Genomic DNA, 72089 nt, shown 5'->3' on the forward strand with positions numbered 1-72089 from the left:
GATCTTATGAACTACTTCACAGTGAGTATCATAGAACACGACATAGAAACCTCTATCAGTGATTTGACTAATACTCAACAAATTGTGCTTCAGTCCATCTACCAGAGCTACGTTTGAGATGATGATATTTCCAATAATAATATTGTCATATCCCAGTGTTTTTCCTACATTGCCATCTCCATAGGAAACCATTGGGCCGGCATTCTCCTACAGGGATTTATTTCCAGTCATATGTGCTGAACAACCACTGTCCAAGACAAGCACATTCTTCTTGTTTCCCTGTAATCAGAAATATAGAAACCAGTTAGAATTTTTGAGAACCCACACTTGTTGGGTTATTTTTGACATCTTATGCATTTTTACATTAGCAAGCTTTTTTTCAGGATTTGGTCCATCAAGATTTACTCCTAGGTTTGGGAGCCTTAGATGTTACCTCATATATTTTCTTGTCTAACTGACTCTTAGAGAGAAGTCCTACGTTTTTACCTTTCTTACCTTGCATTTTAGGATCTTCTTTCTTCTTAGTAGGGACTCTAGGTTCAGCCTTTTCTTCAACATTGTTCATAGAGGTAGAACCAAATTCATAGGCTGACTCAACTCCTTTTTCATCGGTTCCAACAAACTTAACTGGAGTAGTGTTATTAATGGATTTATTGATATTCCTATCATCAAATTTGTTATAACCTAGACATTCTTTCCAGTTCTTATCACCGATAAATTCATGAACTTTCTTTCCTGAGGTCATCCAAGTTTTAAACACCTCTCTTTCCTGTTCTAAAACTTTCTCTAGTCTAGCATACATGTGTTAGTCTTTATGCCCTAGAGACAACACTATGATGTTTTATTTTAAGACATTTGGATTATTAATGTTTATGTCCTATCGATTATTCCCTTTATAATTTATTAATTCTTAATTTACTGTGATATAAATGTTAGATTAATAAATATCCTTGGAATATGATATGCAATTCAATATCTCTAAGTACGTGACTTAGAAATGAGATTATGAGAATAGTATCAATATTCCTAAAGGTCCCTAGTCGAGTATTATTATTAAGGCACAATAATAATGCATTAAGACTGGTGTGTTTGTTGACTGAGGATCACATCTCATTGATCATAGGTATAGTGATACTAAAGTCAAAGACAAAGGCATATGTATATGTACATGGTGCTGGACAAACCCGATATGAGATTCTACATGTCTGTCATGTCATAAGTAATTCTCACAGTGATAATGATGTAATGGTCCTTAGACCTGAAGTCATTATATTTCTATACAAGAATTAATATACATTGATTCCATTAAAAGTTATTCTTGACCGATTAATGATAAAAGTGGACATTGGGTATATTATGAATCGTATGAGGAATAGGAATGATCTAGATGAGATTTAACCCTCCTATTTTTGGAGTGATATTATTGGCCTCTTGTGTGAGCTAGACTGTGAAATATGTGGCCACGCTCAAATGTTGATTTGATATAATAGTTTACTCATTGATTAAGGAAACTTGGATTAAACTATGATGAGGATGACATATTATATGCCTCTAGTTTAATCTATATTATGTGGTTAAAGGGATTATATTACATTGTACATTATTCACGAAAGGTTTAATCGATCACCGACTTAATTATTATTACTTGGGTAGCAATGATGTATTACTAGATACCGCTCATTGTTTACGATTTTATATTAGATTTAAAATTCGTTGCCAACGTAATAATAACTTATAGGGTCACACACAAAGAATGCTTGAAGAATTTTTTAATTTAAATTGGATTTAAATTAAATTAAAGTAGTTCGAATTATTTATAATATTAATTAAGTATGACTTAATTAATTAGATATATAATGATATTCGAATTTACTAATATCAATTATGAAGTTCAGTTGTTAAATAATTAAATATGAGTTAATTATTATACAAATAGGAATTTCGAATTAATAATAACTCATAATCTTGTGTGGCTGATTTTGTGTGCAAGACTTTTACTAAAACCCTAGCCACCAAGAGAAAAGAAACGGGGTTGAGCTAGTACACATCCAATCCTTGAGTTCAAGCATTCGTGTGGATACCGATAGAGCGTAGATCGCGAGAGCAGGATGCATGGTGATTGAAAATCTTTGCATCTCCATTATTCAACCAATTTGTAAAGCTTCTTAAGGTAAACAATTTGATCTTTGAATTAAATATATGTTTTTCGCATGGATCCTGTGGCAAGTATAAAAAATTTTGGTTTTTCACATTTTTAATTACTGTTTCCGTTGCATTTATGTGCTCGAAACCCTTCAACCTGATGTTTATCTGAGTTTCATTATGTTGTGCTTTCTTACATGCTTTTTTATGTTCATTCATGCAAACTAACTCAGCTTCTAAGAAATTATTTCTTTCTTTAAGCCTCTTATTATCAGCAATCAAACTATCATATTCAATAGTCTTACTTTTAAAAGTAACATGCAAAGAGTATAAGAAAGTTTTTCAGTTCAGACAAATTATCAATATCAACAAGAAATACAACTGAAGGTACCTTATCAGTTCCTGAGGCGTTCTCTCCATGAGCTTCCATAAGTGCATAGCATTCATTATCATTACCAGTTCCTGATGAATCCATCCAATCTATGTTGAAGTTTGTTGTGACCAAAGTTTTCCAGTTATCTTGGGGCACTCACTAGCCAGATGTCCCCTTTCATTACAGTTGTAACATGTCACCTTGGTCTTGTCAAACTTTCTTTCCTTGTTGTACTAACCATCACTCATTTTGAACCGGTCTTTGCCTTGATCAGAGAACCTTCTGTTGAAACCACATTTTCTATGTGGTCTTCCAAACCTCATCATTCTGAAACCTTTCACAAGCATTGCAGCCATTTCAACCACTTGAGGGTCATCCATATCGATCTCATAATCCTCATCAATATCTGTGACAGGATCTGATAGATCATCAGTTTCTGATTCTTTCATAATGTTCCTTCTCCAGAACCTCTCACTGATCTTTTCCTTGCCTTTGTGAGTCTCAGCATTAAGAGCCACAACCTTCATCTTCTGACCTTTTCTATTCTTCCTTTGATGGATCTCTAAGTCATGAGTCTTCAGCATCCCATACACTTCATCCAGGGTCAGAGAATCAAGATCATATCGATGCATGATTATTGAGGCATGTGTATCCCAATCTTCTGGAAGGGCTCTCAGAAACATGGTGTTTGAGTCTTCACTTTCATATTTTTTTCCATATTTTTGCACAAGAATACTCTTGCTCATATTTTTGCACAAGAACAGCTCTTCTATTCTTCTTTATTGACATCGTACCTTAACACTGTGTCTCCAAGACATCCCATATCTCCATTACAGTCTTGCGGGCAATAACTCTGTTTGACATCACATTGTCCAAACTGTTGTGAAGAATATTCCTGACTTTAGCATCTTTAAGCATCACAACTTTTTCAGCATCTGACCAGTTTGATTTTTCCTTTATGGCATAGTGTTCAGGAAATATGCAGACATAGCCACAGTTTCCATAGGATATGGAGGTCTTGTTTTGATAATATCATCATATGCATCATCAATGGCTTCAAGGAACATCAACATCTTTACTCTCCATGTAGAGTAATCAGCTTTCTTTAGGATGAGAATTTTCATGCTTTCATACTTACTTCATGTTAGTCCCTTAACAATTTAACAAGAATTACAGAAGGGGGGTTGAATGGAATTCTTGAAACTTTTTCTTGAATAAAAATGTTCTAACTCAAATATATATATAAGTGTGAATTGATTAGCAGAATGCGGAATAGATACTTGAAATGAATCAAAACACAAGTAATTAAAAACAAGAGTCTTTAAAAACTTTTTGGTGGATTTGAATGATTCCACCAGAGATATATAATATATATCGAGAGAACTCTGTGTGCAAAATGCTCACAGCTGCTTACAAGATGATAACAACTAAGAATGAGAGAAATGCTAAGAATACAACTTACAAATATTTCTCTCTTTCTATCTGAGTTTCTTAGCTACTATTCTATTGCTGCTTCTTGGTTTATATATTACCAGGATTAAAAAGTAATAAGACAGGATAATAAAACAAAAACTATCAAGTCTAATATAATGCTACTTCATTACTCTATTCCAGCATCTTTGAATATCTTCATAATAGCATGGAAATGGCAATGCTTCTTTGTTCTCGAAAACCCATTTACATACACTCGACGCATGTGACTGTGTTGTCACTGTCAACAGATATTTGAATTCTTTATCCGTCGGGTTTATGATCATTCGTCCAGTTATTGATCATCCGTCGGGTTGTTGATCATCCTTTGAATTTATTTTTGTTTTATCTGTCGGGTAGCAATCAGGCACTTGACTTCATTTCATTTATGCAGAATTACAAGACATCATCTATGTACAATTAATCAACCTATTCTGCATATCTAGTTAAAGTCAACATGACTTAAGTACTACTACAGATTCTAAACAATATGTATGCAGAAATGTGCTACAGACTTATTTTTACATAAGCTACTCACTCGATGGATAATAAGTCATCATCCGTCGGGACTGAAATGAGTTATCCGTCGGGACTATAATTCTTATCCGTCGAGTGCTACATTTTCACTAAGTAAAATCTACCAAGGTGTTTTGTTCATGAAATCATCAAGTACACAACATATACACAACAATCTCCCCCAGTTTATGTCTGCTGGAATTGTAGCCATAAATTAAGAGATACTTGATGATAACAAAACACCATAAAATTTAACTTTGAAAGGCAGTAGATAATACTGAGAAGTGCTTCAATTAACAAAATGTACAAAGTTTTGCTCACAGTCATTTTCAAGGTGCTCCTCTAGCCTGAGCAGATTTATCTAGTTTCTTGAAGGTCTGGATCTCTTTCCAAGCTTTCTATTGTTTTCTTCAATCTGATTTTGGAGCTGCCTGTGGAATTCCAGTTCATCATATTCTGAGAGATTTAGCTTTTATTGCATTTCCAAAAGAGTCTCATTGCTAGAGATGCTCAATTGGTCTTCTAATCTGAAAAATCTTCTCACTCCTTTGTCATCCATGAACTCCATCAGCCAGTAGGGCCTTAGATGCACACTTCTCCCTGTGTAAGGGATGATTAGAGTCTTTGGGAGTGCATTTTTAGCTCTAACACTCCTTAGTTCTTCAATCTTCTTCAGTACCGATCTTCTTGCAGTAACATTGAACCCAAAGTTCTTCTTGAAAGATGAATAAACCTTAATCAGTACAGCTTGGCTTTCTTGAAGGATCCTGTGAAGAGGCCACTGAATCTCCTTTCCTCCCTTGTACTTGAACACTAACCTTTCAGGTAGGTTTCTGTATACATTAATTCCTCTCACTTCATCTAGTTCATCTAGATAGAGGTTTAGATTAGAAAACTCCTTGATGTCACACAAGTACATATAATCTCCTTTGTTGAATTTAGATTGACCTTTGACTAGAGATTTGGATTTGAGAGGTGACAATTTCACTTTCTTGACTGCTCTTGACTTTGTTCTTTTTGGCTTGCTGAGGATTGGTAAATTGAAGTCAGGAATTGGTAGGTTTTCCCATTCTATTGGCTCATCCTTAGGCAAAATAGGTTCACCATGAATGTTCCTGTAAGGATCCACCACCTTGATATCTTCAAATACCACAAAGGGTTTTGATACTTGAGTTGTAGTTGAAGTGGACTCCTTGGGAAACTGATTCTCCAATTCCTTATCAACAATATCCAGTTTTCTTTTGGTTCTTTTAGCCAATTCCTTGATTCTTGGAGACTTCTTCTGTTGATCAACTTGCTTCTTTGGATCTTGAGATTCAATGGTTTCAGATGGTTGAACAGGAATTTGTTGTGATGAATTTACAGCATGTAGCTTGGCTAAGATAACAATTTGCTCTTTCTTTTGTTTAGCCTTTTTAGCATCTAGAGTAGCTTGCTTCTTTTCCTGCTTCAATCTAGCCTTTTCTTCTCTCTTTGCTTGAGCAAATTGAGGATGTCCAGCCACCACACAAATTTCTTTCCCATTCCTGAAAATTTTAGCAATTCTCTTTTTGGAAGCTGAATCAGCTGGATCTTTGTAGAAGATAATTGACCTTGACAGAAGCTTCTTTTCATCAGGCTTAGGTGTCTCATACACAGTGTCCAAAGGGTTCTTCAATGATAATTTTAAATAGTTCACCCTTGGTTTCAGAATTATTTCAGCCTTTGGAGATTTGATGCAGGATGACTATCCCCTTTCCAGATAGTCCATGCTCATCTCATTCACAGAAATTTGCTTGACTTGAGAGATATGGATGGCTGACTTTACTGGCTCCTTGACTAGTCCAAACTTCTTTTGCATATCATCATCAATCTTTTCCCATTTGATTGGCTTCAACTGCTTCATTTCAGCTGCTCTAATGTTGGCTGCTGCTTCATTTATCAGATCTATACTGTTTGTAACTGGTGGCTTGGAGATGGTAATTGAAGGCACAATTACTTTACTAATTTGAATTTGAAGCTTCTCCCCCTCACTTGGTCCTTTCTCCCCCTTTTTGTTATCATCAAGTTGAGCAGAGGAGGGGGTTTGAGCAGCCACCAGTTTTTGAAGTAAATCTGTCTGTTGAGCTTGATGAAGATGAATGGTTGTTAAAGATGCTTTCATGGCTGACATTCTTGTATCCAAGGCATCTATCTTGGTTGAAAGATCAGAATTTTTCCTTAATTGCCTCTTGATGTCAAGCATTGTAGCTTCTAGAAGCTTAGAGTCCATTTTGTCTGAAATGGCCTTCTTCATCTCCTCAATATCACCCTTGATGGTGTTTACATCCCTAGCATGTTGGAAGCCTTGAATTTGTTGAAGTTGCAGGGAGGCTAGATGTGCCTGAAGGAGCTTCTTGGTGCTGGCATTTGAAGTGGTTTGAAGAGCATTATTTATCTGATTGATTAGTTGGATCAGGGTTGTCTTGAAGTAGTGCTCATCATAATGCTTTGAAAATGCCCACGATGGCATACCTGATCTTGAACTGGAACCTACTTCTCCCCATATGTCCATTGCTTCATCTTCACTATCCCCACTTTCATCACCAAAGAAATCAGCTGAGCCACCAGTCTCATAATCCACATCACCAGCTGTAGAGGGCAAAATTGTGATGGCATCCTTAGCTCTTATCATAGACTGTGTGGTATGCACCAGATTGAGCATCCTTATGCATTGCCATTGCCCTATTCAGCTAGAAGTTGATAAGCTGGAACAGGGTGAGTAAATGCCACAGCATCAAGGGAGGTGGAATCTATAACAGCTTTAGGTTGCTCAGATAGTCCCTCCCTGTCTGCATCCTGGACATTCATTAACTCACTAGCAATGACATCCATCCTTATAGCTCCAGTACCTGCATTTCTCTCGTTTTCTCTCTTTTGTTGCATCAGGGTCTCACCCTGGCTCCCCACCCTCACACCCTCACCTTCACCTTCTAAGGTGGGACTCCTCTCACTTTCTTTTGCCAATCCTGAAGAAATGGATTGCATAATTTCACTCATTTCCTTTCCTTTTTCCTGGGAGCAACCCAGACTCTCACTCAAAACACTCTTCTCTCTCAATCCTAATAGCAACTGTACAACCACTAATTCTTCTACACTTGAAATAAATGAAGTTTGAAGTTGTGCAGAGATACTCGACGGATGAGTGATATCCATCGGGTGAGTGGTTTTACTATCAGACGGATAACTGCTGTTAAGCTTATCCGTCGGGATACAATCACTACTCGACGGATGAGCAATATCCATCGAGAGAGTAGAAATGAATGAACTAGGAATGGAAACTATTGTGGACTCTGTGCTAATTGAAGATATTTTGGGCACAGATGATTCAACAGTTCCTGAAAGAATGGGCAAGTGAGCCAACAAATCATCTAAAAGATGATGCTCACTTGCACTAGATTTTGGCTTCCCCAACAAAGTTAAAGAAGGGGAATCAGGAATTGATGTGTTTATCATATCCACATCCAGTGAGTTTGTGGGTGAGTTTGGTGTTTGAGGTGCTTCCATTACTAGATATTTTGGTTGTGACTCCACATTTGTTGTGACTCCACATTTATTGGAGTCACATCAAACTGAATTTGTGAAGGTGCAGTGACTGTGACTTTAGCACCGGTTTGCACAGTGTGTGTACCCTGTGCATCCCCAAGGGTTTTAGATTTCTTCTTTCTGGCATAAGTTTGGGGTGAGCTTGTGTCCCTAACCCTCTTGGCATGTGCTCTTGGTTGAGAGCTTTGTTCAATAACTACATCCTTTTGCGAGGATGCAGCTAGAAATGAGTTTTTATCCTTTTTAAGCACTGTAGTTTCCCAACAAACTGCAGTGTGACTAGGCTGGGAACCACTTAACTTTCCATCCTTATCCTTAGGGTTTCTTTTATGTTCACCCCTTCCCTCACCTGTCTTACCCACCTGCACACTCCCCTTTTGGTTTTGGTGGATTTTGCAACTAGCATCTTTTAAGAGATACCAGAGGGGGCTTTCTTTGATTTGGATTTTGAAATATTTGCAGGTTTGGTGGCTTGGGTAGGCAACTGTTGGGTCATTGACACAGTTGCCATAGTCACACTAGAACTCAAAGAAATTAGTGAGGTTGAAATAGTGGTAGGAATAGATGAACTTACCTCACTTACCTGAGGTGCTTCCATTACAGGAAATAGAACAGTGGCACCTCCTTGTGATGATTGGCCCTGTTCAAATCTGCAATGAGCCTTCTCTCTTGAATCCAACAATCTAATTTGTTATTAGGATTCTCAAGCACAATACTCTTAGAGAGATGGTTAGCTAACATCATAAAGAATCTAGCATAATACACATTCTTACCTCTCTTATTTAACTCTCCTAGTTTAAAACCTAACTCAAACAACACAAGGTCACTGAAATTATAGAATTTATCTGTAACTAGCATGTAGAGCATGTTAAGCATGGAGATATTAACTGAATCAAAATTACTGACTTTTCCTGAAAAGATCTTTGTCACTACATCACACATAAAACTCCATTCTTTTCTAAGGCTCAGTCTCCTAATGTCACTTAACTTAGAAGTAGAAAGAGCATAGTTCATGGAATTAAGTATATTGATTATATCAGTGTCATTGTGTGGTGAGGTCACAGTGTTATCAGGAATCTTGAAACATGCTTTTATAACATCACTATTGATACAGAATTCTTTACCTTTAATGGTGAGTGTGATTGTATTATCTGTTGAATTGTATGTAGCAGTGGTCCACATCTCTTCAACAACTTCACAAAAGATTGTGGGTGATTCCAGCATGGCATAGCTAAGCTTGCAATTCTTCACAAAGTCCATCATCTTGTGATAGTCACCAGATTGCTGAATACCCTTGTTTACTAATGCAGTGAAATTGTTCTTCTCATAAATGAACCCAATTTGAGACATAATCTTGACAACGGGCGCCATTGTTAGAGAATGGGAGCTTGAAGAGAAAGAGTAAGTGCTTTGAAAGAGAAGGAAATTTGAGCAGTTGATTTGAGAATGATAAAAGAAAAGCAATTGAAATGAAATAAGCTTTTATACTATCTCAAAAAAAATAAATGCTAATAATAATAAAGTAAAAAAAGTAACCAATAAAAATTGCCTAAAATAGTCGTTTAAAAAATAAACTGAAAAAATTCCCCCCATTATCCGTCGTGTTATGCTTACAAACTGTAAGTATACTCGATGGATAATGTTCAGGGAATTAACGGCTGAGATTAAGACAATTCGACGGATGAGGATAGACTGTTATCCGTCGAGTCATAAAATATTCCAGAAAAGTAATTGATTTTATTAGCAAATAGTATATCGACGGATGATCAAACTCGATGGATAAGGATCATCCGTCGAGATGTAAATTTTGACTTAGCCAAAATTTCATCCAAGACTGAAAAATCAATTAAATTTCTGGCTGCATTTCAACTAGCAAATTATCTAATAAAGATTTAGGAATAATTAAGCATACCTAACTCACTTACCAACCTAGAGAAGGTGGATTCATCCAGTGGCTTGGTAAAGATATCTGCAAGCTGCTTCTCACTTGGAACAAAATATAGTTCTAGAGTACCATTCATTACATGTTCCCTTATGAAGTGGTACTTGATATCTATGTGCTTTGTCCTTGAGTGTTGTACTGGTTTTTCAGTGATGGCAATTGCACTTGTGTTATCACAGAAAATAGGAATCCTCTCAACTTGCAAACCATAGTCTAGCAATTGATTTTTCATCCATAATATATGTGCACAGCAACTACCAGCAGCAATATATTCAGCTTCAGCTGTAGAAGTAGAAACTGAATTTTGCTTTTTACTGAACCAGGACACAAGCTTGTTTTTGCAGTGGCCATGGGAGTTTTTGTAGATGTGCAATCCATTAGATCAAACTTCTTTAAAAGATCATAAATATATTTAGTTTGACTAATGAATATTCCATCACTAACTTGCTTAACTTGCAAACCAAGAAAGTAAGTTAGTTCTCCCATCATACTCATTTCATAGTTACTTTGCATCAATTTGGCAAACTTTTTGCAAAGTTTCTCATCTGTAGAGCCAAAAATAATATCATCTACATAAATTTGAACAAGTATACTAGAGCCATTAACATTTGTAAAGAATAAAGTTTTATCTACAGTACCTCTTGTGAAATGATTTTCCAAAAGGAACTTTGATAAAGTGTCATACCAGGCTCTAGGTGCTTGCTTTAATCCATAAAGTGCTTTCAAAAGATAATAGACATGTTCTAGAAAATTTGGATCTTCAAAACCAGGAGGTTGACTGACATAGACTTCCTCCTCCAAATCTCCATTCAGAAAGGCACTTTTGACATCCATTTGATAGACCTTGAAATGGGCATGGGCTGCATAGGCTAAAAAGATTCTGATGGCTTTAAGTCTTGCAACAGGAGCAAATGTTTCATCAAAATCTATTCCTTCTTGTTGACAATAGCCCTTAGCAACCAATCTAGCTTTGTTCCTGACTACTATGCCATTTTCATCCATCTTGTTTCTGAATACCCATTTGGTGTCTATTGGATTCTTTCATTTAGGCTTGGGCACCAGCTTCCATACATTATTCCTTTCAAATTGGTTTAGCTCCTCCTGCATAGCTAAAATCCAATCAGGATCCAACAAAGCTTCTTCTACCTTCTTTGGTTCTTCCTTGGAAAGAAAGCTGTTGTATAGACATTCTTCTTGAGTTGATATCCTGGTTTGAACTCTAGAAGAAACATCACCAATTATGAGCTCAAAGGGGTGATCTTTTGTCCATTTTCTTTGTTGAGGTAGATTAGCTCTAGATGAAGAGGCCTCACTGTTGTCTTGATGTGTGATTGAGTTTTGATTGTTAGAAACTCCCCCTGAGTTTGTGGATCTTTGATTTGAGAAAGGGGAACTTTCTATAGGTGATCTATCCTGACTTCCTGCACCTTATGATAACCCGACGGATGGTGAATTTTGAGTACCGACGGATGAAGCTGGTTGTCTCCTGACGGATAACACAGATTGCCTCTCGACGGATGAAGCATTATGCAACTCGACAAATGTTGAGTTTTGTGCTTCATTAGTAGTAGATTTTTATGCATTATCCTTTGATACTGTTTCTTGATCACTTTCATCATCACTGTCATCACTAACCATCTCCACATTATCGAATTTGAAGCTCTCATGGTAATCTCCATCTTGAAGTCCTTCAATCTTTTTATCATCAAACACAACATGTATTGATTCCACAACAATGTTGGTTCTTAGATTGTAGACTCTATATGCTTTACCAACAACATATCCAACAAAAATTCCTTCATCTGCTTTAGCATCAAACTTCCCATTTTGATCAGTTTGATTTCTCAGAATATAACATTTACAACCAAAGACATGAAGAAAATTTAGAGTTGGCTTCTTGTTCTTGAACAATTGATAGGGAGTCATGCATCTTGCTTGATTGACCAGGGAAATATTCTGAGTGTAGCATGCAGTATTTACAGCTTCAGCCTATAAATATGTTGGCAGTTTAGATTCTTCAAGCATTGTCCTTGCAGCTTTAATAAGTGATATGTTCTTCCTTTCCACTACTCCATTCTGTTATGGAGTTCTTGCTGCTGAAAACTCATGCAGAATCCCATTTTCCTCACAGAATGCTCTCATGACTGAATTCTTGAACTCAATTCCATTGTCACTCCTGATTCTTCTAACCTTGAAATCATGATGATTATTGACTTGCCTTATGTGATTGATGATGATTTCACTAGCCTCATCTTTAGACTTAAGGAAATATGTCCAAGAGAACTTTGAGAAATCATCTACAATTACTAGGAAAAATCTTTTCCTTGAGATGGACAACACATTGACTGGTCCAAACAATCCATGTGTAGCAGTTGCAAAGGTTCTTCAATTATTGAATCAAGTTTCTTCCTGAATGATGCTTTAATATGCTTCCCTTTTTGGCAGGCATCACACAGTCCATCCTTAGAAAACTCCACTAGAGGAATGCCTCTAACCAGTTGTTTCTTTACTAGCTCATTCATGGTCTTGAAGTTTAAATGGGATAGCTTCTTGTGCCATAGCCAACTTTCATCCTGACTTGCTTTACTGAGAAGACAAGTAACAGATTCTGCATTAGATGAGTTGAAATCAGCTAGGTAGACATTTCCTTTTCTCACACCAGTGAGAACCACTTTGTTGCTTCTTTTGTTAGTCACAACACAGGCTTCTGAGTTGAAGGTTACTGAGTTACCTTTATCATAAAGCTGGATGATACTCAACAAGTTATGTTTGAGACCATCCACTAAGGCAACTTCCTCAATGATGACAGTGTCCTTTGAAATCAAGCCATATCCCACAGTATAACCCTTGTTGTCATCTCTAAAAGTAATACTTGGGCCAGCTCTCTCCTTGAACTCTGTGAGCAGGGTAGAATCACCAGTCATGTGTCTTGAACAACCACTATCCAAGTACCAAAGATTCTTTCTGTTTCCCTGCAAACATCAAAATCAAATCAAGTTGATTTTTGTACCCAAGTTGCCTTAGGTCCTGCCTTGTTAGCTTTCTTTTTCTGTTTATTAGGTTTTATCTCATTTGACTTGGGGATATCAGATTCATCCTTAGTCATTTGAGTTGGGCCTTTGAAATCATTCATTGTAACAGAATTATCATGCATATTATAATCAACAGGGGATGGCATGCTATTAGTGAACATGTTATTCCAATAAGGCATGCTAAATGGCATTTGTGGCATACTAAATGCAGCATAATAAGGATTAGGTGCAAATGGCATATGACCAACATTAATTGTTTAACAGTCATGTGACCAACATTAGCTTTTTTCCCTTTCTTAACTTGACTCAATTCTCCTGAAACAAAGTTTTTAGAAACAGATCCATACTTTTCATTCAGCTTAACAAGTTTGGCTTTACTGATAGGCTTGCTTACAGCCGACGGATGAGGATTTTCATCAGTCGATGGATAACCCTTTTTGTTATCCGACAGATGATCCTCATCATCCGTCGAGTCTACATCTGTTAGCACTCCATCCACCAAATTTGGTTCTAGTTTCTCCTTGTTCTTTTTCCAGGCTGCATCACAGAAGGACTCGATTCCTTGAACTTTGGTAATTTGAGCATGGACATCTCTAGATGTTTTCCATGACTTAATCACCTCTTGTTCGTGCTCGAGCTGCTTCTTTAAAATTTCTTCTTTCTTCAAGGACTCAGTTAATTCCTCCTTGGCAATCTTACACTCAATTCTTAATTTTTCAAAATCAATGAACTGAGACTCTAGTACATTATTTCTCTCACTCAAAACCAAATTGTTTTATTTGATTTTAACATTTTCTTTAGTAAGAGACTTAAGTGTAACACGCAAATGATATAACTCTGTAGACATGTCATTTTACTTCTCCCTCGGTCTATTAGTGAACCATCTCTCCAGGGATTGTGAAAGGTGTTCAGCATCATTACACTTAGTTTTAGATAAATGTGCAAGGTTTGTAGTAATTACCTGATTACTTGAAGAACTTTTTTCTGTTTTATCAGACTTGGCTATTAGGGCTAGATTGACATAGCTGACATCTTCATCTTCATTCAGACTATCTGCTGCCCAGTCATTTTCTTGTGTAATGAAAGCCCTTTCCTTTTGTTTGAGCAGCTCAAATTATTTTTGCTTATAATCCACAGGCTCAAACTTTTTCTTACTGGAATATGAATTCCTACACTCACTGGCAAAGTGCCCTGCCAAGCCACATTTGAAACATTTGAATTTTGATTTATCCACCATGTTTCTATTTGGCTTGGCTGCTCCAAAGTTCTTTTTGAACTTGAGCTTGGAAAATCTTCTGGAAAGAAATTCTAGATGTTCATTAATGTCTTCCATGTCATCTCGGCTCAAAGAATCTTCACTTTCTACTGCAAGCCCCTTGCCCTTGCTTTCACAGACCCTTGAAGTTGACTCAACAGTTTCCATCTTCATCTCCTTCTCTTTCTCTAACTCAGCAACTAGTGCAATGGACCCTCTTTTCTTCTTTCCTCTCTCCATCCTCTCATCTTGCTCTATTTCAAGCTCATAAGTTTTTAGGATGCCATACAGTCTCTCCAAAGTAAACTTCTTATAATCTTGTGAGTTTCTTAATGAGACTGTCATTGGTTTCCATTCCTTTGGAAGAGATCTAAGGAATTTCAGATTGGAGTCTTTTGTCTGATAGACCCTTCCATGCAACTTTAGAGCATTTAGCAGTTTTTGAAACCTACTAAAAATGTCAGTGAGAGACTCACTTTCTTCATTATGAAAATGCTCAAATTGCTGAATCAGTAGCTGCATCTTGTTTTCTCTAACTTGCTCAGTGCCATCACAGATGATCTGTATTGTATCCCAAACATCCTTGGCAGTTTTGCAGTTGATAATGTTGTCAAACATATCACCATCAACTCCATTAAACAGGATATTCATGGCCTTTTTATCCTTCCTGACTTGTTCAATATCAGAATCAGACCATTCATGCCTTGGCTTGGGGACAGATGGCTCATTTCCAGTTGCAGCTCTCATTGGAACATGAGGGCCTCTTTCTATGCAGTCCACATAGGCCTCATCTTGAGAAAGCAAATGAAGATGCATCTTTACCTTTCAATGATGGTAATTATCTTTATCCAGAAAAGGAATCTTGACTCCAACATCCTTCTTGTTCATCTTGCTGTATTGTTTTGATCTTTAAACTCTTTGTTCTTCAAGAGCTTGCTCTGATAACCAATTGTTAGTCCCTTAACAATGTAACAAGAATTACAGAAGGGGGTTGAATGGAATTCTTGAAACTTTTTCTTGAATAAAAATGTTCTAACTCAAATATATATATAAGTGTGAATTGATTAGCAGAATGTGGAATAGATACTTGAAATGAATCAAAACACAAGTAATTAAAAACAAGAGTCTTTAAAAACTTTCTGGTGGATTTGAATGATTCCACCAGAGATATATAATATATATCGAGAGAACTCTGTGTGCAAAATGCTCACAGCTACTTACAAAATGATAACAACTAAGAATGAGAGAAATGCTAAGAATACAGCTTACAAATGATTCTCTCTTTCTATCTGAGTTTCTTAGTTACTATTCTATTGCTGCTTCTTGGTTTATATATTACCAAAATTACAAAGTAATAAGACAGGATAATAAAACAAAAACTATCAAGTCTAATACAGTGCTACTTCATTACTCTATTCCAGCATCTTTGAATATCTTCATAATAGCATGGAAATGGCAATGCTTCTTTGTTCTCAAAAACCCAGTTGAATAGGCTACCACATTCCATTTGCATACACTCGACGCATGTGACTGTGTTGTCACTGTCAACAGATATTTGAATTCTTTATACGTCGGGTTTATGATCATCCATCGAGTTATTGATCATCCGCCGGGTTGTTGATCATCCGTCGAATTCATTGTTGTTTTATCCGTCGGGTAGCAATCAGGCACTTGACTCCATTTCATTTATGCAGAATTACAAGACATCATCTATGTACAATTAATCAACCTATTCTGCATATCTAGTTAAAGTCAACATGACTTAAGTACTACTACAGATTCTAAACAATGTGTATGCAGAAATGTGCTACAGACTTATTTTTACATAAGCTACTCACTCGATGGATAATAAGTCATCATCCGTCGGGACTGAAATGAGTTATCCATCGGGACTATAATTCTTATCCGTCGAGTGCTACATTTTCACTAAGTAAAATCTATCAAGGTGTTTTGTTCATGAAATCATCAAGTACATAATATATACACAACACTTCCAGATATCTTGACCTTTGCAAATTAACAGTTAATTTGACCGCTCTAATACCATGTTGGTGAGACTGCGTAGTTGTATGAACAGTTACGTGATAACTCAATACAATAACAATACTAGAACATGACAGGTTAATAATACTATGTCTACATAAGAAATAAGGAAGAATAAAGACAAGGCAAATACAAAGAATCAAAAGATTAGAGAAAAGCTTAAAGTCTGTTTACATGTCACTGAAAGAAGTTTATTGATATGATCATGCCTCAGTGAAGAACAAAGGTTAAAGACTTTCAGGGTTTCGAAAATGATGAAGATTCGGTGTATAAAAGCTACAAGAAGATTTCAGTGTATTGGCATTGATTGAAGATAGACAATGTTCGAAGCATAGGAATCTGAAGAATTGAAGACATGGTATAGACAGAGGTTAAAAAAGACATATGCAGTCTTGAAGTTATACTCAATGACAGGAGTTCATTTATATGTTCAAGCATCGGTGAAGAACAGTGAATGATGTATTCAAGATTTTAGTAGAAATGAAGACGTTGTCTAAAGTACCATAAAGGATTTCAGTGAAAGTACAGTTGTTTATTGACAGTCAGTGTTCGAAGCAATAAAGTTGAGGCAAGCTTAACAATATAATCAAGGCTATAATACGAAAACCTGAATCGGGGTTAGTCGTCTGTGAACCAGACCAGTTGCACTAGGTGTCAACAGCTCGTGAAAGGAATTTAGGTATTCTTTTTAGAAGAATTGTTAAGTTGAGAAACGTACTTGGATTGAACGTTTATCTGTTAAAGTACGAGAAGAGGTGCGCGGGGTATACAGCTAAACAGCTCAGGGGATTGGCGAAACTCAAAGTTTAATTGTTAAATTAAATAAATTTATTTAGTGGACTTTAATATAATTTATTTAATAAACTTAAAATGATTTATCTTATAAACTTTAAATAAATTACTTTTATAAATCTAAAAGAGTTTATTTATATAAGTTATGTTTAAGTTAATTTTATAAATTTATTTAGTTATAATTTAAACTAAAAGAAGAGAAAAGAAAAAAAAAGAAAAAAAAAAGAAAAAAGAAAAAAAAAAGAAAAAGAAAAGCAAAAGAAAGAAAAATAAAAAAAATAAAAATAAAATAAAAGAATTAAAACAAAGAAATGAACAAGCATGTTTGTTTTGGTTAAGTTTTAGTTAAGTACATTTACATGTACTTGTAGTAGTAGTAATAAAGGTAAGCCGCCACAGGAAAAAACAACGATTCCCCCTCCTGGTCGCCAATTGTGTTTTGGGAAAATAAACTAAGTACAAGGATTGTACTAATAAAGCATTATGGTCGCCAGTCATTTTGTTGAATAATTCTAAGTGCCAAAAGCTCCCTTGGTCGCCACAGAGCAAGCGCTCCTTAGTCGCCACAAAAGTACTTCTCTCCTCAGCCACTACTTTATTGAATCAATCAATAAATTTGTGTGGTCAATATTTATCCACACATCTTTATTGAATATAAAGATTACACTCAGCAGCAGATGTGATTCAAGCTATTGGATTACTTTTCTATTCATCTTCACTCCCAAGAGAGGTGAAAAATAGCTGCAAAGATTTTCAGAGAAACTCAAACTTTTTATATATCCGTTTAACTTCTTATCGGAGTAACGTTATAATGCCCGATTTAATTCTTGTATATTCATGGGGGTATTATAATCGTTACCCGGTAATTAAATCCTTAGATAAACAAAAGCTAGATCATTGTATAGGATTTAATTTGTAAATCTTTGTAGAAGCTAGAAACTTTGTTGTTCTTAGATTGTAGCCGGTTAATTTATTTACGGGAGTGTAGCAACACCCTCGAGGATTTATATATGCATATATACTTCTCCGAATATTTTGTGTTCCTCGTTTTATATTCTCAAACACTATTCACCTCAAGAACACGGAACCACTAACCGAGCACTAAATCTATATCCACTAAAGATTCAAAAGAATTTTTAATTTAGTGATTATCGTATTCAACCCCCCCCTTCTACGATAATTCGGGACCTAACATACCACTTGTTGCCCAGTAAAGTAATTGTTTAAGGGGGGTTGGATATAATTACTAAAAAAATCGATGTATTATGAAAGTAAAGTAAGAACAGATGAATTAAATAACAGTTTATATTGATCTTTAATTAACTGTTACAAAACTCTCTCAAGAACAATATTCTTAAGAGCTTCTAAGTTATATGAATACTCGAGTTGTGCACTTCACATTGTGATAACCTATTCCGTGTTTATATACTACATAGCTACAAATCAGTCCTCTATCAATTACAAGATATGTTATAATATAACTCTAATACTTTACATATTTAAATCAACTACGATCCTATAAATCAGCACCTTCTGATTTATATCACAGTCATGACTTATCATCCAAGTCATTCTTCAACGGATAGCTTTGATCAACGGATGAATGCTTTAGCTTCAACGGATAAACATATATATATATATATCAACAGATGATATTGAAGCTTTCAACGGATAATCATATTACAACAGTTGATCATATCCTGATTGTTACATATATCCTGATTTTCGACTAAGACAATTCTTAACAAAACCCGAAGAAGGAGATACAACCATTGAAGACATTTAATTGGATTTATTTTTCTCCATCTTTTGTTTAGAATTCTCTCCTTAACTCTTTTTATTATGAATATGTTTTATCAACTCTTGGGTGATTTTGTGATTTTGAATATAAACTAACTCTTATAAAGTTGGGATTTTTATAGAACCCTAGCATGGGACTATTGGTGTTTTGTTAAAGAGTACTGTATGCAATTTTACGGTTTACTCATTCAAGCGCTTTTCATGCTTATACTTGCTTTCTGATCAACTGTAATAGATTAATGAATTAATTATAATACCAAGAGGGTTATCGTTAATAGACATAAAACTTGAATGGTGCATGCTTATATCTTTAGATTATAACATTGTTACGGTATAGACATATATTGTGACCTTGCATAGCTTCGTGAATTGGTGCTTAAATAATTCTGAAGAGTAAATTAGCATAGGCATGTGCTAGATCATTTAATAGAAGTTATACCATAGTGATTTCGAGAAAAACTTATGACCATTGAATTCTAGCTAGTGAACTGTGGATTTGTTATAGTTCTTCACAACTCTTTTACCAATATTCATGTGTTAGGGGGAAGTAATTATTCTGACTTATCTTCTCATATTTGAATCTCGTACCAATTTTTCGTGCTAGTATAATTTTAGTTGTTTAAATTAGTCTTATTAATTACTTTATTTATAAAAATCTTCAACAATTTTTAGGCTCGAAGACTGAATTGTTAGATATTACTTGCAATTAATACAAATATACAGTCCTTGAGGTACGATAACTGGTATTACTACTATATTACTTACTTGCGATTGTGTGCAGTTGCACATCATTATTTTACGCAACAACATTAATTAGGGGCATTCAAAGGAAAATTTTATCTAACTAACAATTTCTTAATCTGCGTGTTTTTTCCAAAATGGACATGTAAAAGGGGAAGAAGGGAGTATTTAAAATTATTAATCACTTATCATGAACACTCTTATTATTTAAAAAAATGTATTTAATATTTTTATGCAATTCAAATATTTCGCAAGTCAAATAGATATTATTTTTATTTTTACATAAAATTAATTATATTTATATTTTAATAACCTAAGCTAACACTCTTAAAAGTATGTTACAAACTGCAACACTTTACAGCTAATGCAACATCATGTTTTGGGCTAAGGTAATACAAAACACACCATGTTATACTAGACTAGAAGTAACATAGTTAATATAATATATTGGGGTGATATTTTTTTGGAGGGGATTGCGATATGTCATATATGGTATATGGTGTAGTGAGATCTTTAACATAATTAGTTTGATTGATGAAAATTCCATCATTTATTTGGCTGACTTTTATGCCAAGGAAATAATTTAGTTCTCTCATCATGCTCATCTCATATTCACTATACATAAGTCTTGAGAATCTTTGACAAAACTTCTCATTAGTAGAACCAAAAATGATATCGTCCATATAAATTTGAACTAGGATAATATCATTACCATGTTGCTTGAAAATGAGAGTTTTATCAATTGTCCGTCTAGTGAATCCATTCTTGATCAAAAAATTTGACAAAATGTCATACCATGCTCTAGATTTATGTTTCAATCCATAAAGAGCCTTTAGAAGTCTATAGACAAAGTTTGAAAATTCTTGATCTTCAAAGCTAGGAGGTTATTGCACATAGACTTTCTCTTCCAATTCACCATTAAGATATGCACTTTTCACATCCATTTGATAGACCTTAAAGTTTGAGCATGCAAGAAATGCAATGAAAATTCTTATTACTTCAAGTATTGTAACTGGAGCAAAAATTTCATCATAGTCAATTCTTCCCTCTTGTGAGTAGCCTTTAGCAACATGTCTTGCCTTGTTTCTAGTAACAATATCATTTTCATTCATCTTGTTCTTGTACACCCACTTTGTTCCAATAATACTTCGATTTCTTGTTGCATGAACCAGCTCCCATACTTTGTTTCTCTCAACCTGGTTCAATTTCTCTTACATTGCAGTTGTCCAATTAGGATCAATGCTTCCTCGGGTTTTCTTAGGCTCAGTTTGAGATAGAAAATAACCATATAGACATTCATTTGCAGTGGCACTTCTAGTTCTCACACCAGCATTGGGATCACCAATAATAATGTCTCTAGTATGACTTCTATCAATTTCTTAGTGTGATGATTTTGATGACTAGAAGTGTCTTGATTTTCTTCATCCATGGCATGACTTGCAGAACTATCACCTCTTTCTCCCCCTGAGTTTGTGTTATCAAATTCATGTGACTTTCTGATTTAAAGTGGATCTTCATTTGCATAATTGATTGGTTCACTAGCTTCCTCTCTTTTATTATTTGCGTTCTTTCCATCATCATTTTTAAAATCACTGTCAAGGTTGAGATTTTTAAAATTCAAGGTTTCAGTTTCACTTTCATCAATGCGGTCCAATCCAGGGTACTTGTCATCATCAAAAGTTACATCTGTAATCTCCATAATATTTCTTTGCTCTAACACATAAACCATGTAAGCAGCCATTTCCAAGGAGTAACCAATAAAGATAGCTTAAAATACTTTAGAGTCAAATTTGCCAACATATTCTGAGTTGTCCTTAACATAAAACATTTGCTTACAAATACATGAAGATATTTATCTATAGGCTTCTTTCCAGATATGATTGAGTAGGGTGACTTGCCAATGCCTTTGTTTACCAAATATTTGTTCTGAATATAACATGTTGTGATAACAGCTTCTTCCCAAAAGCTTGTTGCAAACTTAGCATCCTGCAACATTGTCCTTGCAGCTTTAACTAAAGTTCTATTTTTCCTTTCAACTACCATTTTTTTGAAGTGTTCTTGGAGCTAAAAACTCTTGAGTGATGCCCTGTTTTTACAGAAATTATTCAGTATGAAATTTCTGAATTCAGTTCCATTCTCACTTCTCAATCTTTTCACAGAGTTGCAATCTTCAGCCAGATTCTCAATCTTCTCTATATGTTCACTGATAATGTGTGGAGTCTCATCTTTAGAATGCATAAATTTCACCCAAGTGTATCTTGAGTAGTCATCCACCATTACTAATGCATATCTTTTCTTGGAAATGGACATGACTTTCATAGGACCAAACAAATATATGTGGATAAGTTGTAGATGAGCATTGATAGAGTTCACAATCTTGCACAAAATCCAATACAGACATGTCTCTCACTAATTCTTTCTTTACTAAAGTGTTGATTACCTTGAAGTTTGGGTGAGATAGAGCTTTTTGTACCAAAGCCAACATTATTTATTTGATGCTTTGGTGTAGAAATAACACACATTGTCCTTGCCTGCAACAAACATGCTTTCTTTTCTTACTCCTTTGAGAGAAGTTTCATCATTCTTACTTCTTGAGATTGAGCAATCTTCTCTGTCCTTAAAAGATTATGCTCAAGTCCTCCAACCAGTGTTACATCTTGAATGATAAAATTTCCACAAATCAAATTACCATATACCATTGTAAATCCCTTGCTGTTGTCTCCAAATATCACCAATGGACCATCCATCTCCTCAAGCTGTGATAGCAGGGCTCCCACATAACCTTATTCTTCTTTCCCTACACACAATAAGTTTCAAGTGTTTTTCAAGTGTTTCAAGTTAATTTCCTTTAGATGTTTTCTTAGTTTATAGTAGCTAGTCATGGCCTTCAAGTTGCAGGGAATGCAATCAAACTTGTCACGAAAAGAATAGAGATTATTAGTTTGTGTTTCATTGTATTTGTATGCCATATGATTGGGCCATTCACAGTCTTTTTATAAAGATGAGTTAGATGATTTGATGAGCCACATTTTTACATTGTTTTCTAGGGGCATCTACAACATAAGCATAATTGTTACTTTTGTTTACTCCAATCTTTCCATTCCTATTTTTCTTTTTCTTCCTCGTGCTTTCACTTTTCACTTCACTTTTAGGAGTCTTCGGAAATAGGACTAGTCACAGAATTCTTTTCACTTTTAGTGTTGGTAGTTGAATTAACACTTTCCTTTCCTTTCATCCTCATCTACAATTTCTTGCTTAATAATGAGCTCCTCTTCATTTAAGTCTACCTCATAGGGTTTGAATATGGATGCATCCACTTTTTGTAATACATAAGGAACTTCCTTGTTCAATTTCTCTTTGCCTTTATCATTGTGATTTTTCTTTACAGGTAGATTAGACTCATAGTTCAGTCCAATTGCCACATTGGCACGCGATTTTTTTCTTTTCATGATAGAGGCCAAATAATTCAGATGCATTCTTAAATGACTTAATTTTAAGTTCATTTTTCTCAACCTTTTCTCTTAGAGCATCCTCTATATTATCTGCACATTTTAGCTTGTATTTTAGATATTCATTTCTTTCCTAACAACATCTAGGCTCACAAGCTGCAGTTCTCGTTCTACATTCTCTTTTTTGAGTTCCTCATTCAACTTTGATAATTTATTCATTTCTTTAGTGGCAGCCACCATACTTGTATAAATGTGGAGCATTTTTATACTCATCTTTTCAACAGTTTCTTTATATTGAGAGGCATTCAATTCAATAGTGGTTAAAATGGGTACCTTAATTTTTGATGTAGAGGACTCTCCTTCCTCTTTAGCCATGAGGGCATAATTTTCATATTTTTCATCTTCATTTTCGTCATCTGTGTCATCCTAACTTTTCCCCTCTACAATATAAGCCCTTCCCTGTTGCTTTTTCAGAAGAGCCTCATACTTAACTTCAAACTCCAAGTATACCTTGTCTTTCTTCACCCTCTTTAGATTCCTGCATTCTGTAGAAAAGTGGTCAGGTTCATCACAATTATAGCATCTAATTTTAGACCTGTCCACAAACCTTGTTTTGTAACCACTTTTTCCAGTTGTGTTTGAGGTTTTTATCTGAGATTTTCCTTTCCAATCATTGTTGTAGGAGGATTGACCTTTGCCCTTAAAGTACATAGGCTTCTTGAACTATATGTTAGAAAATTTTCTTTCCAGGTAGGTCATGAATTAATTCATTTTATCCAACTCATCAAGAGTCTACAATTCTTTCTCTCCTACTTCCAAGATAACTTATTTTTGAGGTTCCTTACATTTTTCCTCAATAGGTTGTACAACTTGAATTTGAGATTCAATTTCATTTTCAATCATCTTTTGGTTTTTGATATCAAGGAATTTGACACATGAACGACATGTCTTTGGTTTAGCTTCAATGACTTTCAGTGCAACATCTCAAGTTCATAGGTTTTTAGAATCCCATATAAAATCTCCAATGTCATTCTGCCTAGGTCCCTTCCGTCCCTTATTGCAAAAATTCACCGTTCTAAGTGATCAGGAAGGGTGAGTAAAAATTTCAAGTTTATCTCATCAGTCTCATATAAATTTTTCATGTAACTGCAAGTCTTTTATCAACTTATTGAATCTCTCAAACGCTTCAGTAATCCATTCCTTTGGTTTAACCATAAAACTCTCATATTGTGAGACCATGATTTATATTTGGTTTGTCTCATCTCTTCAGTACCTTCACATAAAATCTTAATATTTTCCCATATTTTCTTGGTTGTCTCACAGTTAATAATGATGGTGTACATAACATTATCAAGAGACTTAATCAAGATGAGTTGCAAGCCACTGTCTAGTGAGACCTTCTATTTCTCTGGCTCAGTGTACATAGCTGGATCTTTTGCAACATACTGAGTTGAAATAACATCATCTTGAGTTGTTTCAGGTAGCCTCACCTTAGAAATAAAAGGTCCATGCCTTAGAATCTCAGGGCACATTGAATGAGCCATCTTGATGAACAACATCATCTTTTTCTTTCACGATATGTAGTTCCCCTTGTCAAAAATAGGTATCTTGATAATGCTAAACTTCTATGTATTCATACTTCCAAGATATAATCTGTTTACTTTCAGAATATACTCTGATACCACGTGTTAGGTATAGAATGCACAGGGGGGTGAATGTGTATTTTTTTTATCTTTCTTTATAACTTTTTCAAGTTATTTTCAATAACTCAAGTTAAGTATTTTGGGCTTGGTTGAACTTAACAGCTTAAGTATGTTTGTAGTGATAATTAATCAACTGTAAAAGACAGATAAAACAATTATCAAAACTCACTTGATTTTATTCAAAATCAATTGGGTTGTGTTACAAATCTAGTTATTGAATATTAAGAACTTAGCTTCTACTTGAAAGAATTATAGATAATTTTGTATTGTTTTGTTACTTTAAAATAAAGGACATGTGTCGTGCTTTATAGAATAGCATGCACAATTTATAGGATTAACACTAAAATAGACTAATATGATTTTAAAATTCTTTTATCTATTTCTATTCTAAGCTCTACAAATATGACAGACAATCTTTCAGAGCTGCTACACTCCTTTGTCCAGTTCATCTTGATCCTTGATCTTTGCACTCATCAAACTACATTTGTAGTTTTTCATTTTAATGATAAAATAATTTGTTGACTGGTAATTTGGTATCTTTATGATAGTTGCATTCTGTAAATAAAACTGTTATCAAGATCTTCCAAGTACAAAAGTCTTTTACCAAGATGTCGACATTGCGGTATAAAAAGACTTGTCAATATCTCCACATCACGGTAGCTTTGGTCTTCTTCGATAAGTCATTTCTCGGTACATAGATTGAGTTCTCGATATCAAGATTCTTGACTTCTCGACATGAGATCTCGATATTACTTTTGACTTTGTGAGATGAGTGACTTTTTGGTATGACTTCACGGTAGACTAGACTTCTCGATAGAATATTGCGGTATCTTACTTCTTGGTATGACTTCGCGATAGAGATCTCGGTCGCTTGTAGAGACTTCACGGTAGCTTCCATCTCGATATGACTCCTCTGTAGGCTTGAACAAGTCTTGATATGACTTCTCAATATTTCTTGATCTGTGACTTCTCGACATCCGACTTAGAATATTTTTCAATCTACAACATTATTTTTCTTCAAGCTATGTATCTTCACTTTGAGGCATGATCAGACTTTATCTTCTTTCAGAGTTTTATTCCATAGATTGATGGTTGTACATAGAAAAATGTCTCAGTCTAGTCTTTAATCATTTTTGTAGACTCAAAGAATACATTTACAAACTATACAACCTGTTACAAGTTAACTGATTCTTAGAATTTTTAATATGTTTTAGTCTTGTTATATAACGGCATGTCTTGCACAACATGATGATTATAACAAATGTTAATAATATTAAGTTAATTATTTTTTTTGAATTGGATGAAATGATATGTATGGGAATCTAATTATTTACTTATATTTGAATAAGTGAAAAGTAGTTAGCAATTCTTGTTTCGACGTTCATTTTTATTTTAAAAAACGTGAAGTGATAAGTTTTTAAAATATCAGTAATCTTGAATGAAATTATATCTAAATTTGCAAACTTCGTTAACAATTTTGAATCATCATATATCCAAATTTTCTACGCATCATGCATTAGATTCATATTAGAAGAAGATGTGGTTTACAACGCGTCATGCAATAGATTCATATTAGAAAAAGATGTGGTTTACAACGCGTCATGCATTAGATTCATATTAGAACAAGATGTGGTTTACAGATAATAATGTTGATAACATCTTACGTCAGAAGTTCTAACATGTATGAATAATTTATAAATACACCGAATATATAACAGTTTTGGAAATAAATAAAATTATAAAAACATGTTATGTATTATATTGTACTCACGTGTTCGTTAATATTCAAATAATTTTAAAATTTTGTTTATCCAATCATATAATAATTTTAATATATTTATATAAATATATAATAGTTATAGATTTATAATAAAAATAATAGAAGAATTAGGGAGAAGCTGTGGTCGTAGTTTAGTAGGATGAGTTTTGGTCGTAGTTTCGCGGGATAATAAAACTATATTTTGTAGTTTATCAATTTAGTAATTTAACATGTACATAACATTATTTACTTTTATATTTTTAATAATCAAAATATGGGGATAACCGTTAAACCAAAATATACTCCATTTCGGTTATTATATCATATTATATTATAGATTATAGTATAATATAAATTTGCGTTATAACGAGAATTTTTTAAATATGTTATCTGTGAGAATAAGTGATTATTATGACTAAAATCGGTACACTTTTGAAAAGATGGAATAATTTTAAATTTAGTAAATTAACGATTTGGTGCAAATCATAACAGTTATATTATATAAAAAAATTCAAAACTTCTAATTACACGTGATGCATTAGATTCATATTACGGATAATAATGTTGATAATATATTGTCAGAAGTTCTAACAAGTATGTATGATTTATAAATACACCGAATATATAACAGTTTTGGAAATATATAAAATTATAAATGCATGTTATGCATTATATTATATATAGGTTTGTGTTCTAACGAGAATTTTTTCATAATAATAGTCTCTTTTGAAATTTTATCACTACTAAGTGCCCGTTTGAGAAATCTTAAAATAAGTAATTTATAACTTAAAATGATTAAGTGCGAAATAAGTGATAAGTTGATAAATACTTATAAGTTCTATAAGTGTTTGGATAAATTTACTTATAAGTCAGAATTTTTTTTACTTAAATGAATTAAAACAAATAATTATTAAATATAATTATCTTAGTTCATGAATCTTAAATTAGAAAATATTTAAAAATTTATATTTTAAAATCAAAACTTTAGAAAAAAGTGAAAAAATGAAAATAAGTTGGAAAAAAGTACGTCACTGCCAACTTTCAACTTATCAGCTTATAAGTTGTAAATTCAGCTTATAAGTTGGGTCGACAAACACTCGTCGATAAGCTGTTAAGGGCTTATAAGCCATAAGTGGCTTATAAGTAGCGTGTCAAACAGGCCCTAAATAATGTGATGACAAGTACTCATGTCGTGACAATGGGCCTGTTTATGTCCTCTTATATAAACCCGTAACAGCTTATCGATGAGTGTTTGTGCACCTAGGCCATGTTTGTTTAATGGTATTAAACGGGGGATAGGATTATAATCCTTTAAATTTTTCAATCCCATATTTGTTTTGTAAAAAATTAGTGAAGAGTTATCCAAGGATTATAATCCTGTAAATTATCATATCCCATGTTTGTTTTGTTTGAGAAGAGGATAGGACTATAATCCCATCTAATGCTTGGTGGGAGGAGGTATTGTTTTATCCCCTCCTACAAGTCATTTTTTAAAAGATTATAATCTCCCTCATTGTTATCCCATATTAAACAAACGTAGGATTGGAAAATTTAAAAGACTATATTACAATCCCAAGTACTATCCCACAAACAAACATAGGATAAAATTTTAAAGAATTATATTCCAATCCTACATTTAATCCTTCCAAACAAACTTAGGATATGATTATTTAATCCATAGAACTAATTTTGATGAGATTAGTTATCCCCGGATTATTATCCCGGGATTAAAATCCCACGAAACAAACATGGCCCTAATGTATAAGTTGAATTAATAACTTATAAGCTTATAAATAGAATTTTGGAAACGACGCACTTTTTCTCAACTTATTTTGAATTTTTTCCCCATTTTTTAACTTTAATTTAAAATATGTGTTTTAAATGTTAATTCAATTTAAAATTTATGAATTGAGATAATTATATTTAAAAATTAATTATTTTAGTTCATTTAAGTTAAAAAAATTTCGACTTATAAGTAAAATTATCTAAATACTTATATAACTTATAATTGTTTATTTACTTATTATTTTTAAGTTATTTATTCATTTTAAATTATAAATTATTTATTTTAAGATTTCTCAAACGGACATCACAGTGGGCAGGACTCCTGAGTACCCAGTATATATCACGATTAAATTTAATCTGGAACACTTATATAGAATAATTAAACAATAATCTGGAAAAATTTAATCAACAAGATTTTATTAAAATTGTAACGGGGGAGGTTTGGAAAATGATACACGCACTTCGGTTCGGAAAAAGACACACCCCTTTGACACACTTTTGAGCTCACGTATAAAAAAATGAATATATAGGGTGATATACACACAATCACACAACACTTATACATATTGTGTGTATCACACACACTCTCTCTCTTTCTAGCCGAAACCTGAAGCTTGTTCAGAAATCCGTCCTTTCTCTCTCTACAAATCTTCAACCGTTGGCCTTTTTCTGCAACTTGTACTCTCTTTCTCTAGTGTTTTTTAGCCAAAATTTACTGTGATTTTACTGATATATCCAAAGCATATACAAACATGTGTGTATATGTGTGTATTTTGTGAGTATAAATGAGAAATTGTTAGTGGTGTGTACGGTCACTGTGTGTGTGTTTGTTTGTTTCTCTCTCTAGGTTTGTCTCTCAGCAATGACGGTGTGTTTCAATTTGAAGTGTAAACAAGTAATGATGGAGCCACCTCGTAAAGGCTGGCGTCGCCGCACTGGCGACTTTGCTGACTTGTGTCAGCGATGCGCGTATGTCCTCTCTCTCTCTCCCTGCCTCTCTCTCTACCTCTCCCTCCCTCCCTCTCTAGCTCTCCCTCCCTCCCTCTCTCTCCCTCTCGCCGTCTCCCCCCTCTCTCTCTCTCCCTCTCGCCCTCTCCCTACTCTCTCTATCTCTCGCCCCTCTCCCTCCCTCCCCTCCCTCTCTCCCTCTCTCTCAGTGTGTGTTAGACTGTTATACTTGATTTTGCTACTGTATTAGTTTTGGATATAGTTACTGTGTTGACTGCAGACTTGTTAAATTGTGAAACACTGTTTGACTTGGTAATTTTTATGAATTTATGTGTGAATTGTTATGTAATTTTGTGAGTGAAAATTAATTAGTTTACAGGATCATCTTTGGTTTTTCGTAGTTGAATTATATATTTATATGATTTGTTACAACTTGCTAGGAGACTTGTTTGAGTTTTGCTGTTTTGAGTTTTATGTAGTTATGATTTCTTTGCCTTGAGCAGAATTTCGTTCTTACAGGGAAGATTACGAGATACTTGTGCTTTGGCATTTAAATGCCAGTAACAGAAATACATGTGTGTATGTGTATATAAATATAATGTTTATGTGTGTAATTGTGTATTAAGTTGCAAGGGTTAGATGCGTGGAATTCCAAAATTCGAAGAAGCTTCTCATGATTTTTTTTGCAGGGGAGAATTTATGGTTTCTAGGCTGGTCTTGTGAATATAGGATATTACATATAAAATAAGAAAATGAAGTTCACTTTTAATAATGTTAAATTTGGAGTCCATTTAACTTTGTACTTTCTTACTTTGTCACTTTGCTAAATACAAAGACACTCTTATCAGGATATACGTAGGCAAATGATTCTCATTTTGCTATTGATATATAAACCATTAAATGCCTTCTTGAAATAACCTAAGGCTTTGGAAGAGATATCCAAAACCGGATGGACTTTTAATTTTATATTATGATTTTGAAATTGTGGGTTTGGTTCTTAACTCTTTAGTATATTTTTATATAAACAGCCCACATATTTTACTTCTACACTTATCAAACACTTGCTAATAATGCTAACATATAATACAAATTTCTAGTTTTATCCTTATATTGCTGATCATATATTTCTTTGTCCCCAAATTTTTCTTCTTGTTGTTAACTATTCATACTAATATTTATATTTCTTTCATGTTTTAATGTTTCAAAATATTGTTTGTTGTAGTAGGTGAGATGCAGTTTCTTATGGCTATAGTTTTTCCAGTTTATATTTATTTAATATTAAAAATATTGCAATACGAAAGAAAGTGTTATATGGGGACGTGTTTGGAGTGATTATATAAGAAAAGTGGAGATGCCATAAAAAATAAAATGTAAGCTCGCTTTAACATTTTTTTGTAGGATTTTTTACTGCAAATGTTTCCGCCATGTTCTGTCTTAATAAATCCTCTTCCAGTTTCACATGTTTATGCCCCCTTCGTGGAAGATACAAGGAAAAAGCATGAGATTAAGGGGGAGGAATATACTAGGATTTACACATTTGGAAACTTTTGCCAAATCTGCACTTGTTAAAATGGAGAGAGGGTTTATCCTGATGGGACATATGGGAACCACTTATGTTGTACTTAGTGCTGAAGTATTTAGTAGATTATGAGACTTGAGAAGTCCTTTTAGTTATTTGTATGAAGCTCTCTTTCTGTTTTGTATATATCTGCAGCTCTGCATATGAGGAGGGAAAGTTCTGCGAGTTTTTCCATTTAAATGCTTCAGGTTGGAGGTGTTGCGAGTCCTGTGGAAAGGTCAGCAATAGATTTCCTTACTCTTTTGTATAATATAAAACAATTTAATCTGGATCATTTGATTTACATTTCATATCTTTACTCTTGAAGGGACTTAAATTTCTAATATCGTTGTTTTTTGTGCAGCAAATACATTGTGGATGTATTGTGTCCTTTCATATGTTCGTACTACTGGATGCGGGAGGGATTGAATGTATGGGCTGTGCCAGGAAAAGTTTTGTTCTGGTAATACTTTATAGTTCAGTTCAGTAATATATTTTAGTTCACTGTCAATTATGCTATTATTTGTATCGTGCTACTTATATAATTTTCTTGTTGTGTTGATGTTCTGTTACAGAGGATTAATTTTTGCATGCTTTGTTAAAAGTGTACTTTTCATGTATATCTCGAACCTAGACCTGTATAAACTAAAATTTTGTATTTCTAATTTTGGGAGTGCTGAAAAATTGGGAAACAAACATTTGGTGCCAAAGGAAAGAAATATTTTGAGGTAGAGTAATTTAAATTTTGGTCATGCTCCTTGACAAATTAAATAAATGAATGAATCTGTTCATGCTCTGACCAGATTTCGCTTAGACGTTAAATGCTTATGTTGCAAGCTTCCTATTTGTAGAGACATAGTAGTGCAGCTTAATCTGTTGAATCAAGGTGCTCTGGGGTGTGAGTGTTTTCAGGGTTTTGTTGTTGAGTAACTGGTTCCAGTTTAAGATTTGAGAAAATGTTTTTGCTCTAATATGGAGAATACTTCCTCATTAACAACTGTGTCCGAATAGGGAATCTTTCTTTATTCATAATGCACAATGGTGTAAATACTTACCTTTGTTGGCTTGAGGACTATCATGCCACTGGCAGTATGTATCTAGCCGGTGTTACATTTATGTTTAGGAGTTGGTAAAAATATGTTGCTTCCTAGCTGTAGAATTTGTGGGAGCAACTAGATATATAAGACCGAAGGTGCTCAGACGGTTTTAAGATAGAGAAGACTTCAGGTCCTCCGATGTCTATCAACATCTGAGGTAAAGTTTATTCCCCCACTGTCTATATGAATAAACAAAAAACGGTAAATTAAATTATGTGGTTATAAAAGTTGTAGTTGTAGATAAGCAAAAATTTGTGAGTGGTGAGAACAATCTCTGTTGCAATGTAATATGTTTTAAAATTTATAAACCATACTAAAGACATATATCTTGATATATCTTCTGTTCTCTTTCAGACCCCCAATCCTGCATGGCCTCCGCCTTTTCTTCACAACCATGAATTCCCTGATAAAGTAAAGGATGTTTCAGTAAAAAACTGGAGTTCAATAGCCGGATCTGGACCTGTCCCTTGGCGGGAAGCACCTAGTTGGTTCAACAATAATTCAACACAGGTGGGACTGAATGCAAAGTTGCCCTCTCAAGTTGAGGTACCAGGCAGCATTGATAGATTAAATGCCCATGAAAGAGTGCCGGTCCATTTCCTGGATAAAAATAAAAAATGGGATTCCTCGGGACAATTAATATACGGAAGTCTGAAAAGTGGGGCATTTGAGATCATTGAGAATGAAGTACCTGGTATAAGCCTCTAACTAATTGATTGGTCTATCTGTGTGCTTCCAGGCTATTTAACCTCCTTATTGACTTCGCTTCACTGGTGCTTAACTTTTGAGACCATTTTGTGACAGGAATCAAGTATGAAGAGCAACCTACTGCATATACAAACGTTACCCATCGGCCAGACTTTTCAATTTTTGAGCCTTCAACTCAGACAACTAATTTTGTTCCTGCTCTTAATCCAGAAATTAAACGAGAAATAAAAGAGCAAAACAAGGTATCAGGAACGCATGAACGTGTGACTTCTCCGCCAGCAATAGGTATATATTTTCCTAGTTCTAGTGGAGTTGAATCAAGTTGTAAAGCTCAAACACGCAATGGAAATTCTAGAGGGGATGGTCGAGTTCGGAGCCAGTTACCTCTGAGAAACCGGCCTAAAATAACCAACCAGGAGCTTCAGGAGATATCCGGACAGTATCCTCTTTTAAAAGATGTTTGTCTTCGTTATATCAAATGTTAACAGTACTATAATTTTGATCTTCCTAATAGTCGTTAAATGTGTTCCTCCACCTAGCAGTTTGTTGATCTTTACCTTTTTAGTCCCAGCACTGCAATTACTCCTTTGTTTGAAAAGACATTAAGTGCTAGTGATGCCGGACGGATGGGCCGTTTAGTTCTTCCAAAAAAAGGTGCAGAGGTAATCTTCAGTTAATATATTTTTTGGCTTGAGCAGTAGACCTTAAATAATCTGCTTAAAAGTTTCTAAATGCGAATATTGGATGTATGTAATTCATGCATGTTATATTGTTATTTATTTAAAAAAAGGAAAGGGTGAAGAATGTGTGGAGAATTATGACCAAGTCAAGGTGATCTCTGCCTTTCCTAATTATTTTTTTAAAAGAGCTCCTGCTTTGAGCCTTCTTCAGACAGTTACACACACGTGTCTGCTTTACTGTGTTTCATGTGCTAACAACCATAATGTCAAGCGAAGATTTGAAAAAAATTGATATGTTACCACGATGAACCCTATTTTTCTAGCCTTACACTTGTGATAAGTTAGTCATATTTTATATTCTTAAGTGAGTTTTACTGGACAACAAAAAAAATTTAGGCTTTATGGGTACACGTGTCAGGCAGTGGTTGTCATGTTTAGAGAAATACTGTAAAGAACGAGTAGTTGGAGCTGTATTAGACCTGTTTAAGACTTTAGACTTGTTAACTTGATTGGTTCATCTAAGTTAGTGACTTTTGCTATACAGTTTTCTTTGTCATAAGAAGGGCATACATTAAAGCATGAAAAAAATGTTTGCTTAATGTATGCCTAGTGGTAAAAGGTATAATGCAAGACAAAAAAGAAATATCAAGCAAAAATCTTGGTTAATGTTTTGCCCATGTTAATTTACCCCGGATAATATTTTTATAGGCCTACCTTCCAGAAATTACTAATCCGGAAGGGATACCTCTTATGATGCAAGATATGAAAGGGAACGAATGGGTGTTTCAGTTCCGGTTTTGGCCCAACAACAATAGCAGAATGTATGTTTTAGAGGGAGTTACTCCTTGTATACAGTCTATGCAATTGGCAGCAGGTGACACAGGTAAAAGATCTAAATCACATTATAGCCTAATCACTTCCTCCTTTCCATTATCATTTTGTCTATAAGTTTAGAAGTTACTATTTCATGGCTGTGACATTGCATTTTAAAATTTTTACTCCCACTACCCAACTAAAGCTGTGAATTGTTTGGCATGCTAAAGTAATTTTAACCAACCTCGTTAAAACTTCTGAAAAACTTTAATTAATGCTCTCGTTTTCTTTGTATGTTCACCTCTTTGGTTGTTTGTATCCGAACATTTTTCATGTATAGAGAAGTTAAATGAAAAAAAATGAGGGTATGATAGGAGGAATTTGAAAATAATCTAAAGATAGACAGAGGGAATTGTTTGTTAAAATTCTAAAAGAACAGTTGGATGTTTATTTATTGAAGGATGGAGTTATTAGTTACACACTTACAATTACCTAAAAAATCATACTGCTAACATGATATCGAGTCCCTTTTTCTATAATCGCAATCAACCTTCTATAAATCTGTGAGAGTACTTCCATTCGACTTGATGTATTGTTTATCAAGCAAGTTCTCTGGATTGTGGAGTTCACGTAGGGAAAGTTTACTATGCCATTTCTGTTGCTGAGACATTTTTTTTTTTTTAGTAACATTTAGCAGGTTAGAACTAGAAGGAAAGTTGGTCATGGGAGGTCGGAAAGCTTCCACTCCTCCAGCAAACCAGGTCTGATGTTGTATTATTGTTTCCTTCATGCCGTAAAAAAAATTAGTGTGTTTGCTCTGGATGTGGTAATAATGTGAGAGATGATGTTTACTTTGTTACTTGCAAATTTGAAATATAATATAGTGCAATGTTCGTTCTTCTTTACGTTGCTAATGTGTTGACTATATGGCATATGGATACATTTATTTCAGTAAAAATTTTATCATCGAAATAACAAGTATTTAACCTGAAAGATTAAGTTCAGCCGTAACATGTGGCTTTATCAACTTATTACAATGTAGAATCTAATGTCGGATTTTTCCCCCTTAAATTAATGTCGGATCTCCAGATACTGGGATGTTGAACTTTCATGCATTAATTACCTTTCCACTTTATTTGAAATCTTGATTTTCTGAGTTTCAAGTGTCCTAGTAATTACCTTACGCATAGTCTCAACTCTTTAAGATATAATAAGTTATTAAGGTCTTATTGTCTTTATCCACAGAGCAAAAGATCTATTAATACTGGCAACGAAGTTTTAACACATAGAGAGGTTACTGCAAGAGCTAGTAAACCTGGTGAAGATCTTTCTGCACCTATTCATGTTAAAGATAATATGATATCATCAAGCCTTCTGGCAACTAGCCAAGCCAACTCAGCTGACCCAGCAAGTAGATGCTTCAAGTTTAATGAATCGAACAATGTAGCGAATGATGTACTTGATGGTGAAACATTCCTTAGTAAGAGGAAGAACAGTAACTTAGGTTCAAAGAGTAAACGCCTACGCATCGGAAACGATCAAATTGTAGAGCTTGAGATCACATTGAAAGAAGTTCAAGGGCTGTTTCGCCCATCATCTGACTCTGTTCCCCAGATAGTGGTGATTGATGGCTATGAAATTGCAGAATTTGAGGTAATGACTTTTTTGGTTCGTGTAGTATTCTATTACTTAAGGACTCCACCTGTATTACTCATCATCATCAATACCGGGGTTGTAATGTCTATGTTTTTAATATCCTCTAGTCATTTTTTAATCATCAAACTCGACTGCTGAGTAATTCTGTAATAGAACATTAGCATATATGTATATATAGATATATAGATATATTTTTTTATATAAAATTTTGAATATTAGTTTATTTTGGGTGTTGGGAAGAATGATAAAGAACGGGGAAAAAGCAGTCTCTGTACCTCCCTGAACTGTATTTTTGCTTTTTAAAGTTTTATAAAAGTTACTAGCTACATTCAACAAGCTGTGGGAAGGTCTCTACTACATAGTACTTGTTGGGGTAGAAGTAATTTTTGTCAAGTTCTAATTTTCTTCTTCCAGCGTACTTGGTATTTTCACAAATATTTAGATGCTATTAACCTGGTATTTGCTTTTGGGATCTAACATGAATTGTTTTAGCAGGAGCCACCAGTTATTGGAAGGCCTACTATTTTAGCAACAGACTCTGTGGAGTAAGTCAGCATTGTCTTTATTTTCTAATTAAAGTATAGAAGGTTTTTATCTGATCCATCTTGCTGCATTTTTTTAGGGGGTAGTAGCACGAAGCTTTCATGTTTTAAAAGTATATATGGTATTAATTTGTAGATAAACAATAAATTTGAATGTTTTTATCTTGTTAAGATTGAGTCATAGGATACAATGTGGACATGTACAGATAAGATTGTAGATAAATAATTCTGAATCTTCATAATAGATTGAAACTATGTCAAAATTGCTTTAATTAATGTCAATTTCACTAATGTGGAAGGTTTATCTTTGACTTAGTTTTAATGTACATTTTTTTGCCACATACAATCTAATGCAACACATTACTTTTTGTCAGTGGAAAATTTCAGTGGGCTCAGTGCGAGGATTGCTTTAAATGGCGCAAAGTTCCCTGTGATATCCTTCTTCCCTCAAGATGGACTTGCTATAAGAACTCTTGGGATCGAGAAAGGTACAGTTCACACCCACTTCACTGCAAATGCAGCCCCCTTCTTTTTGACAACTTGATTGGTTGTGTATATAAATTAGAAAGTATATGTAACAAGTTGGCATCTATTTAACGAGTTTGTCTATATTTGCATGCCTCTTATGTCGGTAATGCATTCTGAAGGGTTGTGGGCAACTTGATTTGTTTCTTTCTGCTTCCTGATTTCGACTTTTCACTAAGAATTTGTAGTTTTATTTGACTAAACTCGAGATCACCATAGACCAGCAAATTTTTGCATTTATTTAAAATCCTTGGTTGTATAATATAAAAATCCTGTACTTGCAAGAGCCTCTTGAATCTGTGTCTAGCACATTATCTTGTCTAACTTCTACAATTGGCAAGGACATGTAGAGTTGACCAAGTTTTCATCTTGTTATGTTGAGCTGGTTGTAAGCTTGTAATTCAAAATTGTTGCTGGATATTTTTTTTTGAATATAATAAAAAATATTAAAAGTGCATGTGTTCAATTTATCATATTCTATCTAGTTAACCAATTTTGATGTTGTCTGTGTCTACGACTTTCTTCATCTGACCCCTAAAGCTTTATATTTTGTATTATTAAGTTTGTTGGCCACTTGGTTGTAAATAGTTCTCTGTCCCATTCCATGTGAAGTCTTTCAAGTTCAATATTTGGGGGAGAATGGGGGGGGGGGGGAAGAAACCAATGTTTGCATTTTCATGCAAATCATCGGTGGTCTGATAAGAGGACTGAGAGAAGAGGACAGCAATGAGTTGCTTATAATTACTCTGTCATGCTTGTGTATTAACTGTTTTTACCCCCAAAGACATTTGTTTCCATGACCTCTGTTTCATGATATTTGAACAAGTGCATTAATTTCATGCCCCAAAAGTTTGGCAATAAGTGTTTCGGTCATTCAATAAGTGACACAAAAGTTAAGTAATGTTCGTTTCCTGCTTGCATCCAGATCTTTTTGTTCTGCGGCTCAGGAGTTGACACCAAAAGAGCTGGAGGATCTGCTAATTACAGGTAATTGATATTTACGTAAAGAGCTTAAAGTATGTAACAAGTTTACAACTTCTGGAATTAATGATAGGAACTTGGATGAATTTTGATCTTAAATTGTCCCACTTTCTTTTCCATTTTAGTCTCTTAAAACACCAAACTGTGGTAGATGCATCAACCAACTCCCTTGCCATTACTTGCACCCAACTAGTAAAATATTGTATTTCCTCTCTCATGATACAATACTACTGGTGAATAAATACAAAGATAAAACAACCCCTGCTAGAGGAGCCATAAATAATAATAATGGTGGTAACATAATTTTATGCAGATGCAGCTAATAAAATAAACGCCAAGAAAGAAGATGAGCCAGATACAGTGGATGCTTTAGAGGGGTTAGATGAACTTGCCAACTTAGCTATCCTTCAGGAGGGTAGCACCCTTCCTTCATCCAAGACCACAACAAAACATCCACGCCATAGGCCTGGGTGTACATGCATTGTGTGTATTCAGCCCCCAAGTGGTGTAGGTCCTAAGCACAAGCAAACATGCACATGTAATGTATGTTTAACAATTAAACGCCGTTTTCACACTATGATGTCAAAGCGCGAGAAGAAGCAAACTGAGAAAGAAACAGAGAGTAAACACCAAAAGCTGCAGCAGCCTGAGGACATCCTGCTATGTCGTGACCCAGGAAAATGTAGTTCAAGCCATGAAGCAGTGACCAATGATGGTTCTGGACATGACCCATACAAGAAAAAATTCTCCGTGTCTCCATATATAGGTCAAATCGATCTGAATATACAACCAGAACGAGAAGAAGATACATCACCTTTTTCTTCTGGCGGCATGATGAGATTGCTCCAAAATGCTAATGAGAGGTACCTGAAGAAGCAAAAAGAATCAAGCTCTAGTGCAAATGGTAATTCTCTTGTTAATCCTCCCGTACTTTGAGTAGAGTTTAGGCAACATTATCCTTCTATACAGTAGCCAGATGAGAAGCAAATACAGATCAACATCTAAATATTTTAGCAATTATTAGTTTAGAGAGGAGATTATTAGGGCTAGTCAATCTTGTTCAACTTAAGATGGCTTATGTGGCATAGTTTTCCGCACCGAACATGATGTAGTAGATCTGTACATAATTACTGGTAGAAGTTGGAGTTAAGGTTACAAAACAATGATTTTCTGGTCTCGGTGATAAGTTGTAGACTTGTAGCTCTCAATGAAGATCGTTGAAACTCGTATCTATGCAACTGGACTGGGTGGCAGGACAGAGGAAGTCATTTTGCTTTTATAAGCTCACCCTGTGCCGATTAAAAGGTAGGGCGGCACAGCTCATAACCAGTTAACCGGTTGCATTTAGTACGTGTCCCCTTATTCCAATATGCTCTGGTTTATGCCCTAGGATTAGTAAAATAGGATAAAACCATTTAATATTTGACATGTTATCAATCTTTTCCTACAAGTACACTGTACAAATATATTATGAACCTTGGTAGTGATATGTTATGTGTTTTCTTGCATGTGATTGGACTAATTGTAATAGATACTTGATATTCTTTTATTGGTACATGATGTAAACTTAATAAAACTGAAGATTGTTGGCGCCAATAAAAGGTACAAGAGCACAAACCAAATTAAAGGAGATTGTGCTGTTGGTCAATTTGGTTATTGCAACTCGCAGACCATATTACATACTAAGTAAGCCTTGTGCCCAGGATCTCCTACACTCAAGATTCTTAAAAAATTTAAATTCTTTAAGAGGGTGTTTGAAAACTTGCATTTCATTTAAATGATGGATTTCAAATGACAGGTGATATTTGATTGTCTTGGATTATATTATTTGATTATATTCAGAATTTCAAATAAAATTTAGATTCACAAATAGGGTATAAGTACATAATATATGTATGTTAGGGTCTTAAAAACTGATTTCGGTGAGTCCCCTCAAATTTAAGGGCCAGTTTTGGTTCTGGTCGTGGCCAGTTTTGGTTCTGGTTGTGGATTACGAGATGGTACAACTGTGCTAAGAGTTGGAATGAAACTATTGACTTTCGATTTTTATATCCCTAGTAGGTGCCTAACATTCGGAGACAAGTATGCACATTAGGTAAACTGTTGCGGGGTTACCATCTCCAAGACTCCAACTATGTTAATGTTGGTTATTGTATCTTGGATTCTTGGTTGAAAATACTTGAATGGAATCCTGAATCCTTTTTTTTATACATTGGGACCGAGCCCAACTACACCTGTCGAGTTGAATTGTGTAATGTACATTGGGACCAAGTCCAACTACACCTGTCGAGTTGAATTGTGTAATTCCTTTAGTGAATACAACGGAGTCCCATACTCCTATTTACTGCGGTACTACTTAAATTAAAGAAAATAAATCCTCGTTTTGTTGGGGTAGACGTGACAATTCGTTCGTGTCAGTATACTTTCGTGTCGTGTATTTTTGTATTTCGTGTATTTGAATATCAAACACAAAATTAACATGTTTAGCGTTTGTGTACATTCGTGTTCATGTACTTTCGTTTCGTGTAGTGTATGCCGTGTTAATTGAATATTAATATATATTAAATTTAATATTAATATAAATTAAAATATAATATTTTTAGGTAAAAAATTATAAAATATATGAAAAATAGATATTTAGATCTCAATTCTATATAATATAATGAAATTAAATAATATTTTAAAAATAAATTTGCATATATTTATTATAATTCTATATATATTTATAAAAAAATATTAAAATTTAATTATAAAATTTATTTATATCATATACTTCGTGTCGTGTACTCGAAGGTTAAATACAAAACCGACACTAAATCTTGACCATATATTTTCGTATTCGTGTACTAAAAATGTAAATACAAATACTAAATTTTCGTGTCATTTTATTATGTTGTGTAAAACGTGTCGTGTCCAAAATTATTGAGAGTGATCGGGTGAATACCAAGTGTCTATGGACGGTGAGCTAGCCGACGCTTTACCTTTGGTTGATGTGACAAAATGCATGCTCTTGGACCCATTTTCTTTGAGAGCCTTAAAGCTTCTTTCAATGCATGTACTAGGAAACTGTATAAATCACAATCTCTACCATTTCCACACATGCATACACAACTCTTTGGTCCAAATTGCAACAAATATTCCATAAACAAGAAGAATGGTCTTGATTTAGGACCACTTTTTAAACTTATACAAATAAACAAAGTGGGGGTGGTGCTAATTCCACAAACCCCATCATATCTTTCCTATGTATCTCTATCTATAACTTTCAATTCTGTACTAGCAAATTACAAGAACCACAACTTTCAAATAAACAAAAAAAAATCAACAACAAAAAGAATTTCAAACTTTGCAACTCCCACTTCCTCGAGAGCCATTAGCTTCAAACACCACAAAAAGATATCAAAAAACGAAACCAATATGTAAGGTTTACATAATAGCAACATATAAAGTTATAATCCAATATAAGATATAAAATTTTAAATTTTCAATTCTAATGGGAGCCCCTGTTAACCATCTCCATGTACTGGTTGAGAGACTCCTGTCTTTGCAACCTCATTTCCTGGTTGAACTTGTTTATAAACGCTTCAACTCGCCTGTTCAGCTCATCTTGACTCGGCGACGCTTCCTTCCTCAGCTTCCCTCCCGACACCGGTGACGGTGAATCATAATTAGTCCGGTCTCGAAATGTGTCCGATTTTTGCACGTGCCGTGGAGAGTACGTTGGGGAATCGCCAGTCACGTGATTCTCAAATGTATCGGACTTCCTCAAGTGCCTCGTGAGGGGCACGTGACGACCGTCCGTTATAGCTTTCCAGGTGCTCTCAAGCGTCTCTTGCCTCTTCGGCTTCGCCACCCTCAGTGCCCTGTTTCCGCCTGTGCACAATTTTCCAATACAATTATGTCATCTCCACTTTTTTAATATAATATTTAATGTCACTCAAAATATAGCCGTTATGTGATCAAACATTCCAATCCAATAATGTACGTTGTAACTGTCTTCAAATTTTTGGGACCATGCTCTTTAATCAGAAGTATACCAGATATATTTTATTTGATTTTAACGTATCTAAAACTCAATAGTTTATTGCGTATTGGATTGCTATATTATACGTTGAAGTAGATCAATAATTTATAGCCGTTAGCTAATTAATTAACTAACCGATGCAAATAATTCCCGAATAAATTAATTTATGAAAGCATACCTTCAGGGCTAGCTTTCGCATGTTTCCGGTTACTAAATCTGGAGAGAACCAGAGGTTTCTCTTTAACCGGGAACCGATATTCCTCCTTGTCAATCTTCCTTGTCGGCGTCCACGTAGACCTCGATATCACAAACTCATTATCATCCTTCTTAGCCACAACCTCCTCTGATTTAATCTCCACCACAGGCTTCAAAACCTCCACAGGTTCCTCAATTTTTCGATACATCTCCTCATTATCCTCAAATTTTCGATAATCAACATCTTCAGTTTCTAATTTCCGGTACACCTCATTTTGAGCATACAGATCCAGCTGTGGAGAGTCTGGAGGTGGTACTTTAGTTGAATTCAGCTGCTGATGCTGATCGTAATCATCGCCTTTGGTATGAAACTTCGATGAAGCAGCGATAATTATGATAATAGCATTGAGTACAAAGTATAGATAAGGTGGCTGAAGCCAGGACAGAATTGAAGACCAAATGATGGGGATTTCATCTATTAAAACAGGGAGAGATAGTTTAAGAAACATGGCTATAGATATAACTCCGGTTGAAATTAAGAGAGCTTTTACGGAGAGAATCATGCTAGTTGATGATCCCATTTTTTTAGATAAAAAATAAAATTGGTTTGGTTTAATTTGAATGTGAGGAAGGTGAAGAGAATTGAGTGCAGATGAGAAATTATGTGAAGATAAATAGATATGTATATGTAGGTGGGGCAAGAGTGGACGCGGGGTTATAAGAGAAAGAGAGAAGTTTAGAGTTAAGACCGTTGGTTATATGGAGTAGGATTAGGAATTTGAATTGAATGAGCTGCTTACTTGTGTAATTATGTTTAAGCTCCTGAGGGTGCCACGTGTCAGATGATGTAATTTACATTTATCAATATATCTTGTGCATTTATCAACATTTATTCTCTGTGACAGATATAACATACAAGTAAAACTAAATTATCCCACTCATGTTATGGCTCTGCATGGCTCGCCCCAACTCATCCGACCCAAGTCTTTTTTAATCCGAAAATTTCGATCGTAATTTGAATAATAAATAGGTTGTTATTTGATTTGCGATTTGAGAAAAAAATTGTACTGCTCGTATTATGATCATCCCTAATTTATAATGTGATATACGTAACTAAAATTATAATATTAATAATTTTAATATTAGTACTACAATTTTAAGTTATAAAAATTTTATTTTTTTAAAATTAACAATGATATATAATATTGAAAGTTTTTATAAGATGATTCAATCCATCCAAACCGACCCAACCCAAATCAATGATGGGTAAAGTTAGATTACAAAGATATATCTTTATAAGTTGGGTTAAAATTTTTAAACCAATTTAATTGGTTCAAATTATAAAATCGCCACCAATCCCGTCAAGCTGATCCACGTGCAGTTATAGTGTCGGTGGCTAAGAGCAAGTCCAATACAATATTATGAGTGGTGTCATTTTCATAATTTAAAATCAAATATTCAAAAATTTTAACTGCAAAAGATAACTATCCTTGAATACAAATATGCATATATCCATCATTGGTTCTAAATTTAAAATTAAATGTATTTATGCATTCATGTCACATCATCAAATCATCAAGTAACCACAAATAACATGTATATTGGTAAACTTTAATTAAGATATAAGAGAGAAAAACAAAAATGAGTAAATTTTGGACTTATTTGGTTTCAAAATGTAACTAGCATTGGAGTTGAAGTTATATTATAGCACCAAAAAATATTTTTTGATTCTAAATTATAGCAATAATTATAGTCATTTTGCATCTTGCTCTAACAAAATCTTTATAGATCTATTTTACATATCCATTTTTATTTGTTTATTACGACCCATTTTGAGTAAATGTTACTCCCCCGTCCCATATTACTTTCCCGTTTATTTTGGACATATTTGTCGGTTCATATTTTTAATTGTTAATATTTTCAATTTCGTATTAATATTAAATATCAAAATTTTATTGTATTAAATACTCATAAATACGAATCCAACAAAATCACTTATGATTATATTTGATCTTATAGATTAGACGTAAATTAGTAATTAATCACATAACATGAATAATGTAAAAAGTCAAAATGGGAAAAGTTTTTAGGGATGGAGGAAGTATTTACAAAATTAATTTTCTTTTTTATAATTGAATTAAATTAAATTGAGTTGTTGTGTATGTGCGAATTAGTCAAACGTTAAAAATAAGAGAAGTTAATAGACGAGCATTTTTTAAACTAATAATCTCTTTCGATTCTACTTTTTATTTATGTACGGGCAAGTTAAAAAAATAATGAATAAGAAAATAAGATAATTAAATATCGTCAACTTTCATCGAATTGATACTAATAAACATTATGTTAAACTAGTAAAGTTCATTATTCGAATTTGTATGGTTAAAATTTAATATTGTTTGATGTCGAATTTATTTTACTAATTAGGACTATTACTTAATCGATAAATTATTATCTTTCTAAAATTAGCATACTAATTAATAAAAATTTACTGTATAAAGATAGTTTTGGAAAACTTTGCCACAAATTTCTTGAAAAAAAAAGACAAATATTGAGGGAGAATTTTTTCTTTAAAAGTGACAAATAATAATCAGGGACCAATGAGTATTTGTTAAATTTGAATTGTGAATGCAGTCATCGGTTTACCTTGGTTCAGGTGATTTGCAGGCGAGTCCGTATAATTTACTTAGTGTGTAGGGCATGCGGATTACCTAAGAAAAAAATATTATTATAAACACAAATTATATAACACACTAATTTTAAATTCATTGTAATGGAGCATACCAAATATTTTGATAAAACATCCTCAAATCAGTTACTCTTTTGTCCCTTCCGTCCCTACTGAAATTACACCTAGAGGGGGGTGAATAGGTGATTATAGCTAATTAGGATTACTTTTAGATTTTACCCGATAATAGCTTACTGAGATTTTACCAACTGAACTATAATCTGACAATGATAGTAAGCTGAGATGACTAAATGCAATGCAAAAAATAATGTGCAGGAAAGTAAATAGAACACACAAGAATTTTAGCCAGTTCGACCCCTAATCCCCTATGGTCTACGTCCTGGTCCCTTACCAACTTGGTAAGAGAATATATTATTGATCAATGAAGGTTACAACTACAAGATACAACAATATATCTCCCTTTATCCCAGCTGCTGATAATGGCTTGCTGAAACCTTGTTTAAGAACCTGCTCTCTAAGTACTATACTACCCCGTAGTACAAACTCCTCTAGCAAGTACCACTAAACCCTTGTTTCCCTAGCCAACTTATCCAGCAACTAATCAATACAATTTGAACAATACAAATCAGTGATAAAGATTACAACTCAAACTATAAACTCTCTCTAAGATAAAACACGTGTATATAATTAGAGCTCGAGAGTATTTTAGAAACAATAAAGATCAGGAGTTGTATGTGTTCTTGCTTGCAAATTTTTCTCTGTCATAAAAACTGCAAGAAACCAATATATATATAACAATACATTAACATTTGAAAACAGCCTCAACAAATTACAACGGCTAGAATCCAATTCTACCGTGTAAGATCGTTGGGATGGTTTTCCAACGTTCATGTGTACGTTAGATTGAAGAGAAACACAGAAGTCCAACGTTCAGAAAATATCTCTTCTATTTAGTAGAGGATAAAACGTTTTAATCAGAAGATAAAAGAAAGAGTTTGAAAGAGAAACAAACTCCTATTCTTTAGGAAATCAATTTAAATAAGTAAAAACGTTTTATAAATGAGCTCTCTATATATCATGCACGTTTATTATATTAGAGAAGTCCTTACAACTGATATATATGAAGATCCTATAAAATCTCCATGAAATTCGACTTCCTTGTTGAATCTGGACTGTGCATCTTGGCTTGCTGTTATTCTGACAATCGTGATCATAGCTTGCTGAAATAGATTACTGTCTATGATAGCTTGCTGTCATGATACTTAAACAGCACTGATATCAAGCTGTTATATCCTGCAAACATTCTCAAATAACAACATGATGGCTTGTTGTGTTGTGATCATCAAAACTAAGGAGTTACAATCTCCCCCTTTTTGATGATTACACACATTTAGGAGAATTATAAAAACTCCCCCTAAATCTATGCATATCTCAAAAACTTATAACATGTTACTGCAATTAATATAAATGACACATATGCATATCCAAATATCCAATCATAACTAACAACCAACATAAATCATTACATCAAGTCTTAAAAAACCAAAAGTCAATTTAAACCAAGTAACAAACCAAGTAGCAAACCACAGATTAAACCTAAGCCAACTAGTCAACAGAAAGTCTTAACCATAAGTCAACAGAAGATAGTCTTAATAACCAAACAGAAATAAACATAGGCATAAGTAAGTCTCCTAAATATCTCCCCCTTAAAGCATCAAAAAGATCTAGATTGAGGGCTGATCATAAGTGTAAGATCAAGCATCAAAACAAACCAACAAGTAAGCAGCAATAAACAGATAATGACATATCATAATGAAAAAATAAATTAAACACAAAAATGCCTTTTAAATACCCAATCATAGTAAGCTAACATGAAAAATGATAGTAAGCTAACATTACCAAATTTCCAAAGATAGCTTACCATTATACACTGCACATGCCAAGTTCCCTTCGAATGGTTGAAAATCTTGCTTCGCCAAGGGGTTTTGTAAAGATATCTGCCAATTGATATTCAGTAGGTACAAAAACTAATTCAATCTTACCTTTGGCAGCATTATCTCTCAAGAAATGATGACGAACATCAATATGCTTTGTTCTTGAGTGATTAACTGGATTCTTTGATATGTTGATGATGCTAGTGTTGTCACAATAGATTGGAACTTTGCCACACTTGATTCCAAAATCTCGTAGAGTCTGAATCATCCACAAAATTTGAGAGCAACAGCTACCAGCTGCCAAATACTCACCTTCTGTTGTGGATAATGCAACTGAAGTTTGTTTCTTACTTTGCCAAGATACGAGACTTTGTCCTAAATATGTACAAACACCACTTGTGCTCTTTCTATCAGTTTGACAACCTGCATAGTCAGCATCACTATACCCCACAAGATCAAATGTGCTTGTAATAGGATAAAATAACCCAAGATTAATAGTCCCACTTAAATATCGAAATATTCTTTTAACTGCATTCAAGTGTGATTCCTTAGGTTTAGATTGAAAACGAGCACAAACACATACACTATACATAATATCTGGCCGAGAAGCAGTAAGATATAAAAGACTACCAATCATACCTCTATACTTCTTGATATCAACATCTTTACCTTTTTCTTCCGATGTCAGCTTGCTATTTTGATTCATTGGAGTAGATTTCGGCTTGACATTGTCAAAACCAAATCTGGTCAGCAAATTCTTGACATATTTTGATTGATGCACATAAATTCCATCTTTAGATTGTTTAATTTGGAGCCCCAAGAAATAATTGAGCTCACCCATCATGCTCATGTCAAATTCACTGCTCATACACTTAGAAAACCACTCACACATAGAATCATTAGTGGATCCAAAGATTATATCATCTACATATATCTGGACAATCAAAATATTATTACCATTTTGCTTAGTAAATAAAGTAGGATCAATTTTACCTCGAATGAAGCCATTTTTGATCAAAAACTTACTAAGCCTCTTGTACCAAGCCCTTGGTGCTTGCTTTAAGCCATATAATGCCTTCTTAAGCTTGTAGACATAGTCCGGATGTTGTCCATGTTCAAAACCAGGGGGTTGCTTGACATAAACTTCTTCTTCCAGAAATCCATTAAGAAAAGCACTTTTGACGTCCATTTGATGTAGCTTGATCTTCTTGTAGCATGCATAAGCAAGAAGCATCCTAATTGATTCCAATCTAGCTACTGGAGCATAAGTTTGATCAAAGTCAATGCCTTCTTGTTGGTTGTACCCTTGTGCTACGAGCCTTGCTTTATTTCGAGTAACAGTACCAAATTCATCTACTTTATTCTTGAAAATCCATTTTGTACCAATGATTGAAGCATCCTTTGGTGGCTTGACCAGTTCCCAAACATCACATCGTTCGAATTGATTGAGTTCTTCTTGCATAGACGTGATCCAATTTTCATCTTCAAGTGCTTCTTTGACATTTTTGGGTTCCTCTTGAGCTAAAAATGCAGCATAAGCACAAAAGTTTGCAGTGCCTTTTCTTGTCTTGAGACCATCAGAAATATCACCAATAACCAGTTCTGGAGGGTGATTCTTCACTGTCCGTGTAGCTTTTGGCAATGAATGCTTTGCAATATCTTCATGTGAAGTCTTCCTTATCTTAGATGGAGGAGCTAAGTCTTCACCATCATAGATTGGCATTTTATCCTTTGCTCTATTTCCTCTAGGACCATCAAGAGTCATCTTTGCCATCTTTACAATTGCATCATCAACTGGAGTAGAAGGTTCTGCTTGCTGATTTCTTGAGGCAGTTTCAATTTCAGCTTGCTATTTTCCAGAATCAGTCTCTGTTTCAGCTTGCTGTTTTGGAGTAGCCTTCTCTGTTTCAGCTTGCTGTTGTCCAGCTTCACCTGCATCATCTTCCTCGTCTCTTGGAAGATCATTGTTAGGTTCTTGAAAAGTAACATCTATAGATTCCTCAACAATATGCTTAGACAAATTATAAACTCTATAGGTTTTACTATTCATAGAATAACCAAGAAAAATAGCTTCATAAGATTTAGCATCAAATTTACCATCATTACCAATTGTCTTGAGCACAAAACACTTTGAGCCAAAGATTCTGAAGTAACTGAATTTGGGCCTCTTTTTCTTGAGCAATTCATATGGAGTCTTGTCCAAAATAGGTCTTATCAATACTCTATTCAGAACATAGCATGCTGTGTTGACTGCCTCTGCCCAAAAACTTCTAGGTAACTTGCTTTCTTGCAACAAAGTCCTTGCTGTCTCTTGTAGTGACCTATTCTTGCGTTCCACCACACCATTTTGTTGTGGAGTCCTTGGAGCCGAGAATTCATGTGATATTCCTCTTTCTTCACAATAAGTAACAAAGTCTTTTTGGAATTCACCACCTCGATCACTCCTTATTCCTACAAGCTTTGTATTGAGCTTATTCTCAAGTAATTTAATTAGTTTCTCAAACTCATTAAAAGCAACATCTTTAGTTCTAAAAAACAATACCCATGTAAAACGAGAATAATCATCAACAATTACAAAACCATATTGCTTACCTCCTATACTTTTATAAGCTTCTGGACCAAATAAGTCTAAATGTAAAAGTTCTAAGGGTTTAGAAGTAGATACCATTTTCTTTGCTTTGTGAGTACTTCTAATTTGCTTGCCTAATTGGCATGCCGAACACACCTCAGTCTTGACATACTTGATTTTGGGTAAACCTCTGACTAGCTTCTTCTTTGAAAGCTTGTTAAGCAAGTCCATGTGAGCATGACTCGATCTATTTTACCTTTTCCAAGAATTTGAAGAGTTTTGCTATCACCAATAGTCACTCTTCCACCCTTTTTCATCTGAAGACTCAAGAATTGTGCTTTGTCTCCACTCATATGTCTAGTACATCCGCTATCTAAAATCCATTGAGTTGATTTGACTCGAGCGGCAAGACACATCTACAAAACAAATAAAACAACTCAACCTTTTGGTACCCAAAGTTTGTTGGGTCCGATATGGTTAGCAGATAAAATATATAAAACATGTAAATCAGATTTCTTTATCCATTTTTGGATAAATCTAGGTGATTTAACTCTGCCATCCTGATGATGGTAAGCTGTCTTTGTATAGCCATTATGATCATAGTAAGTTGTTTTCTGTTTGTTTCCTCCATGGTATGATTTTTGTCCATTCGGAACTTTGCAATGCTTTTCAAGATGCCCTTTCTTTCCACATCTGTTGCATATCTTCCAAGGCATAGCATAATCATAGGGTATGCCATGTTTTCCTTCATATCTTAGACCTTTGTCCTTCTTGTTTGCATTCATTCCAATTCCTTCTCTGACCAATGGAATATTTGTGTTGTTTATCATAGATTTGAGACTTTCTTCTCCTTGAACAAACGATCCCATGCCCTTTTTCAGATCCTCAACTTCCTTTGTGAGCAGATCAATCTTTTCAGCTTGCTGACTTATGATTTCAGCTTGCTGAGATGGTTCTTCTGCTTGATTTGAAGGTGTTGCATCTATTGATTCTCTGAGTTTGAACAACTCCAAACATTCATCCCTTGCTTCAATCTCCTTCTTTAACTCTGTGATCTCCATTAATTGAGTCTTGTTTCTTTTGAGGAGGATTTTGTTGAAGTTTTCCACATGACTAACTTTAGCTTGAAGATCCTTGATTTCAGCCTCTTTGTCAGCTTGTGTAGGTACCTTCTTGTCAATCCAAGTATCTACTTTGCTCATCAAATCTTGAACCATAGTCTTGAGATAATTATTCTTCTCTTTTAGCTTGCTATTTTCAGCTTTAAGAGAATAATATTCACCCATAGATACATTCTTACATTCCTGCATGGTTAGTGGTTCCAAAACAATATTTTCAGAAGATAAATTATATTTGCAAGAGTTTACCTTACTCCGATCTTCTTCTGAATCACTTTCTAGGTATCCACTTTCTGAATTTCCTCGAACAGAATCATCATCAAGTCCAACTAGGGCAAGATTGACCATGTCTCCACTTGAATCATCACTTGAAACCGAGTCATCATCACTCCAAGTCATTAGAGCTTTAGCTTTCTTCTTATCCTTGAAGACAGTTTGCTATTTTGACTTCAATTTATAGCAGTCCCGCTTATAATGGCCTGGCTTTCCACATTCAAAGCATGTCTGATCTTTAGAATCCTTGTTGGGCTTCTTGTTGTTGGAAAATCTGCCTTTATCTCTTTTCAGCTTGTTCTTCTTCTCGATCATCTTTCTGATCTTCCTGGATATTAAAGCTAGTTCTTCGTCTGACTCATCTTCAGATTCCAGTAAGCTATCATTAGTGTGAAGAGCTAATTGCTTCATTTGAGCAACTGGAGCTTGGATAGAACTTGATTGGCTTTCCTTGATTTTGCTTTCAAATTGTTCCAATTCTGTAAAAATAGCCAATTGATCCATAGTATCTATAGTTGGAGAGGATTCTAGAGCTGTTACCTTTGGTTCATAGATAAATGGCACAGCACTAAGTATCTTCATGTTGATTTCCTCTTGTGGGATATGTTTGCCAAGCTGCTTTAAGGCATTCAGATTTATCTGGAATCTAGCTTGACTTTTTCGAATAGTTTCTCCGTCTTGAAGCTTGAAATTTCCAAACTCATTCATTAGTTTACTCAATTTCACCTTTCTTAAACTCTTGGATCCTTCGTGATACAATTCCAGAGTATCCCATATCTCTTTAGCTGATTTGCATGAAGAGACTTTATCACATTCACTAGGACATAACCCATTCATGAGAGAATTCCTAGCCTTTCCATTGAAGCTGTATTTGATTAGTTCAGCCTCTGTGAGATCATCAACGTCTTTCACTTTGCCTTCTTTGTCCTTAAACTCAAAAGGACCCTTCTGAACAACTCTCAAAGCTAGTGGCTCCCTGGATAGATACACTTCCATGCGACCTTTCCACCAGTTATAGTTTTCTGTACCAAGCAAGAGAGGTGCTCGGTAATCTGAGGTTCCTTCGGGATATTTGTCAGCCATTTCGATCGAATACTATTCCTGTTACAGAAAGATTAGTATACCAAAGCTCTGATACCAACTGAAATTACACCTAGAGGGGGGGGTGAATAGGTGATTATAGCTAACTAGGATTACTTTTAGATTTTACCCGATAATAGCTTACTGAGATTTTACCAACTGAACTATAATCTGACAATGATAGTAAGCTGGGATGACTAAATGCAATGCAGAAAATAATGTGCAGGAAAGTAAATAGAACACACAAGGATTTTAGCCAGGTTCGACCCCTAATCCCCTATGTTCTACGTCCTGGTCCCTTACCAACTTGGTAAGAGAATATATTATTGATCAATGAAGGTTACAACTTCAAGATACAACAATATATCCCAGCTGCTGATAATGGCTTGCTGAAATCCTGTTTAAGAACCTGCTCTCTAAGTACTATACTACCCCGTAGTACAAACTCCTCTAGCAAGTACCACTAAACCCTTGTTTCCCTAGCCAACTTATCCAGCAACTAATCAATACAATTTGAACAATACAAATCAGTGATAAAGATTACAACTCAAACTATAAACTCTCTCTAAGATAAAACACGTGTATATAATTAGAGCTCGAGAGTATTTTAGAAACAATAAAGATCAGGAGTTGTATGTGTTCTTGCTTGCAAATTTTTCTCTGTCATAAAAACTGCAAGAAACCAATATATATATATAACAATACATTAACATTTGAAAACATCCTCAACAAATTACAACGGCTAGAATCCAATTCTACCGTGTAAGATCGTTGGGATGGTTTTCCAACGTTCATGTGTACGTTAGATTGAAGAGAAACACAGAAGTCCAACGTTCAGAAAATATCTCTTCTATTTAGTAGAGGATAAAACGTTTTAATCAGAAGATAAAAGAAAGAGTTTGAAAGAGAAACAAACTCCTATTCTTTAGGAAATCAATTTGAATAAGTAAAAACGTTTTATAAATGAGCTCTCTATATATCATGCACGTTTATTATATTAGAGAAGTCCTTACAACTGATATATATGAAGATCCTATAAAATCTCCATGAAATTCGACTTCCTTGTTGAATCTGGACTGTGCATCTTGGCTTGCTGTTATTCTGACAATTGTGATCATAGCTTGCTGAAATAGATTACTGTCTATGATAGCTTGCTGTCATGATACTTAAACAGCACTGATATCAAGCTGTTATATCCTGCAAACATTCTCAAATAACAACATGATGGTTTGCTGTGTTGTGATCATCAAAACTAAGGAGTTACACCTACGGGTCTTTTATGTAGAGATTGACATGTATTTTAAATTAAAACTCTTATAAAATATGATTCATTAAATAAATTTAAATATTTTTTTAAAATAAAAATAAAATATTTAAATTTTAGAGAAAAAGAAATTTAAAAATAATTCTAAAATATATTTAATCTATATATACTTGGTTTTTATCTATTTATACTTCCTCCTTACCATATCCAATTTTCGAGTTCATTTATCGTTTATCTTTTCATTCTTTTTAATTATTATGTATTTGGGGTGTATAACAGTTTAAAACATTTCATGTCCCCATGCTTTGTTAACGGTCAAGCTTTGATCGGTATATGTGCTGAGAACAAGCTCATCTACTACATTTAACAAATTTAGGTTTTGCTCAATTTTTAAAGGAGAAGGAATCAAGTATTAGAAGATAAAATATTTTTATTCTATTTTTAAAATAAAATTTTTGAAATAAAAGTATGTTAAATTTATATTTCTTATTTCTTATTTTTGTTTTTTTAAGAAATTAGATAATACAACTGTTAATGAAAGTAAAATTACCTTAGTTATCTCACACTTATTTTTTTTTATTTTTAAAACTCTAGAATAAAGGATTAAAATCTTAATTCTCTGAATTGTTTAAACGTCACTGACATCTTTTATCCATCCTAATCTTAAAAATGGTCGAATGCATAATCTACAAAGTGATTTTTTTTTATTTTTTAATAATATTAATATATGAAATTGAGAGGTTTTAAGTAACTTTTAACCATCCCTCTCAGCCGCCTCCCTTCTTTCATTCTCTCTGTTAGGGTTTATCTATTTTCAAGTAAATCGAGGGGCTTCCACCGATTTTCTCCGGTGGAAAGCCCCAACACCTTCATTCTCTGTTATTCTCATTTATTTCTTTTCAATAAAACCCAATTTTTTGGGTATTTGTGTGTCTCTCCTCTTGGAGTGTGTGTTTTGTCTCTCCTTTTGGAGTGTTTGTTATGTTTTTATTTAGTCATGGGTTTATCGGGTGATGGATCTGTTGAGGACGAATTTATTAATATTTTTGGTGATCTGCAAAGCCTGCATCGGATCTGGGTCGGTGGTGATTATTGCAAGAGCTTACCTTTCACAACTAAAGATTGTTGATCTTTCATGAGTTTATACTTTCGGCATGTCTATAGCTGATATTCGGCATGTAGATAGCTGGGGTGCCTTCGGCATGTCTATAGCTGGTGTCCGGCATGTAGATAGCTGGGGTGCCGCTTCTCCAATCTCATTTTATGCGATTGGTGTTTCTGAACATTGGGCTAACCATGATTTTTATGTGATATGGTCAATTGCGATACTGCTATTTTCAGATATGTTGCTGCAATTTGGATCGTTTGGGATGTATTTGATTTCGTTTTTAATTTCAAGAATTTTTAAATTCTATGTATTAAACGATCAGGAAACAAATCATCTAATTGTATTTAGTATGTTATTTGTTTTATCACCTGGTTGTATCGACAGTTGGGGATTTGTCCTGACTGTACTATATTCAATTTAATGAGAATTTTCTGCATTTGTCAAAAATATATGAAATTGAGGCCTTAATTTTATAACAGCAAATCGTTTTCAGTTCCCAATCGTTTTCTTTGTACGTATATATGCTACAGGTCTATAATAAAAGATGAAAGCATTCAGTTTGGGACACGAGAAATATGAGTTATGCATCCCGTAACTCAGCTTACTAGATATGAGTTATGTAAAGAAATGTTTTTATGTACAAGTTTAAATAAGATTCTTATTTTTTCATGTAACAATCTTGTTTTCTAAATTTATTAGCATGCTTAAGAATTTACATTTGTATACTCTATGTTGATGTGACCGTTGTTAGCGTGTGATGCTTGTTTACTAAGAAACGGCCTCCACTTTGCTTTCTTTTCATTTACTTTTCAACTATTCTTTTACAATTTTTTTCTCATTATCTTTCCAGGAAAGCATATACTGATTACTGATATACACCGGCGTTTATTTCAGTTTATTAAAAGTTTGTTCTTTTTTAAAAAAATATGGCAAAGTTTGAAGATGGACATAAACTTGGATGCCCATCCGGCTGGAACCGGGATAATCCAAACAAAATAAGCAGAGTCTTGCAAGAGGAGTCTGATCCTCTCAAGGGCAAGAGGGTAATCGGACTTTCTTAAATTTTAAATTTAGTTATATATATTTAAAATTCTTACAATGCACGGATCGCGTAATTTTTTTTATATTAAATATTTTTTAAAATAATTTTTTGTATTTAATTCTTAATTTTGTTCATTTAAAATTTTTAAATGATATAATTTTATGATAATTATATTAGTATACGTATATGTTCATAACTTTTTAGAAAATTTAAACTTATTTATAGTGATAGCATTGATAAGGGTGGAAAACATTATTATAGCAAAGTTATTATTTTATTGATGATAAAAATATAATATCTCCGTTATGTTAGAATCTTAGAAAAATATTATTTTACCATGGTGATTACTTAATCGATTAACTATAACTTCATAAAAAATATTTTACAAAAATAATATTAATGACTGAACGATATAATTTTATTTATAATTTTATGTGTATTTTTAAAAAAAATAATATTTATGTTTTAATTAAAATTTGATTTTTTAGTTCACATCAATAGGTTACAAATTATACTTAATCTAATATTAATTTGATTTATCTTGGATCATTAGTTTACATTATTTTATTTTAACCCGATGCCCAATACACCGACCAAATAAAACTAATAATTTTAGCTTAATATATATTTTTTAAAATTCCGGATCAATAATATAATTTTGTTTTAAACTGAATAATTAGTATATATGTTTTTTTGGTCGAAATGTATTTTTATTTTAGTTTTGTGTTAGTCTAAATCAATCGTATAATGAATTTTTTTATCCTGCATAAATAAAATATATTATTTTGTTTATCCAAATTCATCGGTATATTTTTTTAGGAGGATTGATAGTATTATTATTTTATCTTAACCCGAGTCACATTATATATCAACCAAATCTTAGAAATTATATTTAGTTTACTTAAATTTAATTTAGTTTGAAGTAACAAATTAGGATGATATAAAACTCGATATGAATTAAAATTTAAATTGGTAGAAGAAGTTGAATTTAACATAAATTATAGTGATATAGAGTTCGATAAAAAAATAGAATTGAAATTGGTAAATTAATAGAGAAAGTTGACTTCAATATTAATTAGAATTGGAATTGAGTGACCCAATAATTAGAATTAGAACAATTAAATATAGATAATTAATTAATTTCAGTAAGTACACCGACCGACTACCAAATTTTTAATATTTCATCTATTATAATATAGTATAGATATATATTCAAAATAGACAAAAATTAAAAATTGCCCATACTTAAAAAAAACCATGTCAAAAGTTTTTGTATTTGGGGCAAAATTTATAATTGAAAATTATATTTTTCTTTCTTTAAAAACAATTAAGAATTATAACTAAAAATAAAAGTTAGGAATAAATGATAAAAAGATTAGGAATAGATTTCTAATCAACACCATTTTGACATCACTTTGAGGTTCTAAGTTTAGTTTGATAAATAATGTAATTGATTATTAATTGTTAAAGATATACGAGCATTTTAATAAAGTTAATATGAATTCATTTAATGTATATCCTTCCTTAATAAGTTAAAATTATTCAAGTTGCAAGATTTTATTCCCATATAAAATTTGATTAAATCGTCTTCCTGGAGGCTGGAGGTGCCATGCACTAAGAATAGAGAGACTTCTTGTAGTCCGGGCTTAGCGCAAGATAAAGAAAACTATATGTATCAGACTCATACTTATATTTGAAGTATTTTACTAATTTTTATAAATTTTGCATAATAAAAAGAATAGATAGGGTTTATACTTCACAATATTAAGCCATAGATAATAATGTTAATAATATTAAATATTAAACCAGGTATTATGTAAAAGGATAACACACATAACAACTTTAAAATATAGGAGAACGTTAGGCAAACCTTGACGAGTTAATACTCGATAAATTAATAAATTTGATTAATTAATAAATTTTTATAGTCCCGATGTGGGACCTTTAATACACATTAATTATTAGCTAAATTTGTAAGATAATAATTCTCGTATAATATGTAAATTAATAATATTATCTTACATCAAAATTATATATTTATTCTAATTTTTTTTTAAAAATAAGATTCTAGTGTAACTGATTTGGTTTGAGATTGATTTTTTTATATATTTCATTTTATATCCCTTTTAGTGCATTATAGTGTTTTGGTGTATAATTTACATATTGCAAGATAAAATAACGCAATATCATTTCGTGAGACCCGCTTAATGTTTAATATTATCATATTTCCGCTTTATTTTTTTTCTCATTTTGCATAATATTGCTAATTATTATTACTACTTCATTTTCGCGAGAATAGTTAATAACTTTTTCGACATTCATTTTATCACGATAATCAATAATTGTTTTGATATATTTATTTGTATATCTTTGATTAAAATTAAAAATAATATATATCAATAAATAATAATTTTCTCCGATTTCAAAAATATCAATTTATCAAAATTTACCCAAAATAAAAATTTTATTTAGTTATATATAGATAAATACTTTCGACTTTGCAGGGCTTAATTTTCAAACCTCTAATTTGTTACCGGGGTAACAGATTTTGTTACGAAATTGAATCTACACATAACGATATTTAGCCAAAATTTAAAAGAAAGCTAACATTGTTCGTCCAAGTAAAAGACATGCATTCAAGGGAGTTGACGGGTATCTCTCAATTTATAGGGCACGTCTATTACTATTATATAAAAAATTAAATATTTAAAATTTTGATATGATACCTATTTTTTGGTATAATTATATAAAAAAACGAGATATTAAAATTTTTGTTAAGGTACCTATTTTTTAGTACAAGCTAATTTTACAAAAATACCCTTTATTGCTTATATATTTTTATAATTTTAGAGCAACAATAACTATTTTTTGATACACGCTGATTTTAAAAAAATACCCTTCATTGCTTATATGTTTTTATAATTTTAGAGCAATTTTTAATATAATAAAAAATTTATAACTCCTCAGGCATAGCACGAGGGTTCTTCACTTCTCGTATGTAATTAAAAGATAAACATATACGGTATCTCAATAATATTTATTAATAATATTTGTCCCGCCGCCCATGTAATGATTTTCAATAATATTTATATCATTTATCAATAAAATAATTTTCGGGTCATTTATTAATACTATTACTAATAATGAAACGTTAATTATATTTTTTCAACTAAACCGCGATTACATTTTTGAACTAAAATACATTTAAAAAATAATACCAATGAATCGGGCTAAAATCTATACTATGCTATAGTAGACGAAATATTAAATTTATGATAGTCGGTCGTCGGTATTTGTTATAATTACTTTATTACCCTTATTTATAAAGTTTTACAAATAATATTCATAACTTGATCGAACAAGACTTTTTCTTATACATGGTAGGCGGCAGACCGGCAGCTATCAGCAAAATTCTCGCCTATCCATTAAATTTTTCAATGCCCCCTGTTTGGCAGTTTGTCTTTGTTAAGACTACCTCAGACGCACGGTCACGAGAGTTAGTGAAGGGTTTCGAGCACATAAACGCAACGGAAACAGTAATTAAAAACGTGAAAACCAGAATTTTCGAAACCCACCGCATGATCCATGCGACAAATATATATTTAATTCGTAGATCAGATTTTTTACCTTAAGAAATTTTACCAATTGGTTGACTAATGAAGATCCAAAGCTTTTTAAATCACCACGCATCCCCCTCTCTCGATCAACGCTCTATCGGTATCCACACGAATGTTTGAACTCAAGGATTGAATATGTACTAGCACAAACTCGTTTCTTCTTACTCTCTCCATCTTCTCTCTTGGTGGCTAGGGTTTTAGTAAAAGTCTTACTCACAAAATCAGCTACACAAGAGATATTATATAGAGAGTAGAAAACGAATTATAACTGTTAACTAATTAAGAGTTATTATTAATTTGAAATTCCTATTTGTATAATAATTAAGTCACACTTAATTATTTAATAACTGAATTTCATAATTGATATTAGTAAATTTGAATAATATTAATTATCTAATTAAGTCATAATTAATTAATATTGTACATAATTTGAACTACATTAATTTAACTTAAATCCAATTTAAATTAAATAATCGTTCAAACATTCTTTGTGTGTGACCCTATAGCTCACACAAGAGACCAATAATATCACTCCTAAAATAGGAGGGTTAAATCCTATCTAGATCATTCATATTTCTCATACGATTCATAATATACCCAACGTCCACTTTTATCATTACCAGATCAAGTATAACTTTTAATGGAATCAATGTATATTAATTCTCGTATAAAAATATAATGATTTCAGGTCTAAGGACCATTACATCATCATTACTGTGCGAATTACTTATGACACAACAGATACGTAGAATCTCACATCGGGTCCGTCCAGCACAATGTACATTTACACATGCTTGTGTTTTTTTACTTTAGTATCACTATACCTATGATCAATGAGATGTGATCATCAGTCAACAAACACACCAGTCTTAATGCATTATTATTGTCCCTTAATAATTATACTCGACTAGGGACCTTTAGGAATATTGATACTATGCTCATAATATCATTTCTAAGTCACGTACTTAGAGATATAGAATTGCATACCATATTCCAATGACATTTATTAATCTAACATTTATATCGCAGTAAATTAAAAATTAATAAATTATAAATGGAATAATCGATGGAATATAAACATTAATAATACAAATGTCTTAAACTAAACCATCATAGTGTTTGGACAAGTCTTGTACAGAAATCTCAATTTCAGAACTAAATATCACATCTTAACCAACCTCTACCACTACTGCATCAAATGCAGTTTCAACGGATAATGCATATTATACTTCAACAGATAAAACCATCAACGGATAAATCCATAAACGGATAAATCCATCAAGTGATAAATCCATCAATAAATAAATCCATCAACGGATACTCAGTTCTGTGCATCAACGGAAGTCCAGTCTAGTACAGAAATCTCAATTTCAGAACTACAGATCATATCTGAACCAGTCTCTGCCCCTACTGCATCATATGCAGTTTCAGAAGTATGTAACATATACACACTAATCATTCCCCGTAGAACAAACCATGTCAATACACCATATGTGCAACAGTTTAGATCACTATCTTTAAACCAGATATCAAGCATAACATACAAATCGCATACTGATCAGTCATGGCAAAATATTACGTGCTAGTATCATCATATACGTAAACATCACGTGAATATACAGAAAACTCTATATAATAGTTTGAACATTAATCAACATAACAGCATGCATATAAAATCTCACACATAAACGGTATCAACATATACATGGCAGATCTGATTCATGCTTAATATATTAAAAAACTGTCAAACACGTAACCAAATTATCCCATTATACACATAGCACTGATACCATTGTTAGGGATTCGAGCAATAAAAGGCAACGGAAAAACATAATTTTCGAATCCCTACCGCATGATCTATGTATAATTAACGGATAATTATAGAGAATTGATGTTTACCTTAATAAAACTTTCCTTCTGACTGTAATGGGCGTTCTGATCTTAATGAACCAACATAGCAGCCCTCCTTTCGAAGATTTGATCTCCAAAGGTATCCACACGAACATCCGATCGTCCAATGATCACCGGAGCCGGTACTAGCCGATTTGGTTGCCTCCTTCTCTCTCTCTCTCCCTCTCTCTCTAGCCTCTCTAAGATGTAGAGCTATTAGAGTTTTTCTCTAAAAACGTGATTTACTTCTTCAACCCTAAAAATATACATCTTAATGTATATATAAGGGAGAGAGGATTATGGTATAACCCTAAACCTAATGGGCTTCTAAAAGGACCCATTTGGATTTGGGTTTATATTATTATTAAATTCAAATTCTAATACATATACAATTAATCAAGTCTTACTTAATTAATTTATTAATTAAATTCGAAATAATAATAATAAAATATTTAAATTCATAATTTAAATAACACTCCGTTTTAAACGTTCTTTGTGTGTGACCCTTTAGGTTATTATTACATTGGCAATAATTTTATTTTCCAATAATAAAATTATAAACAATGAGTGGCATCAAGTAATACATCATTGCTCCCCAAGTAATAATAATAATTGGTGATTCAATTAAACCTTTCGTGAATAATATACAATGTAATATAATCCCTTTAACCTTATATTATAGATCAAACTCGAGGTATGCAATGTGTCTTCCTCTGTTAAGGTATAATCCTTCTTTCCTTGATCACTGAGTAAACAATTAAACAAATCAGTATTTGAGCACGACCATGCATTTTATAGTTTTACTCAATCAAGAGGCCAATAATATCACTCCTTTAAAATAGGAGGTCTAAATCCCATCTAGATCATTCATATTTCTCACACGATTCATAATATACCCAATGAATACTTTTATGATTACCCGGTCAAGGATAACTTTCAATAGTATTAAAGTATATTAATTCTCGTATAGAAATATAATGATTTCAGGTCTAAGAACCCAATACATCATTATCACTGTGAGATTAACTTATGACACATTAAACATGTAGTATCTCACAACGGGTCAATCCAACACCATGTATTTAATACATGTGCTTGTGTTTTGACTTTAGTATCACCATACCTATGATCAATGAGATGTGATCATCAGTCAACAAACACACTAATCTCAACATATTTATTATCGTCCCTTAACAATAATACTTGACTAGGGACCTTTAGGAATAATAATACTATTCTCATAATCTCATTTCTAAGTCACGTACTTAGAGATATAGATTTACATATCATATTCCAAGGACATTTATTAATCTAACATTTTATCGCAGAAAATAAAGATACAATAAATTACTAAAGAATAATCCATAGAATCATAATTAATAATCCAAAACCCTCAGGTTGTATCGTATATACATCATTTTCAAGGCTCCCATATAAGAAAGCGGTTTTGACATCCATTTGCCAAATCTCATTGTCTAAGTAAGCAACTATTTCTAACAAAATCCTGATGGACTTGACCATAGCAACTGGTGAAAAAGTGTTAGATATATTTGAGATATCATGTCTAATATGATTTGTGTTTAGTTTTCAGAACTTAACAACAGGACAAATCAGGACTTACTGAAATCAGGACTTACTAGAAGTCAGAACTTAATATCAGAACTTAAGATCATATCAGAACTTAAGTGCGGGAAGACTTTCAGATAAGGAATGAAGCTGATTTACAGGAGAAGATCGAGATTAAAATAAAAGAAGATATGCATGGAAAGAGTTAGAAGACTGGAAGACTTGTAGAAGATATCTGATTGATATATTTTAGGAGACATAATTGTATTCCATATCAATTAGAATATATCTTGTAACTGTGTACTATATAAATACAGACTTAGGTTTTACTGTAACACCCCCAGATCCGGGGTCGGGGATCCGGGTCGTCACGGTCTTTCTTTCCACAATATCACTTAACTTAATTAATAATAAATACCCTCATGCTGTGACCCCACACTAACACACACCACAACCCGTTATAGTCTCAGAGATGAAATTAAAATAAGTACAAGTCCTTGAATCCACAATTTAAAAGTTATTACAATCCAAAATGATTACTTGATAAGTTTACAATTAATTGCCATTATCTGCCACAAGTTATAATTATACATAATTGATTCCCAAAAGTAGAAGGTCTGATTTACAGATAGATCTACCTCTGCAGCTATAGCAGCTATGATCTCAACGGGAAGGCGCGGGGCGCTTCCCACGCTCTTACGCTGGGTCTGCTTGAGTCTGGCCATCTTTCCTAACTGTTGTTGTGTGATGAAGAAATAAAGCAAGAGTGAGCATTACAGCTCGCAAAATAATATATGGTGTAAACAATAATGCAAGTATCTAAATGGATAACTTACTAAAATCCTTTATCAAGTGTAAGATAATTACTTACTGGATATAAGCAAAAACAAGGGATGAAGTTACCAAATACTTCACTATACTTATATCATTTATAAAACTACTTGAACTACCACTGTTCAAAGTATAATGAGTTTTCGATAGTTCATCACATAGATGAGACTACAAGATAAGATTTGAATAGATTAAATCTTTGAAATATTATTAAATGAAATGAAGTTATGAGATACTTCATTAAGTCCCGATATATATATCCACATATATATCTCTTATACATTTCCTGAAAACCTCTGTCATGTAAAGTATGAACAGAGTTTGTAACATCCAATGAATTTTTGGAAAGGAAAAGAATTGTGGCATAAACCCGATATCTTGCTGATCAGGCAAAGATACCAATAAGTAACCTTTTCTACTTTAGATGGATGAATTCCTCGCCGGTCATCACCCTGGCCGCATTCGGACCTCGCGCTAGACCGTTACCCGGCCACTCACGCGTGGATGGACTGTCACCCAGCCTCTTACACCTTCATAGACCGTACCCCGGCCTGTCGCTTATGCCGACTCAATCAGATGGACTTACTTCCCGAACATTGGGCAAGTAATCAAATTGTTGTCTCAAAACAGCAACCACGTTGCGAATATAAAATACACCATAGAGCCGGATCCCTCAGGTTTTGAGCGAGTATTTAAATCCCCTTTGAAAGGAAGATCTTAAATATAAAAATGAGTTTTTGGATCCACTCTAACTTTTAAAAATCATTTTGAAGACTCGAAAACATTTTTAAGAATGTTTGGAGTAATGCTGATTTAATGAAATAAATCAGTCCCGATATATTAGAAAATATCTGAATATTATTATTTAAATAATATTCCCATAAGGATAATCCTTATAACAATATTTGAAGTAAAAGTTTAAAACTCATACTTGAAATGGATATTAAATAACCAAAGGTATACTTATACGAAAGTATGATCTTTATTTAAATAATCGAAAATAAGTTTGATTATCGAAACATTATTCTTTAATAAAATAAAGAATATTAATTAGTAAATAAACGGATCATAAGTCCTCGAATAAATATTTAACTAATATTCATTAATTAAAATAAACGGAGTCTTAAGTCCTCGAATGAATATTCAAAATAATATTCATTAAATAAAATAAACGGAGTCATAAGTCCTCGAATGAATATTCAACTAATATTCATTAAATAAAATAAAGTTATCGAATAAACCTTATTCGATTAATAGTTTTGAAAGAAGCTAAGTTCTAAAACAAGAACTTAGAGATTTTGTAGCAAAACACTGCTTGATTTTTAATATAAAATTAAGTGAGTTTTGAAGATCTTTGGTTTACATATTTACACAGCTATTTATGTTTAACATCCATTCTACTAAATCATAAACAACAACCAACTGCTAAAGCCTAAGTCGATCGAAAATCAAACATTTAAGCCAAAACACATTCACCCCCCTGTGTTGTATTCATACCTAACAAGTGGTATCAGAGCAAAATCTGAAAGTAAACAAATTAGATCTTGGAAAAATGAATACATAGAAAATCAGTAGTATCAAGATTCCTCCCTTTGATAAGGCCAATTACACTTTATGGAAAAAGAAAATGTTGTTGTTTATAAGAATGGCCAATCATCTTTACATTGGTATCCTCAAGAATGGGCCCTTCACTCCTGTAGTTAGAGTTGAGGAAACCACAGATGGAGATATGATTATTCCAGCTCATTATGCTCCCAAGGATCCTTCTGAGTATACTGAACCTGAAAGAGAGAAAGTTTCCCTAGACAGTGCTTTGCAACTGATACTAATTGAGTCACTTGACAATGTAATGTATAATAACATTGTCAACTGTGACACTGCTAAACAGATCTGGGAAAAGATTGAAATACTTTGTGAAGGAACTGAGGAGGTTAGGTCAAATCAAAGAAGGATATTGATTTCTCAGTATGAGGGTTTTATGGCTAAACCAAAGGAGGGTATTACTGATGTGTTTGAAAGGTTTAATAAGCTTATAAATGACTTGCAGCTTCATGATAAATTTTATAATGTTGAAGAAGTGAATTTGAAGTTCTTGCTCACTCTCCCTGACCATTTAGAACAAAAGATCTCTGCAATCAGAGAAGGAAGGGATCTGAGTAGAATCACACTGGAAGTGCTCTATGGGGTTCTGAAAACTTATGAACTTGAAATGATTCAAAAGAAGTTATTAAGGGCTGGTCAAGGATATGTAATGGATGGCTCAAGTGCACTGATTGTGAATGATGGCCAGACTTCTAATGATGAACAAAGATCCCCAACTCCAGCAACTTCTACAAGTGAGAAAAGAGTCAATGACATTGAAGAGCAAATCATACTGGAATTGGATGAAGAAGATGAGTTCTACACTCTTGATGAGCTTGATGAGCTAGACAAATCAATGGCTTACTTGGCCAGAAAATTCTCTAATATTAGAGTAAAGAAACCAAGATTTTTCAATAGCAAAGGACAATCCTTCAACAAAGACAGCAGCTGGAAAGGAAAAGGGAAGTACACTCCTGATAGTAAAACTGGATCTGTTGATAGATCAAAAATAAGGTGCTTTAACTGTGATGAGTTGTGCCATTTTGCTACAAAATGTAGAAAACCCAAGAAGGCAAAGAAATATAAAGCCTATCTAGAATTGGAAGCAAAGTATGATGCTCTTCTAAAGAAGCAACAAGGGAAAACTTATATTGCTGAGGGCAAGAGCTGGGATGATTCAGATAATGATGAGAAAAAAGAAGTTGGAAACTATGCATTCATGGCCTTAGAGCAAGGAGATTCTTCATCATCTAAATCACAGGTACCAACACTTACCACAATTAATTTAAATATGAGTCAATATAAGGAAACTGTTGAAAAGATGAGCACAGAAATGTTCCACATTCATACAAGCATGGTTGCTGCAAATGAGGAAGTTAGCAGATTGAAAAAAATCAATGAAAAACTTGAGAGTGAAAAACAAGAGACTGAATTGTTGCTGGTTGAGCTTGATACTGCTAAGCAAGAAAATGCATACTTAAAGAACAAATTAAAGTGTGCAAGTGAAATTGAAGCAGTATTGAGAGAAAAGCTGGGGAAGAATGAAGTGAAGCTGAAATCCTTCTGTTAGGAATATATGTGCATTAGTTTGATGATATGTTTAACAAAACACTTAAGTAGAAATCTAGTGTTTGTAGCCTCAACGGATAAGACCACTTTGGCTATCCGTTGATGGTATAGCTTTACTTAGAAATAAGTCTAGTGTTGTAGCACATTTCAGTCTCTGAATTTGAGATATAATTCTTAAATGTTGAGGGAAATTATAAGTCATGTTGACTACTAAAGGATATGCAGATATGAAGGCCAATTGTAAATATCTCATGCCTTGTAATTTTGTATAAATGAAATGGTGTCAACGGATAACTTAAAGACCTTCAACGGATGAGAAACAAAGCTTCAACGGATGTCTCTAAAGCTTCAACGGATAACATCCTTCAACGGATGAGTGCATCAACGGATAGAGCTTCAACTGCTAACACATCAACGGATAAAGCCATCAACGGATGAAGGCTTCAACGGATGTTCTGTTAAATAGCAGTTGACAAGTGGTAGTTGTACCTACAAACAGAGGCACATGGGTTGACAGAGACAACTGAGATGTGGTAGCCTATTTCAGGAACATCAGAAAAAGCAGCCGTTCTACTCTAGTATAAAGAGGCAATAGTCAACAATGCACTGGAGTAAAATGGAGAAGAAACAAGTGGAGAACTTATTTTATTATTGTACTTTTTATCTTTGTCTTCACTTGTAAACTTGGTGTTATATAAACCAAGTAGCAGCTAGTAATTAGAAAGAATTTTTCCAGAGCTGTTTAGAAAAATCTTGAGAAAAATTATCTAGTTTGTACTAGGATGCAGCTGTGATCAACTTCTTGAATCACAGATTTTCTGAAATACCATCTCTGGTGGAACAACAAATCCACCAGAAAAGTTTTTAAGCTCTGTTGTGTTCTGTACTTTTGTGCTTGAATATATATCTGTCTGTATTAGCTTAAAGCAATTCACACACTTGTTTATCTTAAACACACAGCCTTTGAAACTGCTCAAAACTTGAAAAAGTTTTGAGATTTACATTCAACCCCCCTTCTGTAAATCTCATTGTTAGTTCACTAGGAATAACAATTGGTATCAGAGCAGACTCTTGACACACAAAGAGTTTAAAGTTCTTGGAAACTAACAAAGATGAGTAAGAAGGATATTGGAGTAAAAATCCCAGTTCTTGACAAAGACAGTTATCACCATTGGAAGGTGAAAATGCACCTTCATCTACTCTCCCAAGATGAAGGTTATGTAAACTGCATTGAGAATGGTCCTCACATTCCCCACAAAGTAGCCACAGTTGCTATAGCCACAATTGTTGTTGGTCAATCCATTCCAAAACCTAGAGCAGAATGGACAATGGAAGACACAGAAGAAGTCCACAAGGATAAGAAGGCTATGAACATTTTGTTTAATGGTCTTGACAAGGATATGTTTGATAATGTGATAAATTGCACAACTGCCAAAGAGGTTTGGGACACAGTTCAGCTACTGTGTGAAGGTACAGAACAAGTAAAAGAAAACAAAATGCAGCTTCTCATTCAACAGTATGAGTATTTTCATTTTGAAGAAAATGAATCTTTAAATGACACATTCAATAGATTCCAAAAGCTGTTGAATGGACTGAAGCTGTATGGTAGAGTGTACCAGGTGAAGGATTCAAATCTTAAATTTTTAAGATCCTTGCCAAAGGAATGGAAACCCATGACTGTCTCCTTGAGAAACTCTCAAGATTATAAGGACTTCACTCTTGAAAGATTATATGGAATCTTGAAGACTTATGAACTAGAGCTGGAACAGGATGAGGTATTGGAGAAGGGAAGAAAGAAAGGAGGTTCAGTTGCCTTGGTAGCTGAAAATGAGAAAGAATGCAGACAAGAAACTGTGAGATCAACATTAAACTCCAAAGATGGCACAAGCAAATCAGAATCAAGCAAGGGTAAGGAGCAAGTTGCTAAGAATGAAGACAACTCCAGCCAAGATGACTCTGATGGTATTGATGAGCATCTTGCATTTCTGTCCAGAAGATTTACAAAGATGAAATTTAAGAAAAACACTAGAGCCACTAAACCTCATAAGAACATGGTGGACAAATCCAAGTTCAAGTGTTTCAATTGTGGTATAAGTGGACACTTTGCAAGTGAGTGCAGAAAGCCAACTTCTGAAAAGAAGAAATTTGACCAAGTAGATTACAAAAAGAAATATTTTGATCTGCTCAAGCAAAAGGAGAAGGCTTTCATTACTCAAGAAAAAGACTGGGCAGCTGATGGAGAAGAAGAGGATGAAGATGTGGAATATGTCAACTTGGCTCTCATGGCTGATTCTGAGGAAAATAAAGTTAGTTCATCAAGCAACCAGGTAATCACTACTGATTTAACACAGCTTACTAAAGAAGAGTGCAATGATGCTTTTAATGACATGTCTACTGAATTGTATCACTTGCGTGTGTCTCTTAAATCTCTTGCTAAAGAAAATAGTAGGATTAAAGAGAACAATCTATTCTTAAGTAATAGAAATGCTGTGTTAGAAGATAAGTTGATTAACCTAGAGAAAACTAAGCTACATTGTATATCTGTTGAAAATGAACTAGCTGAATCTGTTAAGAAAGTAGAAATACTTTCTAATCAATTAGAGAGAGAGCAAGAGGTGATTAAAGCCTGGAAGACATCTAGGGATGTTAGTGCTCAAATTGTCAAGGTCCAAGGAATTGAATCATTTTGTGAGACTGCCTGGGATAAAAACAAAAAGAAAATGGAATTAATTGATGGGCTGTCAACGGATGTGGAATCAACGGATGATGAAAATTATCTGTTGAAGGAAGAAAAGGAGCATCCGTTGAAGGTTCCTCAATTAAAACAGGCAGATGTTTCTAAAAGTGAAAATCTAAAGAAACTCAGCAAAAAGTTTGGTTCAACTTCCAAGAACTTTGTCAAAGAAGAAGCAAGCACATCCAAAGATTTCAGTAAGGTGAATATAGGACACATGACCTTAGAACAGTTAAAGAATAGGCTCAAAGTGGTTGAGGATAAAAAGGAAACTAAAAGGAAATCTAATAGAAATGGGAAGGTAGGGGTTAACAAACATAACAATTACACACCTGATAAGTATGCTCCTAGAAAAAGCTGTGTGCATTGTAATAGTGTTAATCATCTATATGCTAATTGCAAATCCATTAAGAAAACTCCCATACCTGTACCCTCTTCCATGCCTAATATGTCTGCATCACCTCTGCATGCTATGCCTGTTATGTCTCAATAGAATCCTTATGCACATTTTGCAAACATGCCATATTTTAACAATCCTTATCTTGCTGCATTTAGTATGCCTCAAATGCCATATAATATGCCTATGTGGAATAAATGTTTGCACAATCCATGCCTTATCAAATTCCAAATGTGCTAAATGATTCTGTGACTAACCCTACACCTCAACCAACTACATCTAAGATCAAGGTTGACTCAAAGTTACCTAAGTCTAAAGATGCAGGAGGAATGGAGTCTAGGAGAAAGGCTAACATGAATGGACCCAAGGAAACTTGGGTACCAAAATCAACTTGATTGATTTTATGGTGTGCAGGGAAACAGAAGAAATCTATGGTACTTGGACAGTGGCTGTTCAAGACACATGACAGGAGATTTCTCCCTGCTCACAGAGTTTAAGGAGAGAGCTGGCCCTAGCATAACCTTTGGAGATGACAGCAAAGGGTTTACTATGGGATATGGCTTGATTTCAAAAAGGAATGTCATCATTGATGAAGTTGCATTAGTTGATGGTCTCAAGCACAACTTACTGAGCATCAGTCAACTATGTGATAAAGGGAATACAATTTCCTTCAATTCTGAAGCCTGTGTTGTCACCAGTAAGAAAGACAACAAAGTGGTTCTAACTGGAGTTAGAAAAGGAAATGTGTACATAGCTGACTTCAACTCTACTGATGCAGAATCTATTACTTGTCTCTTCAGCAAATCAAGTCCAGTTGAAAGTTGGCTATGGCACAAGAAGCTATCTCATTTGAATTTCAAGACAATGAATGATCTAGTCAAAAAGGACTTAGTTAGAGGAATTCCTCTTGTTGAATTCTCAAGGGATGGTTTGTGTGATGCTTGTCAGAAAGGCAAACAAAGGAAAGCATCATTCAAAAAGAAGCTTGAAACAACAATTGATGAACCATTACAGCTGCTACATATGGATTTGTTTGGACCAGTCAATGTATTGTCAATTGCAAGAAAAAGATATTGCTTAGTGATTGTAGATGATTTCTCAAAGTTTTCATGGGTCTATTTTCTTGGATCAAAGGATGAAGCAAGTGAAATCATTATCAATCACATCAGGCAAGTCAATAATCATCCTGACTTAAAGGTTAGGAATATCAGGAGTGACAATGGAACTGAGTTCAAGAATTTGACAATGAGGCTGTTCTGTGAAGAAAATGGAATCATGCATGAATTCTCAGCTCCAAGAACACCTCAGCAAAATGGGGTAGTTGAAAGAAAGAACAGATCTTTAATTGAGGCTGCTAGAACAATGCTTGAAGAATCAAAGTTACCAACATATTTCTGGGCTGAAGCTGTTAATTGTGCCTGCTACACTCAGAATATTACTTTGATCAATCAAACTAAAGGCATGACTCCTTATCAGTTGTTCAAGAGAAGAAAACCAACTCTAAACTTTCTTCATGTCTTTGGATGTAAATGCTTTATACTGAGAAATCAATCTGACCATAAAGGGAAGTTTGATGCAAAGGCTGATGAAGGGATATTTGTTGGTTACTCAGCTGGAAAATCTTATAGGGTCTACAATCTAAGAACCAACATTGTTATGGAATCTGTGCATGTTGTGTTTGATGATAAAAAGATTGATGGACTAACAGATGAGGAACACCATGAGAGACTCAAATTTGACAACATTGAGATATATTATGATGATAGTGAAGAGGAGACTGATGGAGATGACACTTCAAAAGAGATTCAAAACATGCCCTTGGATAATGCACAAAATTCTGCATCCATTGATAGAGGCAATGCAGTATCCGTTGAAAGATATAATGCATCATCCGTTGAAGTACAAAATGAAGCATCCGTTGATCATAGTTCATCAACGGATAATCGATTTACATCATCAGTTGATAGAACTCCAAGTTCCCTGCAAAGGACCAACAACTCAGGGGGAGTTTCAACTAATCAACACTCTGTCTCACATCATGACAATACTGAGGCCACCTCATCTAGAGTATATCTTCCACCTCAAAGGAAATGGACCAAGAATCATCCCTTTGAACTGATCATTGGTGATGCATCATCTAAAGTGCAAACAAGAAAAGCTACTCAAGATGAATGTCTGTATAGTAGTTTTCTATCTCAGGAGGAACCTAAGAAAGTGGAAGAAGCTTTATTGGATCCAGATTGGATATTAGCTATGCAGGAAGAGCTGAACCAATTTGAGAGAAATAAAGTTTGGAAGCTGGTACCCAAACCAAAGAACAAGAGTCCTATTGACACAAAATGGGTATTCAGAAACAAGATGGATGAAAATGGCATTGTCATAAGGAATAAAGCCAGATTGGTTGCTAAAGGCTATTCTCAACAAGAGGGAATAGATTTTGATGAGACATATGCTCCTGTTGCAAGACTTGAAGCCATCAGAATTTTTCTAGCCTATGCAGCCCATGCCAATTTCAAAGTCTATCAAATGGATGTCAAGAGTGCATTTCTAAATGGGAAATTGGAGGAAGAAGTTTATGTAAGTCAACCTCCAGGGTTTGAAGATCCAAATTTTTCAGACTATGTGTATTATCTGTTGAAAACACTCTATGGACTGAAGCAAGCACTAGAGCCTGGTATGAAACCTTATCAAAATTCCTTTTGGAGAATCACTTCACTAGAGGTACTGTTGATAAAAC

At 33.8% G+C, this 72089-nt stretch overlaps 2 protein-coding genes across 4 annotated transcripts; one reads left to right on the forward strand and one right to left on the reverse strand.

Moving 5' to 3' along the window:
- The first annotated feature begins 28906 nt into the window (after positions 1-28906).
- LOC141671625 (B3 domain-containing protein Os07g0563300-like) lies at positions 28907-39382 on the forward strand. 3 transcript variants are annotated; one of them, XM_074477903.1, is made up of 14 exons: positions 28907-29044; positions 29214-29335; positions 31029-31110; positions 31237-31335; positions 32324-32663; positions 32774-33116; positions 33243-33339; positions 34066-34240; positions 34855-34931; positions 35416-35823; positions 36322-36371; positions 36743-36856; positions 37819-37880; positions 38188-39382. In XM_074477903.1, the coding sequence occupies exons 2-14, from the start codon at positions 29229-29231 to the stop codon at positions 38808-38810; spliced, it is 2577 nt and encodes an 858-aa protein (XP_074334004.1). In that variant the 5' UTR covers positions 28907-29044; positions 29214-29228; the 3' UTR covers positions 38811-39382. The 3 variants fall into 3 exon arrangements, with proteins under 3 accessions (XP_074334004.1, XP_074334003.1, XP_074334005.1); XM_074477902.1 differs by having other exon boundaries at positions 28909-29335; XM_074477904.1 differs by having other exon boundaries at positions 28909-29335; positions 33249-33339.
- A 1776-nt stretch (positions 39383-41158) lies between these two features.
- Positions 41159-42846, reverse strand: LOC141672513 (uncharacterized). The gene is made up of 2 exons (XM_074479129.1): positions 42077-42846; positions 41159-41747 (listed from the first exon to the last, which is right to left on the reverse strand). The coding sequence occupies exons 1-2, from the start codon at positions 42672-42674 to the stop codon at positions 41365-41367; spliced, it is 981 nt and encodes a 326-aa protein (XP_074335230.1). The 5' UTR covers positions 42675-42846; the 3' UTR covers positions 41159-41364.
- Positions 42847-72089: the final 29243 nt, after the last annotated feature.

The sequence above is a fragment of the Apium graveolens genome, chromosome 7 (assembly GCF_009905375.1).
Source record: "Apium graveolens cultivar Ventura chromosome 7, ASM990537v1, whole genome shotgun sequence".
NCBI classification, from domain to species: domain Eukaryota; kingdom Viridiplantae; phylum Streptophyta; class Magnoliopsida; order Apiales; family Apiaceae; genus Apium; species Apium graveolens.

Excerpts from the sequence above, each read along its gene's own strand:
- LOC141672513 (XM_074479129.1), bottom strand. The coding sequence starts at position 42,674 with ATGGGATCATCAACTAGCATGATTCTCTCCGTAAAAGCTCTCTTAATT. Across the intron at positions 41,748-42,076 it reads TGCGAAAGCTAGCCCTGAAG|GCGGAAACAGGGCACTGAGG; the intron begins GTATGCTTTCAT and ends AATTGTGCACAG.
- LOC141671625 (XM_074477903.1), top strand. The coding sequence starts at position 29,229 with ATGACGGTGTGTTTCAATTTGAAGTGTAAACAAGTAATGATGGAGCCA. Across the intron at positions 31,111-31,236 it reads GTTGCGAGTCCTGTGGAAAG|CAAATACATTGTGGATGTAT; the intron begins GTCAGCAATAGA and ends TTTTTTGTGCAG. Across the intron at positions 36,372-36,742 it reads TTAGCAACAGACTCTGTGGA|TGGAAAATTTCAGTGGGCTC; the intron begins GTAAGTCAGCAT and ends ACTTTTTGTCAG.